Genomic DNA, 66,081 nt, shown 5'->3' with positions numbered 1-66,081 from the left:
GTTTATTGCTCTTTAAACACACACCAAAACATTTGCAATTCGGGGTGATCTTAGTAACACTTCATTTGGGCAACACGAAGGGATGCGGTGATCTCAATAACACCTTTAGTTGGGGTATACAAAGGGGCACTTCATATGTGTCTTTTTAGTATGTGCTGAATACCATAGGGGTTTTCATGTTGTCTAGCTAATGGAAGCACATTATTATTGAATTATAGCACGTCTTTGTGGATGAGATGTGATATTCCTCTAGTGAATGAAGTTATTGCATTTGATATTTCTCAATGTCAAGTACTATATGATACACATTTTTTATATAGCAACGTATAGAAGGTGGGTGCATCTAAAACAAGCCTTTGAGTTCTAAAACTTAGTATCGGCTCTTTGATTTACAAAGATCAAAATCCTCCATCTATGCAAGGTTGGGTAGCTCAAATTTATTAGGGATTGAAGTTAATGCTCTCCTCTCATATCTCTTGTATATTGTTCTTTTTTATACATAGAGCAAGTACATGTATGAATTCATGACTACCAAGTCGATAAACGCTCTAAGGTTTTGCCCAAGAGGGCACCACTTGAATCCAAAGAAAAAAGGATTTTATTAAACCATGATAAATATTTTATATCTTAATCATCATTAAATTCCATGGATTTGTTTCTTTGGGGTTAGAAGATATTGATGAAAAAGAGTGTAATTGTGGCAATGAATAATGTAGAGTTTGTATCCTCTCCCCCTTAGAGAAATTGAGATGTCCTCGTCTCAACAAGAATGGGGAACATTCCTCCTAAAGATTGAACTCCTCTACCCAAGAAGCATGTGGAGACGTTGCATTCTCTCCCTTTTAGAGAAATTGAAATATCCTTATCTTGAGGAATGTCCCTTTTAAGGAATGCAAAACTCTATCTAGGAAGCATCTTCTTTTGGATAGTCCTTCCATCGAACCAAATGTTCATGTAGTATCATATTCCTAAGAGACTTCTCTTTGGCATCTAAGACCCTATTATATTGTATCTCTAAGACACCTTGAGCAAGCCTTACATAGGATGGGCTGATCTACTAAAAAATTATTAGACATTTGGAATGCTCCTTAATAGAGCACCCAAGTCAAATGTGTTTCATGATGGCCTTGATGCTTGGCCATAATATACGAATTTTAGCTTGTAAGCCCAACGCATACTTATTATCTTCCTCCCTTCAATGAGCTTGACACACTTTCATGGTTGCCATTGCATACTTGACTTATATGGGGAAAGTGGGGAGCAACAAGATAGCTCCCTATTCTAAGGCAGCAACAACCCTACTTTATGATTGGGTTGGGAACAATCATGAGAACTTGATTGGATGGAGAGCTAGAACTCTTTTGTAACATTGCTAGTCCTTCTCTACCATAGTTTAACATGTCATTTTTGCTAAGTAAAGACTTTTAATGGTGCTCGAGCTTTGATACTTTTGATCGATACCAACTGATGCTCTTTTCCTAGCTTTGCTTAAATGATGCAGCTTCTACGGGATCGATTCAGAATTATGACTCTAAGAAGTGGGAGAATTAAGACCCCTTTACCCTAATGAACCGTATGTACAATGGGTGGTACCAATGCTGAGTTCCATGCTCATTATGGATGAATATGGAGTGACATTAAACTATATGCCCCTATGTGAATTGTGAAACTAGAGTTGTAGCTTCATCATCCCTGAAAGAGAGGTCCAAAGTGGCACTGACGATACCTTAAATAGTTAGATGGATGAGTTACAATGTGAATGCTATCATAGAGACATGATGTCCAAAGGAGTTCTCATTAAAGCTTATGATATCAACACAATGAGGGTGAACTTGTAGCAACAAATAGGTGAGTATTGAAGTATATTAGAAGCCTTGAACACGATGGAAAGCCACTACAATATAGTTCTTATTTTATAAGAGATGAGGTGTACCAAAGTCAATGGTTGAAAAGAGGTGTATGGATTTGTGAGAGTACATAATAGAAGTGGAAATAATAAACACAAGGCATGATAGTTATTACAATGGAAATTGAACAAAAAGAGGGCAATAAACCTCGATAGAACTCATGAATGCTAAATCGAATCCATGATGAAAGCAAAGAATGAGTGCAATACTACTAGAGTAAGTAGCACTTTGATAACCAACCATGGTGTTTCATCTCCCTCTCATTAAGGATGCTTAGTAGTGGACTGTTGATTATGCATGAGGAGTGGAGTGCAATATATATAGCCTATAGAGAAATTGAGACTCGAGAGGATTAGACTGCTAGTTGCATATGGGCCTAAATGGATTGCCCAGCTATTTACTAAAGTACCTAAGGAAATGCACATAAATACAATGCCTAATACCCATGACATGCATAGAACTAACACTCTCTCTTAGATCACGGGTAATTTGTAAAATGATCTATAACTCACAAAGTAACTACCTAAGAAGATACCCTAAGTGTCCACCACGTCCCATAATGGAATACCCTAACATCATAGTACATTCAACAATGACAATAGATAGAAACATGCATACTCAAGCCTCCATAAAGCCTCTAGCTTCTTGTATACTCTTGATGATACCTCCTCTTGCTATTGAGGTATTAGTTCCCTTTCTTCATCTTGGCACCCCTCTCTTGGGCCTCTCTTCAACCATAAACGTTGTCAAATAGTCACTTCTAACTCAAGAAGGCACTCACCCCTATAACCTAAGAGCAAATCATGTTGACTTTGGAGCATGTCCTCCTTGTTAGTAATAGAGGTGCCATTAGAGAGAGAATCACAAAAAGAAACATAGAGCAAATTCATGTTGACCTTAAAGCATGCCCTCTTTTTTTAGTAATAGGGGTGCCAATGTAGAGACAACCAAAGATAGAAAAATGGAATGTCAAGAGAGATACTTGGGGCAATCAAGTGGTCAACAACACTAAACAAAAGACTAATTTCAATATCTTAAGAAGTCACAATTTCATCACATAAAAATCTATAGTAGTACCATGGATATTTTCATCAACAATCAAGAGAGTTAAGCTTTAACCCTAAATTGATAATGGAAGCACAAAATGCAACAGCTAAATTGTTGTATGTGTAAAATACAGATGGAAAGTGTCTTGGGAGTAATAAATGTCATCAATGTGGCCAAAAAGGCAACATAGAACATCAAATATCAAACATCATGAAGGACAACCAAATGTCAATTGGAATAGTCAAGCATCAACATAAATTGGGAAAATGTCAACACGTATAATACAATGTCAGGGTTTGCAACAAAACTACAGGGTTTGGGCTCATTTAGGTGAGAAGACAAGTATACATATTATTCTCAATTCTAAAACATATCCTATAAGAGAATAGGCCATCAAATTGTACATGAGTCAATTGACTTAAGTTCATGAATTCCTCTCTCATATGCTCTTCAAAGCCTCCACATTTTAACTTGGTGAGGAAAGCATGCTTTCGTTCATGCCACGTGCCAAAAGTTCAAGTTCCATGTCACTTATAGCATTGAAATGCCACACTTTTGAAAGTAGTAAGGAATATTGCTAGCTAGTGCTTGGGGTCCTTGCATTGTTGGCCACACATGCTACCATAAACTTTGATACATGAAGATCAAGGTCTTTGTTATACTCTCCCTTGAAAATCAGCTATGGGACTATACTAGCAAGATGATCATCCACATTTCTAGGATGTATCTAGCTAGGTAGAGAGCCTTGGTTTTGTTGAGTCACTAGGACTTTTGTAAAGAGTGTCACAAGGACTTCAAAGGATTCTCATCCTACCAATTTGTTTTCAACTCTCTCACATCCCTCTTGAGAAAATTTCAATGCTTGTCTCTTTATTGACTCATTCATCAGAAAGTTGATACCACCTAGCTTGTCAATACACTCAACAAAAGCAGAAAAGGGGCTTTTTTCTTTCCTTAGTCTTTCTGGAAGCTTCTCCTGCTAACATTGCTTCAATTTTTCTTCTTTTCACTCTCTAAATTCAACTGTTGTACTACTATAGAGGGGGAGGAAATTGGTTTGAAAGTTTTCAAAACTCATCCACCTTAGGATAGCCATTATGTTATCATTGTAATAGCCATTGTGTTATCATTGTAATAGTACTAACTTCTAATAATTTCAATAGTATAGCTTGTGAAGAAAAGGTTATCTACTAACTTTTAATGGGTTGCTACTTTAATGAACAAGAGATTGTCACTACACTACACGATACTTGTTCCAAGTATCCTACTATTGAGCATCTACATGGAGATTCCAACTCTTTTCCTTTTTTTTTTGTGAACTTTTACTAACCACAATTCTTGAAGATTCTTCCCGATCTCTCACTTGACATTGTTTGGTAGATCTTCAATCAAGGTCGAATTCACCATTGCTAAACATTCTCCTTCCTTCAGATTCTTTAATTGCCTTCCAAACAATTTGCTAGAATGGTAAAAGCTTCTATAACTTCAATAGACAGTGAAAACTATATAGAGCATGCATCAAGATGGCATTTTGTTTTCTCCATTTAGGGATGAATCTTTGTAAAAGGTTGCTTCTTGGCTATGAATTGCCTCAATTCTTCCTTGGTTTTAGGATCTCTACTATTTTCCATTGCTTTCTTCCCTTTCCAATGGTGACATGTCCTTTTATTTTCAACCTAGTAGAGTGCTTGCTAGTGGTAGATTTCCCCAGTTGTGCATCAAAAACATGGACTCTCAAAAGAACACCAAGGAAATGGGGAAATAACTACAAGAACATGTATCTTGTATCATTAACAAACATATTCTTATTCTCTTTATTTCACCACACACAGAACACAGAAACAAGAAAAACAAATTCACGCAGTGTCATGAAACAATTCTTCCACTCTTGAGTCTTCAACAATGCATATTTAATTCTTCATTATCACTAACACGAAAGCAAAGGAATACTCCTAGAGTAGACTTGAATGAGGCTAGACAAAGTATTCAGGAAAAGACATGTTGAGATGCTCTTGTGGATTCTTTCATGTCTATGCTTATCTTGCCAAGTCTTAGAACACAAAAGCTATTGTGAAAGAAAAGAGAAAGAGAGATTATGCAAATCTAGGTGCATCAATGAGAGCAGTTAAGGGGAGTGGTAGATCTGACTCAAAATCACCTCCACCTCTTGTCAATCCTTCACCTAAGCATACTATGGAGGATGTTTCAAAAGAGAAAAGCAATAACATGCTAAACCAAAGGGAAAACAACTAGGCTATAAGCTGCAATCAAATATAGAGACTACCACTGACTTGAAAAATGTCTTGAAAGAATACATCTTGAATAATGAAGGGGAATTTACCCTGGAGATATTCTCAACATTACTAAGAGAAAGTTTCGTGAAGATCACTGGTATCATTTTAAGAGAAAATGATGGAAAGTTAGAGATTTAGCATGTGCTATGGTTCGAGGAGAAGAAGACTTGGATTATAGGGTATTCGAGCAATGCATGATGATGATGATGAAGGTGCTAAAATTGAATTTGCTAATGTTGAACATGTAATTGTTGATGGTAGAAAAGTAGTTGGTAAGGCTAAAAATGTAGTGGTTTGTAGCCATACACAAAAGGGAGTGCATCAGATACTTTAGAGTGATAAAGAGGCTAGATGGAATATACCTAGAAGTTATTATACACAAAATCATTGGGCTCGTGAAACCACTGAAAAATAGTGAAAGTTGGGGATTTTAAAACACCTTGCATTGGTCTTATTGATCATGGCTTTGAAATCAATGTTATAGTCAGGAGTTTGTATGAGAACGGCAAATGGATGGTGGATGTAGAGTATGGATGGATGATGTGATCTACTAATAATGATCCTCAAGATTTGTATGCAACTTGTCCTAATACTAAGGTGATGATTGGAGATGTCTGAGATGACCATCACTTCTTTTTGTAGAATTCTTCTTTTCTTATCCTATTATCCTTGGAAAACCTTATATCACAGTTGTATGCATGAAGACAAAGGTGTTAGATGATGGGTCAACATATACAAGGATTAGAAGTCGTGATGGCAAGAGGGCTATACACTTTCTTACTATTTGTGTGACCATCCAAGGAATCGTGATACATAGGGGATTATCCTTTGCCACAAATGTGAAAGAGTTCAAATATTCTTGTAAATCAAGTTTTCACCAAGTACCACTCTAGAGCAAGACCATGATGGTGCACAATGGAAAAATCTCTCACCTCATATAGTAGGTATATGAATCATAACTGCAAAATAGTATATAATTTCAAGACATAGAAAGACATGAAAGAACGTGGATTGTTGGAAGCTCAACAATGCACATCACGTATGATGGGCTATCTTATACTAATGCAATGAGTGAACTTTCAACAATGTTAAAATCTAAAAATAATATGATACGATTTGTTCTTTGGAGAACAAAGTTTGTGAAGTAGAAATATATAAACTCAAATGATAGAGCTAAAATAAAGATTGATGAGAAGTATAAGATTAGTTGCATTACCCTTGTCTTCCAATAGTGAGGAGTTGATTGAGTTTGCTTTTTGTCAACCAAACTTAAGGGATTTGAGCGGAATTGGATACTAGATTACTACAAAATCTCCCAAGGATCTAAAAATTAGACGTTATGCATTTTTTTTATTGCAAAGAAGCAATGTTTTATGGATACATTGTCTAGGCATAGAAGAGCTTTTGTATTTTATCCACATGAGATGGGCTTCCTGGATTCAATTATTGTTGCACCTATGGTCAATTTCACTATTCTGCATGTACCATGGAACTTGTGGCCAATTCTAGTGCCAAAGGCTCATCTAACTACGTTGATTGATTTATTGAATGAAAATATTAAGATGGGGATTTTGGAGCTTTCTTCAGCTCCATACTCTAACATATGATCTACAATACCCAAGAAAAATGGGACATTGAGATTCATTTAGGATATGTAGCCAATTAATAAAGTGACCATCAAGAATGTAAGAGCAAGTCCTATTGTGGATGAATTTGCATAGGCTTTTACTAGGAGAACTGCATAGTCTTTGGGTAACCTGTACTCTAGTTACAATTAGTTCTAGTTAGCAATCAAAAGCAGGGACCTTAGTAGCATGAACACACCATTGGGATTAATATGCATGTGCACTTTACCATAGGGGGCAACAAATTATGTTGCACACATTATGAATGCAATGAATAAGTATTGCAAGATTACATACCACATCTTACTATGCCTTTTCACTGACGTGCTAATAAAAGGGTGTACAAAGAATGATAAATATGAAGAATTGAACGAGCAAGTATGTAGGAGATTTGTTTTGTTGAACACATTGAAAAGATCTTAAGTAGGCTGGAAGAGGTAAATCTTACTCTTTTAGGGAAAAAGTCAATCTTTAGGGTGAATGAGATTTTGATTATGGGACACATATGGTCCACATGGCTGATTGCCATCTCCAATAAAAGTTGGTGCCATTGACATGATGGAAGATACTTGCTCTTCAGTTTCGAAGGTGAGATTTTTGGGAGCCTATGTGTTTTTACCTTATCTAGATACATTTTGCGCATATTGCAAATGCTCTTTATTACTTATTGAGAAAAGGGGAGTGGGATAGAATGCACACAAAGGCTATGAGGAAGTTAAAAATATTGTTCAAGGCTACACCTACTTGAAAAAAGTTGATTATGTGAATAAAAGACCCATTATCATCACTATTGATACTAGCCCTATTGGGATTGATTGGGATATTAGGCAAGATGACAATGAGCTAAACATGTATGCAATTAGGTTTTGGGACAAAAATGTTGAATGAGAGGCAAAGAAGGTATCCATAGATTATTGGAGCACCAATGATTGTGGAAATAGACTTTTTGCCTCTTCTCAAGATAGTGACGAGCTGCACTACTCTTGACATTGGTATTTTATGGTGGATTGCCTACATAAAATCTATGAATCCTAAATTCTAACAGATAGTAACAAAGGAGAGCCCAATGGCTTATATGTTGTCTAGAGTACGGTATGAAGATGAAGAGGATATGATAGCTAATGATGAAGAGGTTGAAATTCCAAGAGCTGCACTTGATCATGAATGTTTTGTCTCTTCTGTAGAAACTTTTTCAGAGGAATTGTATGATGGTTAATGATTGCAAATTGGGTAGTATTTGTACCCTGACAAGAAGACATGGATGGTCTGATGATGAGTCCAAGAGGATCTGAAGAAAGGCATATGGCTATTTTCTAAAGAACAACTTTCTTTAGAAATACCCAAGGCATAAAAGAGGAACTCCTTTGTGAGCAGTGTGTGACAAGGCTACTCAGCTTATGTGTGAATTTTATGAGAGTCTATTGGCTAGTTTTGGGCTACATTCAAAAAGATTAAAAAGAGATACTAATGGAAAGCCATGTATAGGGATGTCTTACAATTTGTTGAAACTTGCAATACATATCATATGTATTCTTCTGTGAGACACCGTGATGGTTTTCATCATACTTACCCTCTTTCTATGCATTTCAAATGGGTTGTGGATTTTGTGACTATGCCTATGGGATTATGGAAAATCAAATATATTCTGCTTACATAGGAGAATCCTACAAATCAATTTGAAGGCCAAGCTTCAATGATAAAAACTACTAATGACATATGCAGTTTTTTTAATGGTCATTCATGAAAGTGATTTTCTTTGATTGAAAAACCACTTGGCATCATGGGCACAATATAGGTGGTGAATAAAGCCCAACCCTAGTGTGTGATACCCCTCAGAGAAGCAAAAGTTTGAGCATTGGGTTCTAAGAAGGTTATACATCAACTCATTGCCTTACTAACACCCTAGGATAAGATATGTGGTCCCTTACGGTAGACCAAATTGAAGGACTACAAGACTAGATCCTAGATATCACTAAATTGTTTTGAGAATTACGGGATTAATGTTTTTAATGTTAATGAAAGTTATTTACTAGTGGAAGAATGTTTGTGCGCTGATTGATTGTTGTGTCATTCTTAAAGCAAGTGTAATGATAAATGTTTAGACAAGGATCGCAAGAGTAGGAGGAAAGCAAGAGGATGGAGGTCCCTTACAACCCCATGCTATGGACCAATGGACACAATTAGTTGGGCAAATTTCTACAATAATCTTAAAATTAGAGAAGCCGAGCAAACATAGGCCACTTACATAAACTAATATAACATGAGCTAATACTTTGATGGGAACAATGTGGTGAAGTACTAGTCTTTAAGGCCATGTAAGTTTTAAAAAGTGTCACTCTACGATCTAAGTATAATGTTAGCTATTAATTATAACCACATTTTTCATGTTCAATAAAGCCCTCCTTTCTGAGAAGAGGGACTAGAGGATGTTACTCATGGAACCAAGAGATTTGATTGAATACTCAAGGGCACCGAAGGCACTAAAAGTTAGAAAAAAAATGGTAAATATGTCACATTAAGTACAAAGCTTTTCTATACCTGAAGGAGATAAATTTAGAGACACTTTGTAACCTTTTTGCTCAAAGTAGATGAATGTTTACCAAATTGGTTGAGAGTCAAATGTTACATTTAGCTACATGCAACATTGTCTTTTCATCCATTTGCTAATCTTTTTATTACTCCAACCCTAAAAATTCAGCCCAATTTTAAGTATTATTTTCTCTAATTATCGCCCAATATTCTTATAGATTATTCACTTTGCACTTAACATATTAATAGTTCTTCAACAAATAAGAAGCCTTCCACTTCTCTCCATATTCTGTACTTTTGATGCATCACTTTGTCTCCAAACTATTTAGCACAATAGCACAAGCACTTTTGCAATTAAAGATGGGTGGAAGCATATCCAATTTTGTAACTTGAATCAAAATAGTGTAATGTTTGCTCCACTAGTTGATGAATCTTTAGTAGGAGGTTGCTTTGGCAATGGAATCTTGCGATTCTCTCTTCATTCTTAAGAAATGAATCTCTTCCATGCAAATCTTCTTCTATCCACAAAGTATTATCTTCAAATTTAATTGTTTCAATCCATAGCTATGCACCAACACATGGTGCACTCCACAAAATACCATGAAAAAGGAAAACTATTGTAAGAAACTCTCTCTTATATCACCAACAAGAACCATATTCATCTTTATACAAGAAGAAAACCAAGGAAAATGTAGAGCAACATCATTGTGTAGCAATACAACACTTCCATAGGAGTCTCCTATGGATTTAATGAAATATTCTCATCAACATATTGATCACTAAAATTTATATGGAATGAATGATCACAAAAGGAGCTCTCAAAATATGTGAATAAAATGGTAATCTCTCTCACACCAAATTCATTTTATCTTCATTGGTATGCTAGAATGCATCCACCATTGGTTATGGAGCCACTTCAAACAACCGTCCCTTTGATGAAAAAGCACTAGCACCTTCACAACACCTCTTCACATCTCTAGAGTGGATAGAATCACTTTAGTCTCTATTTGAGACCTAAGCATCTTTCACTTTAGGTCAGCAAGCTAGAAAGAATCCCAAATCCACCCTTTTCAAAGTTACAAGGGAGTGTCAACTATACATCTTTTATCAAATAGTAAACATCACTCATACTAAAGTTCTACAAATGGTTGTATAAGCTTGCAAACAACAAAATAAAACAAAGCTACATTTGAGGTTACAAACCACATTTGTCTATAAAACATATATTTCACATAACAAGAAAGGCTAAAAAACATTTAAGTAATCCATATACATCCACAATAAATCCCTAAAGGAGCTAGTATTCCATTTACAATAGCTAAGAGTACCAAGCATCTCAAACTTCATTGAAGCACATAAAATGAACTAGCAAAGGGAACAAACCTCCAAATTAGAAAGATAAACATAATACAGTAATCTAGACTCCAATAACTATATATGATGTGTCAATGTTTAGCTAAAGACTCGTGGAAAACCACACTATAGGGCTCACATGACACTATTTCAAGACAAAAAGAGCAAAACTCTGCTAATGCTCAACATGAGCTTCCTACTTGTGGATAGTTTATTTGGCTCAATTGAAACAATTATGTATGTAAACAATCTAGATGACCATGACTATACTTCAATCTTTCAAAATTTCATACTTTTTTAAGTTCAAGATTTCATGATCCTTTAGGTTTATCTAACGTGTATATGAATGCATCTCTTATGCACATAGAAATTACTTCACGTCATGCTATACATGTCTACCCTTATTTCCTTTTTGTTTCTGACTCGTGTTCTTTTTATGTCACAAACATCAATTTTGAAAGGCTTTACAAGTCAAACAAATTTATGAACATTATTGAAGTTATATGTGTGCTCAATTCTCCCTATGAATGCTGTCCCAAAGATCTATACTTTGCAAGTGTATGTCTATATTCCATATATAGTACACATGTTCCATCTATGTGAACACATGTACATACATGGCATGTGCAACTTTCTAGTTTTTGTACAACTCATTTTTTTGTCAAAAGGAAAGCCATTAGGATTTACAATGTACATTACTTTTTATATATAGGACTATTGGTCAACCAAAATGTGTGGCAAGTTTTCTTTGTTTGTGAAAATTGGGATATATGTTGTGTTTGACCAATACCTTTTAGGGGACTCTACTCTTTATTTTACCAAATCCATGTAATCATTTATGCAAACATAAAACTAAGCATAAGCATGTCATCCAGTTTTGTTCAGGACATGTGCATGATGCGAGAGAGAGAGAGAGAGAGAGAGAGTTGCATTAATGCCTTTATAAGGCATATACTACAAAGAGACGTATCAAGATTTCAATTACTCACTCCAAGTTACCATTGGCACAAAAAGAAACATGGTATTGAGACAAAAAACCACCAATGAAAGCCATAAAAGTTGCTAAATATGTCATGACCCTAAAGCAACTCAATGCAGAGAGAGAGAGAGAGAGAGACAGAGAGAGAGAGAGAGAGAGTGTGTGTGTGTGTGTGTGTGTGTGCATGCGCGCGCGCTTGTGCGTGTGCATGAGGGAGGGAGGGTATGTGTATGCGTGTGCGCATGTGAAGCCACCAAGTCTGAGTACATCCTATCAACATAAGTGTCTCAAGAACTAAGGAATTTACACCTATGGAGTGAATTAAGCACAGTTCAAGAGCTATAGCAAGACATTCATTGGTCAAATGGTCATTTCTCCTTTATGTAGAGAGAGAGGGAGAGAACTTAATAGCAATAGAAAAGGCATATACTTCAGATTTTTTTGGCCCAAGGGGTCACATGTAACCTTTAGAAGTAAATAATCCAACAATGAAAATGTGCAATCAAGAATGTAGATGCTAGATGGAGAGGCCATGTTCAACACAAGTAGACCTATTAACATAGCAATCGAGCACCACACCAAAGCCTACCAGTTCGAACACGACCTTACAAGTTCATAAGCACTTCCCAATACTCAAAACCAGTCTGCACCATAACCCTTCAGAAACATACCAGGTCATAGGTGATGCAATGTTACCATGCCTCAAAATGCTCAAAAGATCATCCAACCACCAAGATCATGTTAAAAGCACCACGTAGACATTTGATACCCAGTTAGAATAACACAATGCAAAAGGAAAAGAACAAGATCAATAAGAATGCACACAATTTCTCGACATAAAAGCACAAGATAATGCAATAATCTACATGAAGAGATACAAAAGCCATCACCAAGTTGAAGGGGAGCAACAATGGTCACCTCCCCTCTGCACTAAGGACAAACACTCTTCCTTCCAAGGTATGCATGTGGAGCCTAGGAAAAAGAAAAAAATAAGAGCATATTGGCATCTTCTAAGACACCTCACACGTGCATAGGGCAGAATGAACATAAATCAATCTTTAATCTTACAATCCACTTCAAGGTGCCATTGGCACAAAAGGAAACCAACTGCCAAAGCAACAAGAAAATAAATAGGCCTAAGGCATGTACATGGGTGCCTTAACACAAATGAAAACTGATCGCTAAAGCTAGAAGAGTTCCAATATAGTCAATGACCCAGATATGGATAGAATTCAAGCAAGCATTCACGGCAAGGACCAAAAGTGGACAAATTACTACGAACACACGAGGCGCAAAAATAACCTCTAACAAGAGCTATATTCCACACCATGGGTAGGTTGCCAAGTATGGCCGACTCAGTCGACCATTCACACTGAGCTACATGCAGCCTACTCATGAGTCTAGGGGGTATGTACACTTTTGCTTAGCCTGCTCGTGAGTGGTATTTCTCCCCGCTTGCGCTTACCTTGTATTTCGCTATTGTTGCTGATGGTGAGGTAGCTCTTTGTTTCTTTCGATTATTGCAAAGTCAGTTGAGTTGTTAGTTCTGTCGTGTGCTTGTCATGGTTGGCAGTCCCCAGGAAAACACCTAAGCGGAGTGATAAAAGTGAGTCGCTGAGAGATGCTCTTGGAGGGGCTAGGGTTGCTATGGGAGCTGGGATGTGTGAGGACACATTCCTAGCCCATCTGACAGCAGCTAAGGAAATGGCATGTTCTGTACTTCACAATTCAGATGCAAAAAGCATTGACTGCCATTTCCTCAAACTGCAATCCTCTCGGCTACTGTACACATACACCTACATTGTCTCTGTAGCAGATACAGCAAGGAGGCTGCTCCAATTCAAGTGTACTGTTAATAGTAAATACCTTCCATGCACAAAAAGAGCTGTAGTCACAGTGAGCTACTGAACTGTCTCATAAGACCAGGGTTCTTATTTGCATCTGCATGTTCAGCAAAACTTGAAAGTTCTAAAAGCTTGAGCACTTCTCGTGAGAGAAAGTGATTTTTTGCGATCCAGTATGCATGCAGGGGTCAATGCAACCTGAGCATCACAATCTGGAAAGTAGGCAGAACTTCTGAATTGTAACAAATATTTAGACTCATCGGAGAAAAAGTGATATTTTACAAAGACATTACAATCATGTGCATTCCTATCCTACAAGTTAGAAGGCTTGCATCAGCAAATATTAGCAGCCTGGCATCTGACACTGGCAGAAAGGACTTTTCACACTCGCTCGAATGACAACGCAAGCCCGGCAGCATAGTTTAGAACCTCACTTCCCTGTAATTTACCAGGAGTACTGACAAGATTGTCATGAAGTTGTGACATGTCTTGAGTTGAATAAGTTGGTAGTTGTACAAGCCCATTGGCCATCTTCTCTTCTACTTCCCTCATGCTTGGAACACCCACAGATGACAGGTCTACAAGATGCTCAAACTTCAGACAGTCTTGATCATAATCAGCTGTGACACCTGCCACAGGGACTACTTGTGATGGATCAGCATCCGGCATGCCTGACTCCCTGCCATGCAAAATTGCTACCACAATTGCGAATGCTTGCAAGGGAGATAAGGGTGCTCGAAAATCCAAAGCTATCAAGCCATTCTCTTGAGGTGCAAGGCTGAGATACGAGTCTTCCTGCTCCGAGTCCTGTTGTCAACCACGTAAAACATCAGTTTAAATCTGTCAGGTAGATACAACAGCTGTATTTGAGAAAAGGAAAGCCTTAAAATACAGACCTGCTTGTATAGCATCAAAGGTTTGCCCTGCCCTAGAGTTTCTCTCAGGTGGACAGCTTCCGAATTTCTGTCTGGGGACAATTGTCTTTGATTGCTCAGGACCATCAATCCACATCCAAGATCCCAACCTTTACAGTCACACTTTCCACCATCTTTCCATCTTTTTATGAGAGGGGAAGGGCCATTTGAATCCGTAAACGGCTTGCCATGATTCCCAGAAGGCAGAATGACATTGATATTAGCCTGGCGAAGTTGTTTCTGATTAGTTTGAGATCTGTGGGTGTAACAGCAAGGTTTTTGCATATTACCATTTTTAAACTCTTGTATGACATCAGCTTGAGAGCTAGGCACTTCTGTCAAGTAGCACTTGTCTTTTTGAGACTCTAAATCTGCAGAAGGAAACTTTAAAATAAGATGTCTTCTTGCTTCCTAGGAAAGCAGAACATTAATCAATATCTAAAAATTTATGAACAGCAGGAACCTGGCTAAACGTACAACAACAATGGACATGGGTGTTGGCAATAGTACCAGAGGGCACAAGCTTATCCTGAACTTCGAATGGAACACTGATAACCATTGCCGCTAGCTCCGAATGGCACTGATTCTGAGCCTCCATAAGTTGACCTGACACATCCTTCGCTGTCACAGCAGTCGATTCCGAGGTACAGAATTGCTCAACTTTCGTCCTGCTCTTACTTAATTGGATGCCGGTTATACCGGAATGCAAACTCCACTTTCGAGATTTAGGTCTGCTCTTTTGAACAGTTACATCTGGTGCAGCTAGACTGCTTGGTATTAAACTTTGTGACACATACCATGCAGAGATTGTCCCAGGAGATGATACACTTGAACACCCATCAGATGATGATGTAACAGATTGAGGAGTTGAGCTTGAAGTGCTGCTGAGAGGATAACTGGATCTGCTATAGGCTTGGAGACCCAATTCGGAAGAGGAGCAAGCTTGGGAAGGAGACTCTGCACAGGCGGTTGATGCTAGTTCTGGAGCTCTTGCACTAAAAAGTACAAACTCAGATTCTACAGACCAATTCTTTTCACCATCAACCTCTGTCTCAGAGCACAATATGCTGGAAACTTTCATCTTTCCAACAAGATTTGAAGCTAGTTTCTCCTTTTTCTTCCAGTATTTCCACCCAGATCTACCCTTCCTTTTCCCTTCTCCTCTCAAAGAATAAAAGGAATATCTCCATGAGGCCTGCTCCTTGCCCAAAACCATATCTTCCATCCAGATCTTAGCTGTTAGTACGTCATCATACTCATCAAGTAGGAAAGTGTATTTTGGAAGGCCATCTTTTAAAGTGCAATGCAAAAGGCCATGAGCAGGACCATCTAGGGCAGGTTCAGAAATGGATACACGTTTTGGCTCCAGCTTCAGAGGTGCAGATGCCCTTTTGGAGGCGGAAAAGCTATTAGGAGAAGAAGAATGCAAGGGTGGAACAGACAACACAGAATCGATGTCATTTTCCTTCCATAATTCACACTGACTCTTGCAGTGTGAAAGAGCATTTTGTGTACACTCCACGTGCGAAGCCAAAATGGGAGAGGCTTTGCCGTAAGCCATTGATCTTGTGCCTTTTTTGGGGCTGACTGTTTCTACTAAATCTGTCATTGACATGGAAGAACATCTTGGAGAGTCTGTTCCTACGAACGCAGCCAAGGTTGCCAGAGTTGGTTTGCTGGACTCAGCATGTGCACCCTTCCAACTGTTTCTAAACCTCATGGTTTTTTTGTCATATGGTGCTTCATCTTCCAAATAAGTAAGAGCCGGCACAGTGGAACATTCTCCAGGATAACCTATACTATTAGCCACTCTGCTTCTAAAAGAACAATGTGCCTGATACCCATCTGTACCAGCTGAGAAGTTCCGTTTCTCAATGTCCTCAGACCAAAGCCAATCTAAATAACCTGATGATAAGCTCAACACATCCCTTGAAATGTCTTCTTGGCTCCTTCCTGATGTTGTGCCCTCTGAAACCCTAATGAGATCTTTGCCTGACACACAGCTTTCTGTCTGATCATGATATGGAGAGATTTCATCAGCTCTAGCTGTGCAAGACTCTGGATTTTCAAATGAACTACTTTCAGAAACCGATTGTTGATCCCAGAACTGCACCCTCTTCCTCGGAGAGCTGTTTATCTGGCTTTTCCTGTTTAAAGCAGAAGTACTTATCGTTGAGCTCCAGTTACCAGATCGTTCTCTTGAGCTCATATATGGTGCTGTGATTGCTGAATATGTGTGATCATGGCTTCTCCCTGTCTTCCTTGGAGATTTATGCTTTTCCAACATTTTAAACAAGCCACCTGCATTGAAACTTGGGTGTAAGTAAACACATATCATATAAACCAGTCAATAAAATAGAATCATACACTCCCTAGCATTGCATACAATGAGCATACACAACCTACATTTACACTACAATACTTAATTAGAACAAGGACAGTTTCAGCAGAACCTACTTCAAATGCAAATCATATAAATGTTAGAATTTACCAACTCTATGGGCAGTGCATAAAGTTTTAGTTATTTAGTTTGTAGTGTGCACTGTGAACGCAACTAGAGTAATAAGTTGCATCACTGCATTTAGAATTAGTTGACTACAGTTCAGTTAGGGGTTAGGTCTACCTTAGACCTAAGTTGTACTTTCATTCTATCACTTTTCAGTTTAGTAAGTACACTCCAGTTTCAGCATGCGCGCACAGTCTACTGTTCACTCTCTCATTTCTCTCTCCTTCATAGCTAACTGCATTTCTCACATTTGGTATCAAAGCAACTTGTACGCACAGATTCCGAACAGCCAGAGTCAGTCAGTGCTGCTCCGCCAAGGTCCTGCTACCACCAGCCCAAGGTTGCACTCTGTCCGGATCCATATAGTACAAACTGTTCAATCCAGTTGGACGTGTGCGATCCGTCCAGTTCTCGTCTGTTTTTTCTTTTTGGGAGTTTGTGCTTTCAAAAACCAATTTTTGGCTTTACCCTTGTCTTCTTTATCCTCACTGACCTCTACCTGCACCTCATTTACCACCTCTTCTTCTACCTCTCTTATAAGCTCCTCTACTCTCTCGGATCTCCATCCACACCTATCCATCCTCTTCTTCTTGTTGTGTCTCATCCCCTATGTGTAGCTATCTTTCTATTTCCTCTCCCTTTACCTTCTCTTCTCTCCCTTCCCCTACCTTCGCATTACACACCTCTCACCTTGAGTCTTAGCCTTCAATTTCTTTTTGTATCTACTAGTTTTTGTGCTTGCCACTTGGCACTTGTCACTTGCCATACCATGATCCATGAATCATGATCCATCATTCAAGCTAGCTTCTTTTTTTGATCCATTGTACATGTTTTCAATCTTATAAATGAAATTGGATCTTGGAGATTACTTGTGACTAAAGTCTTGAATTTACACTTTGTCTCAACCTCTCATCATGTTCATGTTCATGTTCACGTTCATGTTCATGTTCATGTTCATGTTCACGTTCATGTTCATGTTCATGACTCATTATTGAAAACTAAAGCAAAGACATTTGTGGTTTGTAAACTGTATTAGTATTGGATGGATAGTGCCTTGTGACACTCTTACTCATAGATAGCCACTCATGCTAAAACAAGTAATATTTACTAGCCTAACCTATAAATTTCTACATATTTTATAGTGATTGTACAAAACAACGGATCTTATTCGACATTTTTTGTGTATGTTCAATACCGTACCAAGTCCACGAATTGGATGAATCGGACAAATCGTACTTGACTACCTTGCACCAGCAAGCTCGTCAACCTGAGGGAAAACTTCAACTGTTGGTCTGTGTTCATCTGCCACCTAACGAATCTACAACCAATACGGTCAATGCCATTAGTGCCTTCTGTCAACTCCAGCATTGCGCTCCCCCCAACCTATTTGCGCCACCCAAACCAATGCAGCCTGCACCTCCATTCTATGCAAGTAACGTATGTCCCTACTTGTGCCACCACAGCATGTTTGGGTACTAAATTTGTGCATTTATTTGTACTAATAGCAAATCAAGGAACGAGAGATCGCGGCAACATTTTGGAAGCCCTCACTTAGGAGACCCCTTGGGGCTTAATAATCTCAATAATGTAGCAACTCCCACATAGCCTCCACTTTAGGCAATTCTTCCACTTAACTAGATACTCACTAGTTTAGTCCAATGGACAAAAACAAGTTTGAGTACAAGTGAAATATAACAAGTAGTGTCCTCAAGTCGCAAGACTTTGTTAATCAACGCTATCAGTTTACCTTCCCTCCACCATCGTTTCAAATGACTCATGTGGAACATTGGGTAAACTCGAATGTATGGAGATAAATCTCACTCATAAGACACACTACTTACCTTTTTGGCAGTTTGAAAAGAATCACAATACCTCAAAGATTAATTACAATACCTCAAAGATAACTTACAACACTCACCAATAGTTATTGAATCAAAGTCCCTAAAGGTTAACCCACATGGCCTCCTAGACCTCTAGAGTATGGTTTTAATTCACATTAAACATAGCATGATCCTAAGCTATTGCAATGCTTTCCCTTGCAATTGTCGATATCTTTTTGATATCTTTTTTGAAAGTCAACTACATTGGGTAAACTCGAATGTATGGAGATAAATCTCACTCATAAGACACACTACTTACCTTTTTGGCAGTTTGAAAAGAATCACAATACCTCAAAGATAAATTACAATACCTCAAAGATAACTTACAACACTCACCAATAGTTATTGAATCAAAGTCCCTAAAGGTTAACCCACATGGCCTCCTAGACCTCTAGAGTATGGTTTTAATTCACATTAAACATAGCATGATCCTAAGCTATTGCAATGCTTTCCCTTGCAATTGTCGATATCTTTTTGATATCTTTTTTGAAAGTCAACTACAAATTGTATTTTCACATCCTTACGTTCCGCGACAATCGATGGTTTCACCTCCTAATTCTACATCAATGTAAACAAGCTATAGCCAATGGCCTAATGCTTAGCAGTACTATGAGCAAACTAAGATAATGCTCCCAATTAAGATGTCTATGAGGGCTATATACACACAACATATCCTCCATGGTCTAATTTGTCCTTTGTGTCTATCTATTGGTTTTTGAATATTTTGATAATGACATGAACAATCAAGTCTCCACCTTTTGAAGGATTGTGTCAAAAATGGCCAATGAACTTAGGATCACAGTCACTCACTATTTCCTCGAGCAAACCATAAAGTTAATGCAAGTGCTCGACCAAGAAATTGTTAGCTTGTCAATTTTAGTGTTGTTGGTCTATCATCTCTCGATTGTGAGCTCCTATTGAAGTCTAACAAAAACATGGAAGCTCTAGCATTTTAGCATGCATTTCTTCTATTTGAGGCCTTGTTACTATGTCTGTCAATCGGTTTGCACCTCCTTTCAGTCACAAACTATCCAACATGCCATGACATTATTTATGGCATTTTTCTATACAATCATACTGCATTTATTGCAGTCCTATGGCCTATTTTGGCTGGTCAGCCATATTTATGACCCTATTTTCAAGCCTGCCACATTTACGGATTTCAATTATTTATAATTGGTCCCCCCACACTTTGGCCATCATCTTTTGCAAGCTTCTCCTCTAACTCCCAGCATACTCCTCTATCTCCAATCCTATTGCAATTGTCGTTATTTCAAGCTTGATCTAGTGCCCTCACTTATGTCTCGAACTATGTGCAAGGATTGATCAATCTTGTATATATTCAGCATTTATTTCAATTAATGCAGATTTCTTTCTTCCTTCATCTCCCCGCTATCTTCTTCTATGTTCCTGCTGCTTCCATTGCGCACTCACATGGTATCGTCACCTAACGAGAGATCACAGAGACGATTTTCATTGCAGAGATCACCCTTGACTGCCAAGCAATCCCCCTCCAAATCTGCATTTGCTGCAAACGCAGCCTTCTTGGGCCAAGACGGCCACATCCGATTGCTAACAACACCCTCTCCTGCCCAACGACAACTCTCCTAACCAGGCTGTCACATTTGGCTGCCCAAACGCAAATTTCTCTACTTCCTGATGCCTATTTTTACTTGGCGACAATCCTTGATTGTAGACAACAACACTTGGGTGCAAGCATCAGCTTTTCTTGTGCATGGGGCACATTCAAGTCTTGAGAATGGCTGACTTCCTCCTGTTTCAGTGCTAAAGACTATCAAAACACAGCTTTTCTAAGTGATTGCAAGTTTCAAAGATGTCTCAACACCAATTTTTTGGCTTTACTAACTCAAAGGATGAGGTCTCTCATCATTTCTCTAAGTGTGAGCTAGAATATCATGTGTCAAAGTCTCCTATGCAAACTCCTTGTTTGGGGCACCCCTCTCCTCCTCCCTCACTTCATGTTTCCCATAAGGCATTGTCTACCAGCCTGAAGATGCCTTACATGGCACCCATTGTACACAAGCATGTACTTCCTTCATTGCCCAAAGAAGACAAGTTGGATGGTTCCAACTATTCTCTATGGTCCTATAAGGTGATTTACATTCTCGACACCTTTGAACTTTGAAAGTTTACTTCTCTCCCTGTTCTCCTGCCTATGGAAGACCTCACACATGGGTCATCGATGGATCGTGTAGCTCTTTGGGATCGGCTCAACTCTTGAGCCTAATCCTTTCTCTTTACGAGTTTACAAGATTCTGTCTTGGTTTAGGTTTGCGGATTGAAGATTGCGATGGAGGTGTGGAAGAAGCTTGCATCTCTTTACCATTAGAAGACATTTGCTCACAAGATCTCCTTGGAGAATAAGCTTCAGATGCTTGATATCGATGACTCTCCTATGAAAGTGTTAGTCATCACTTGGACAAGCAAGCCCCACGTGGCAGGCAGTCGGTCAAGTGCCACGTGGCAATAGTCGGACTGCAGCAGTCAGCTGCATTAATTGCAGCCAACCTGTATTTTTTTGGTATTATTTTCAGACTATTTATAGGCTTTGTCTCCAACAATCTTGGTCAATGGTGTCTCACAGATTCCAAGCTGTAGATAGTGGAGACTGCCCTTGGGGCTAACAAAGACCGAGATCTTTGAGGTGGAGACATACGCAGATATTCTCTCTACACCCGTATATAATTCTGCATCCTTATACATCATTCTTCACTACAAATTTTCTGTGTTTCACTCTCTTTCTCTCTATTCACTCTAACAAAAAGATCACATCAACAAACTCAAGGATATGTGGAACGAGCTTGTGTCCCTCGGGAGGTTATCTTTGGAGGATATGACCATGATTCTATTGACTGGGCTACCATCTCATAAGTACGATGTCTTCAATAACAACCCTTCGACTTGGAGGACTCGAGAGACGATTCTTTGGGAAGAGCTTTCACCGCTTGTCTTGGAGCATGATAAGAGTCTCAAAAGAGATGGGAACTAGTAGATCGGACTCCATGAAGGCTTTTACTACATGTTTTGGGGGCAAGAAGAAGAAGAGAAAGCTGCAAGCTACGAAACAGGAGGACCACAAGAATGATTCCAAGGATGAGAAGAAGAAACCCAAGTGCCCACACTGTAGGCAAGGGCACTCATCCTAAGGAGTACTTGCAAAAGTACCCCCATTTGAAGCCTAAGGAGCGGTCCAAGGATTCAAAGGCTACATACGATAGCACTAAGTCTATCTTCGTACACTTATCTAAGGTGGAGGATATAGCTCTTACTTCTTCTTCTTCTTCTTAGGAGAAGCCTTGACTCATGGATAGTGAGGCCTCTTCCCACATGACTTACCGCCAAGATTGGCTTCAAGACATGTGATCTAGAGGGCAATCTGTCACCATTGGTAACAACTCTTTAGTCCCCTCACATTGACCAAGATTGGCTTCAAGACATGTGATCTAGAAGGCAATCTGTCACCATTGGTGACAACTCTTTAGTCCCCGTTTGGAGCACCCCTCTCCTCCTCCCTTGCTTCATGTTTCCCATGATGCATTGTCTATCGGCCTAAAGATGCCTTACATGGCACCCATTGCACAGGAGCCCTCTATATACCCATGTCAGCCCTCTATGGCAAAGATGACTTGGGTTCTAAGTTGTGTAAGATTGTTTGTTTACAATCTTACACAACTCAGTACCCAAGTCATCTTTGCCTAGGATGCAATTGAAATTAAATACACATCTTCAAGAGCTACTCTTTGAACGAGTACACAAAAGGATGGACTCTATACACTCAATCCTTGTTGTGCGGTCTTCACACTAGCTTGGACTGCTTTGGCACACTCATTATGTGTAGTTGAATCTTGATGCTATTCGGCAAGCTTGGACTGCTTTGGCACACTCATTATGTGCATTTGAATCTTGACGCTATTCGGCAAGCTTCGTGTAGGAAGATGGTTGAGGAACTTGCAGATTTCCCTCTTGTTTACATACTATGCCCTATTTTCTTAAGGGGCAAGCAGCATAGGCAACTGGTCCACACCAACCTTTATGGACCTATGGGTACAACCTGCCTTGGAAAGGCCAAGTACCTTATGCTAATTGTTGACGCCTTTAGTCGCTATGCGTGGCCCTATTTCTTGCAGTGAAGGCGCAAGGCATACTCCCATTTCATCAAGTGAAAGGTATTTGCAAAGATACAAGCCTCCTTCAAAGTTTGCAGTATTTGAGCTGATCACAGCTGTGAGTTTTGTTCTAACCTATTTTCTCAGTTTTGCAAGGATCAAGGTATTTAGGTGAAATATTTCCATCTGAAAATGGTGTGGTGGAGCATGCCAATTGGACCATGGTTGAAATGGCCCGATCGACATTGGAGCATAGGGGTCTTCCCCGTTCCTTATGGGGTGAGACCGTGGCTACTCCAATCCATATCCACAATAGATCACCTAGTTCAGCATTGCAAGATATAACTCCCTACCAAGCTTTCTTTGGGAAGAAGCCTTCTGTTTCCCATTTTTCATATCTTTGAATACGATGCATATGTCCATGAGGATAAGAAAAGACGAAGCAAACTCCATTCCAAGCCGAAGAAGCTTATCTTCGTTGGTTACAATACAACCACAAAGAGCTATCAACTCTATGACCCAATGACTAGAAAAATCAAGGTGAGCACAAATGTGATCTTTGATGGGGTTGCAACCTTTGAGGATCCAATCAATGGTTCTTCTATTACAGGTGGTACTTCATCCTCAACTGACCACCCCCCCCCCCAAATTAACCCCTCTCCTACCTTCCAAGTTACCCCTTGGCACCCCTTCTTCACTTGTGACTCCTCCATCTCCTTTCCCTATAACCTCCCCTCTTCTCCCCTTCCACACTTGACGGCTCCTTCATCTACTGCTTCGTCATTGAGTTTATTCCTTCCCCGTCTCCTCAAGTTTTCTCTAAGGGAGTTGAGCCGTCAAAGGGAAAGTTCTCTTCATCGGATGAGAAGGATCCACCTTTCTTAGTGAGGGGGAATCTCTTTCACAAACATGCGCTTTACATGTACCAAAGGCTTCTCAATCTCCTTCACATCAAGATGAATCTATCACCATTCCTCAATGGTATCAACGGCTCATACAAGATTCAAGGATTACTCAATTCCCTGAGACACCTCTTGGCCCATGCCGGTCAACTAAGTTATTGGCCTAGCAAGCTAGTTCACTTTGTGTGAACTATGTCCTTATGTCTCAGATTCTTCAAAACCATGAGCCTACTACAGTTGATGAGTCTCTTGCATAGGATGTTTGGCACAATGCTATGCAAGCTGAGCTTGATTTCTGAACCAAACTTGGAAGTTGATTTCTCATCCAAAGAGGTGAAAGGTGGTGTGAAGTGGGTCTTCAAGACCAATTGTCTTGCACATGGAACCTTGGACAAGTTTAAAGGCATAGCTTGTTACCAAGGGATTTTCTCAACGGGTAGGTTTGGATTGTTTTAAGACTCACACCGACAACTCAGATGTTGACTATTCGAGCTATCTTGGCTTTGACCGCCCGTCACCATTGGCCCATTTATCAGATGGACATGAAGTCAACCTTTCTAAATGGCATCTTGGAGGACAAGATTTATATCTCACAACCTTCAAGTTTTCTTGAGCAAGGAAAGGAGGACTATATTTAGCAGTTGCAAAAGGCCTTCTACGGCTTAAAGCAAGCTTCTTCCTGGATAGTGGCTTCCATCCATAGAATCATGACCCCAACCTTTATTACAAGGTTTCGAAAGATGCACGCATCTTGGTCACCTTGTATGTTGATAACCTCATTATCATAGAGCGCGACACACATGAGTTGATCATACTCAGTAGATTTTGGGACAGGAGTTCAACATGACAAATCTTAGATCCTCCACTTCTTTCTTGGATTGGAGATCTATCATATGGCACAAAGCATTTTTATTTCCAAGCACAAGTACATCTTCCAGCTTCTTTCAAAGTTTGGTATGGCCAAGTGTCGACCTATTTGTTGCCCAATGGACCCAAAGTCTAAGCTTTTAGCAACAAGAGATCCCATTAGTGATGCCACCCCCTATAGCTGCCTTGTTGGCTCTTTGATTTGGTTGATTCACACTCTGCCGAACATCTCTTTTGTGGTGGCTATGTTACCTTTTGCGTTATCTATAAGAAACTCAATTGTATGAGATCATGTATGGAGAGAGGGGCACTCTTTCAAGATGCAGTGGTTGTGATTAGACAAGTGATGTGGAGACTCGCAACGGTCCACTACTGGTTATGCATTTTCCCTTGAATCAGGAGCTATCTCTTGGAGCCAAAAAGTAGTCTATTGTGGCCCTTTTATCTATAAAGGTTGAGTATCATGCCCTTTGCTCTACCTCTATAGAGGCAATTTCGCTCCATCACCTATTGTGGAGATTGGCTTTCCACAAACAATATACGAAGCTATGCGTGGACAACCAAAGTGCCCTTGCTCTAGCAAAGAACCCCATGTTTCATGCTCACACTAAGCACATTGAGGCTCAATACCACTATGTTCGAGAGCCGATCGTGGATTCCAAGTTAGTGATCGCCTATTGTCCTACTTAGGACAATGCAATGACCAGACATCTCTTTTGTGGTGGCTTTGTTGCCTTTTGTGGTATCTACAAGGGACTCAATCGTATGAGATCATGTATGGAGAGGGGGGCACTCTTTCAAGATGGAGTAGCTCTAATTGTACAAGTGATGTGGACTCGCAACGGTCCACTACTGGTTATGCCTTCTCCTTGGATTAAGAGCCATCTATTGGAGCAATAAAAAGCAATCTACTGTGGCCCTTTTATCTATAAAAGACTGAGTACCATACCCTTTGTTCTACCTCAATAGAGGCCGTTTGGCTCCATCACTTATTGGCAGAGATTGGATTTCCATAGACAAGATCTATGAAGCTACACATGGACAACCAAAGTGCCCTTGCTCTAGCAAAGAACCCCATGTTTCATGCTCACACTAAGTAGGTTGAGGCTCAATACCACTGTTCGAGAGCAGATCATGGATTTCGAGTTAGTGGTAGCCTATTGTCCTATTGAGAACAATGCAATGGATCTCTTCACAAAGCCTTTGCCCAAAGCTTCAATGCTTCATCACATGAGATTGTTGGGCCTCAACCACTCCCAAGACCTATGAGGGAATGTTAGCCTATCTCTTTTAGTGTTGTCAGTTTGTCATCTCCCTATTGTGAGCTCTCTATCAAAGTCTGACAAAGACATGGGAGCTTTGGCATTTTAGCATGCATTTTTTGTTTTAGGCCATGTTTCTATGTCTATCAATTGGTTTGCACCTCTTGTCGGTCACAGACTATTCGACATGCCATGACATTATATATGGCATTTTTCTATTTAATTTAAATTATACTAATTGCAATCATGTGTCTATTTTGGCTAGTCGGCCATATTTATGGCCCTATTTTCAAATCAACAAAATTTAGGGGATTTCACCTATTTATAGCTAGTCCCCCACACTTTGGCCATCATCTTTTGCAAGCTACTCCTTCAACTCTAAGCATACTCCTCCACCTCCAATGTTGCTACCGTCATCATTTCTACCCAATTTTAGTGCCCTCATTCACACCTCGAGCTATGTGCATAGACTGATCAATCTTTTGTATTCAATATTTATTTTAGTCAATGCAAATTTCTTTCTTCCTTCATCTTCCTTCTGTCTTCCTGTTTGTATTCAGCAATAATTTCAATTAATACAATTTTCTTTATTCCTTCATCTTCCTTTTGTCTTTTTCTCTCAGTATTCATGTTCCTTCTTTCATTGCACACTCTCACAAAAACTAGCCAATTCATGGCTTTTAAAGGGCATTTTTGTCAAAATGAATTGAATATTTTTTGTTAATCAATCAAATTTTAATCAAGACCTAGACTGCATCATGACCTTAATTCATAGGGTAGCCCAACTACAAAGTCCATAGAAATGCTACTTCGCTCCTTATGGCTTTTAAAAGTCATCTTTGTCAAAATGAATTGAACAATTTTTGTAATCAATCAAATTTCAATCAAGACCTAGACTGCATCATGACCTTAATTCATATAAGATAGACCTACTACAAAGTCCATAGAAATGCTACTTCACTCCTCTTCCCAAACTTGTAAAGGATGTAACATTTCCACTTGTTCGTGTCATTTAAGCTTTATTAATGTGACATTCCAAGCACCCATGCACGTAATACTCAACCAAAGTGTTCATATGCAACCAATAAAAATATCGAGCAACCAAGGTCAAGTTCAATGTGGTGTCTTGCACTGGGCACATCATAACACATATAAATTATATTGGCGGATATCCTTATCATCAAGTACACACACTTTACCGCGTTTATATAATTATCCATTACAAATGAAATACTTTTCCTAAGTCATTCTTCCATTAGTCAACTTTTGGGCATCCTAACCACCAATTGTGACAAAAAAGAAAGTGATATCACTTTCTTTCGTGATATGTTTTGTAACATAATCGTCATTGAGACGATATCCCAATCTACCAAGGCTCTCATTCCCTCCATTACTTGGACTATCAATGCTACCAATAGCCATTCACATATCCAAAGATGTAACAAGTAGGTTAAACATTTGCAAGTCAATCATCCTCCAACTTTGCCACCTATATAGGGTGCTTCCATCTACCCTCTAGCTACTCAACATTGCCATCATCACCGTCATCCTCTCAACACCTACATCTTTTCTCATCCTACCCTTGGTCTACCAACATAGCTCCACACATAAAAAACACAAAAAAAAACATTGCTACACACATGCAAGGGTTGATAGTGACCACCCTTACTTCAATTTCAAATCAAAGTGTTCCTTCATTCCTTTGTGGTTTTCTCTCTCTTTCTCTTCACTTTGTGCTCATCCACCTCATAAAGAGATACAAAGATAGATTCTCTCATTATGACTAGTATAGTTGTGAACTTCTTCGCTCCTTTTTCACGAGGCCAAAGATGTGCGTTGAAAATGAAATACATATACCAAACACGAGACAGTCACATATGACAATGAGTCACTGGCTATGTGGACACTAGCACTTACTCCCTCTCTAGACAAGGTATGCACTAGATCTACAAGTGATGAATGACGAAGTGTGGAGGAGCCTAAATAAATAGGCAAAAAATAATACAAATGATGCATCTAGTTGGCCAATGTTTAATCTCAGTCACCAACAATAAATGCCAAAATAATCAGTTAAGTGACCACTAAAAAATGCTTTAAATATTTACTAATGCCTAGCATATCCTACTCACACATGAGCTAGCAAGACTACTAACATCCTCTCTCAAATCATGGATGATCTCATGTAATACAATGATACAATGATAACAAGTCATCATAATCCATACAACAAAGACCACCAAAATAGAAACATAGATACCCAATCAATGGGTGATCAAGCCACCACCAAGGTGCCTCAGAGAAAATCGAAGCGCCGATGTTAAGCCTACCAAAACCTAAAAATAGAGAAAAATCATAGCATCTCATTGTCTCTGTCATCAATTTCTCATAGTAGCATGCATGATCATCTTATCAAAAATGCCTCTAAGCATAAATGAACATGGATTCCTCATCTTTGGCCAAGATCGTCAAAGTGTCTCCTCATGTGAGCTTGAACTCAAGAACCAGAAAGTCAATTCCAACTCCAAGATTTCATAACCTACCACACTTTGATCAATGCATCAAGAAAGTCCTTCGAAACTTGTGCACATGTATACATGTATAGATGAGGCCGAATCCTCTCACTCTCTCTTTGATACTAGAGGGTCGTAAGAGATAACCACATCACCTACACTAGAGCCAAGCCCGCTCTCTATCAAGAAATAGCCCATCATGAACCTAAAAGTCAATCCCAACTCTAGGATTTCAAAACTTACCAAACTTCGTTCGATGCGCCAAGGAAGTCCTTCTCTAGAACTTGTATATATGTATACCTATATAGATGAGGCTCACCTACCTTGCCTCACCACTCTCACTCTCTAACACTAAAGATTTGTGAGAAATGACCACATCACCTATACTAGAAAGTAAAAGGAGGGGCTACCAAACCCTTCCCTTAATCTGAAGTAGATAATCCTTTCCATACCTTGGACTTGACCTTAGCCAAAGGATCCGAATCACAATCGAAGAAAGATGACTCAATGGAGGACTCAATGGAGATAACCACATCACCTACACTAGAGTCAAGCCCGTTCTCTATCAAGAAATAGCCCATCATGAACCTAAAAGTCAATCCCAACTCTAGGATTTCAAAACTTACCAAACTTCGTTCGATGCGCATGTATACCTATATAGATGAGGCTCACCTACCTTGCCTCACCACTCTCACTCTCTAACACTAAAGGGTTGTGAGAAATGACCACATCACCTATATTAGAAAGTAAAAGGAGGGGCTACCAAACCCTTCCCTTAATCTGAAGTAGATAATCCTTTCCATACCTTGGACTTGACCTTAGCCAAAGGATCCGAATCACAATCGAAGAAAGATGACTCAATGGAGGGTTCGTATCCTGCTATTACTTATTCTCCTTCTTTCTCGAAGCCTCTAACTATTTGCAATCCAAATGTCTCTTCTTACCATAGTGATAACACTAGGCCTTCGACTTCATCTTTCTGTCACCCCTCTTTGGAGTTGCAAATGCCTCATTCGAACAACCATATAGGAATGAAAGTCACCCTTGTAACCGTAAAGATGCCTCATACTCAAGCAACATTCAGGATATATATATATATATATATATATATATATATATATATCTATATATATATATATACATACATATATATATATATATATATATATATATACATATATATGTATATACATATATATGTATATACATATATATGTATATACATATATATGTATGTATATACATATATACATATGTATGTATATACATATATACATATGTATGTATATACATATATACATATATACATACATATATGTATGTATATATACATATATACATACATATATGTATATATATACATATATACATATGTATGTATATACATATATACATATGTATGTATATACATATATACATATATACATGTATATATATGTATACATATATACATACATATATGTATGTATATATACATATATACATACATATATGTATATATATATATGTATATATGTATATATGTATATATACATACATATGTATGTATGTATATACATATACATATATGTATGTATACATATATATATATGTATGTATGTATATACATACATATGTATGTATGTATATACATACATATGTATGTATACATACATATGTATGTATATATATATACATACATATGTATATATATATATACATATGTATATACATACACATACATACATACATACATACATACATACATACATACATACATATATATATATATATATATATATATATATATATATATATATATATACATATACATATACATATATATATAGCTCACTAATGTCAATGGCGTCTAGATAGGCCAACATTGGCTACTCCATCAAACTCAAAAGGAAGCTTGTAGAGCATAGTCTCCATAAGATTAGCCTCTAGAAGAGCAAACTACATATATCAAAGCTAATTCTGTACCTATGTAACACAAAACAAGAATAACTAAATAGTGTCCTCCAACTCTAACTTCATTTGTTGGAGCCCATATCATTAAAGAGATCTTGCAAAGAAGTGACCACAAGAACTTTATAGATACAGCAGAGAAAATTAAAATATGCAAGGGTATCATCATTCTTTCATGTGAGCACAGCTTCTTTATAGTTGTCCTCATCAAAATCAACTCGAAGAGAAGTGGGACACTCAAAGATACTCAAAAGTGCTAGAAACAACATACGATAACCGCTTCTACACAAACCATGCTTTCATAACAACACTCCATGTTAGGTAATAAAGGCCATGAAGTCTGGCATCAATAGAACAACAAAGAAAAGCCATCTGGAGAGCATAGAAAGAGAAAAGAAAGAAAAAGAAGAGGAGAGAGAAAGTACAGCCAAAGAACAACACAGACTGCACTAACAGGAATTCACAAACAATGGAAGACAAGTTGATCACAAAATAACCACTGCAAAGGGACAAAATCTGGCCAAACATAGCCAAAGGGTGAAAAATACAACCAATAGAATCAAAAAATATAATCACCCAACCTGTAGGAGTAAATATGTAGACAAATTAGGGATAAAATGCAATAGTACCACAATAAAATAATGCAGAATTTGAAAATGCATACTACTGGAGTCAAAACGCAAGCAGTTACAAGCAATTAATGCAGTGAATGCAAACTACAAAGGCTAGAAAAAGGAAAATTTGCATAAGACAGTTGTCACTAGGCTGGAAGTCATAGCATGCAAGGGATATCAATGATCAGCAGTAGAAGACCTATAATCAGCAAAAAACAACAAGAGCATAGATCCTGAAATCAAATACCACATCAAAAGTGTATGTAGCAATGAAAACATGAAAGAATCCTAAAATAGACTATTGAACACAAGACAAAAGAGAAAACACAAGAACACAACAAAAGAAGATAGCTCAAAGATATGCTCAAGAAATGGAATCCATATGCCAAACATGAGACAGCCACATACAACCGTGAGTCACTAGCAATGTGGACACTAGCACCAGCTCCCTCTCTCCACAGGGCATGCAATGGATCTGCAAGTGATGAATGACAAAGTGTGCAACAGCCTAGATAAATAGGCAAAAAGGAATGCAAATGATGCATCAAGTTGGCCAGCATTTAATGTTGGTCAGCCAGCAATAAATGCCAAAACAATCACTAAAGTAACCATGAAAAAATGCCTAAAATGTCCAATAATGCCTGCACATTCCAAACTCACACATGAGCATACTAGACTGCTAACACGTATCAGTGAGGTTGCCTGATTGCTACGGAGAGGAGAATGTAGATGATCACGAGGAGATGAAGGCGAGGAAGAAGGCAGCAATGAGCATAATGATATAGCAACACAAAGGCAGTTGCAGCCTACATAGTCAGAAGGAGGAGATCTGGCAAACCTGCTGCCCAACTAGACCAGCCTGCCATCACATGTGCTGAATCTGGCCAATCTGCTGACAATCTAGGTGGCCTGCACACACGTATGCCTGCTGTCTGGAAAATGCACCCAAAATGCTAGATTGCAAGAAATAATAGCACACAAGAAATGCATGATGATGACAGAATGTTAGAGCTCCCATGTCTCCGTTAGACTCTCACGAAGCTCACAAGCAGGAGATGACAGCAGAAATCCAATGAAGGCTAACATCAGCTTTCCTCCCTCCAGATCCAGTCAGCTTTGTGCATGTGCCAGCCAGGCACCCACTCCCAATTCTCAGCAAATTTGAGATACCTACCACAAGGGCAGCAGGCCTCAGTACTGGAAACTGTGAGCTATAGATGAATAACAAGTTTAATTACCTTCACTCAACGCAGGAACGGCGCATAAAGTCTACATGTTAAGTTCATCAAAGAGCATTATTCTATCTTAAACCACTGAAGCAGCAACTTAAGGAAAAAATCAAGCAAGATGCAAAAGTTTTTTACCTGTTTCACCCTTGCAGCCAAACACAAACCAGTACTCATTACAGCTAGTCAACAGAGCAAATGATTCCCTTGAGCTCTGCAGTCTGCACCATTTAGCAAAATTCAACATAGCCTGTCAATAACCAATATCGAATCATAGAGTTTTTAAAAAGCCAAAAAAGAAAAAAGCAAAATACAAGGAGAAACAAAAGGTTATGTGCTTTCAATCATGATACTCATATGCCATGATCAAGCTCCAGCACCGGCTAAAAACAGCACATCAGAACATTAAGAAGACAGACTCAGTTCTTGCTCATAAAACATTCTGTCAACAACAAAAAACAGGAGACTATACTGGCATGTCACCCACCAGTACAGTCCAGTGACTTGAACAAGGAGGTAAATATTAGGAGAGTTTACTGTGTATCATCATCAAAGTCTGCTGGCTCCAAAAAGTAAAAGCTATTGGCATCATACAAGGAAATCTCATCATTGGTGGTCCTTTTATACTTCTCAGAACCATATCAAGGAGCAGCCTGCAATTAACCAATATCGAGAAAGCATCCCCAACCTCCAGACATACTTTTGTATCTTACTCTGCTAAACAACAATGAAGTATATTGTTGGCTCTAACAACTTGTACTGAGAATTCTACTTCCATATCAGAGCAAATGCTAGTGCTTTTCTTGAACAGAACTGTGTATGCAAACCATGAGCACAATGCTAAAAACATATGTAAAGGTTGCCGACTTATCCAGCATAAAGTCCTGTATGGGAATCATCTCCCTACCTTCACAATAAACTCTAAAACAAGGCATGTGAACCCATACTGCCTCAGCCACCATTCCCCCTGATACAGACTGTTGTAAGATTTTATGGCATTTGCTACCTATTTTACACAACCATGATGAAAAGCAGAGAGAGCTAGTTTGACCATCGCAAAAAGGGAAAATGAGAGAAGGACCAATGCCATCAATTTTCTAGGAAAATGAGAGAAGGATCAATGCCACAAAGATAACCATCAATTTTCCAGGAATGACTGTGCTAGCTCAGTTTGCTTATTTAACTTCTGAACACTTGTGTTCAACATCAGTTGTGTTCTTGGCTATCCACTTCTGCTGGTTACACTCTAATTCCAATAGCTTAAATATCTAACATCAATGAAATAACCAATGCAAGCATCTTCCTGGATTTTGGCTACACACTTGAACTGGAATTTTTTATTTTGAAGAGCTAAATCTGAGATGTGGTTACCATGCTGATCTTTTTCACAGACTAACATTTGCTTCAAAACATGAACACAAACCAGTGTTGCCTGCTGTATCTCTTGCACCAAGTATCTAAAAGAAACACATCATAGGGGAAATCTTAGATATTTTTCAAATGCATGTCTTTAATGAACATCTTTGCTGAAGTGTCCTATATTCAATCAACCATGATGAAAAGCAAATAGCTCATATACCATGCCAAGGAGCGAATGTGGCAAATGAAAATAATCACAACTTGTTTAATTTTTCATTCTGGAAATGTCATCTTAATCAAAAGAAAAAGAACGAGTATATGAATAATCGTAAAGCGTCCAAGTCACAAGTCAGTCGATACCTTTCAAAAGGTTTACTTGATGATTCGTGGAATCATAATGCGCATTCTTAATTCTATGCAATTACTAGGATAAGCCTTTATGGCTGATTTCATTGTACCCAAATCCTATAACAAAGGCCACCAAAGATCTAAACACCTCTAGAGCATTTTAGACTTCAGGCATTTTGGTTGGCAACAACTTGTTTAGTTTCTCATTCTAGAACCGTCTTCATCTTAATCAAAAGAAAAAGAACGAGTATATGAATAATCGTAAAGCGTCCAAGTCACAAGTCAGTCGATACCTTTCAAAAGGTTCACTTGATGATTCGTGGAATCATAATGCGCATCCTTAATTCTATGCAATTACAAGGATAAGCCTTCATGGCTGGATTTCATTGTACCCAAATCCTATAACAAAGGCCACCAAAGATCTAAACGCCTCTAAAGCATTTTAGACTTCAGGCACTTTGGTTGGCAATTTTTGGGCCCTACTGAAGTCCATGTCATTTTGCCTATTTTAAAGGCACCCACTCCGACGTTCTAGCCTTTTAAGTCTTAGCACCACATGATGGGCCAGTTCCTTCTATGTAGTAACCCTTCCATCTCGTGCTCCATGCTCAAGGGTTATCACATGCATCTCCGGTTCCATCGATAAGGTCTTGTTTCTTATTCATTGCCTTCAAGCTCCTTGTTTGGAGATCTCTTCCCAGTTCTTTTACCGGCGGTTTGATATGGTGTTCGATCATCATGGGTTCGACTGGCAAAGATTTACAATGTATCGTCGTGGAAATTGAAAGAGCTGCATTTCGTGTTGGGGATGGTCGTAAGGCGAGACAGCAGCCAATCCACAGTTGAGCTTCTACGTGTCACAGCATCCTGAACCTCCAACATATCTTGGAGCACTTGGCAGGACGGCGGACATACATTACTGCTCTGATTACATGTGGACAGGCTCGGATTCTTATTCATCGCCTAGATTCCCCTAGTTTGGAGATCTCTTCCCAATGCTACCGTAGGTAATTTGATATGGTGTTAAATCATCAGGGGTTCTACTACCGAAGGTGTGCAATGTCTCATTGTGGGAAGTGTAAGAGTTGCATTTTCATGTTGGGGATGGCCATAAGGGAGGACAGCAGCCAGTCCACATTTGAGCTTCCTACATGGCAAAGCATCCTAAACCTCCAACGTATCTTGGAGCACTTGAGAGGACAGCAGACATGCATTACTGCCCTGACTACATGTGGACAGGCTAGGTAGGATACACGGAAACGGTTTGCAATTTTTGACTTTGAGAGCCACCGTCCTAACCAATTTACAGGCTGCGCAATACCCCCCCGATCTGCATTTTTGCTTGAAAAGACCCTCACGATGCTTGGCATACTCAATCGAGGCTTCATCGGACTCCAAAGCTTGAATCATAGGAGGCCCTAACATTTTCCTTGACTTTCCAAGAAACACTATAGCAAATATGTTGAATGCATAGATGATAAAATCTATGATCGAATGAATAGATGGTAGCTCGTAGATCTTCATAACGGAACAAAAACCAAGAAGTTCTTTTTCCAATCTCACCAGGACCCACATACTTTTAGACCCAAATATTGTGAAGTATGACTGGCCCAAACAAGGTTTTCCCCAAAATGCACATGCTTTAAGACCCAAATATTGTGAAGTATGATTGCTCCATAGCACACGTGTATGGTTTGCAAAGCACTAACCATACGAATATTATTCCACTTGTGCCTATAGGTGGTTGGACAATCAAGCCTCAAGGGGCCAACCCTGCCAATTGCATCTTGGGCCAGGGTTTCTTTGAAATGAGCCATGTCAAGTTTATCACTGTTCGCTTGGGCTTCAAGATGTTGTGAATACATCTTGTACACATACACATCAACTTTAGTGGAAACGATGCCCACACCAATCCATCCAGCTCTCTCTCTCTTCTACTTGATCCACATAGTACGTGTTTGGCATCAATGCACTCGTACTCACATATCCAAAGTTCACATAGTCACCCTTGCACGTTATGATAGTATTTCTTAGTGACTTAATGTGCAAAGAGCAATCCACCCTAAGAGGAAATGGAAGGCTAGCACGAGGAGAAAAAGTGATAGAGGAGCAATAGAATGATTTTGTGTTCCACAATCCACTTCTTTTGGGACCTTCCTCGCTTTAGCATATCGCCATGATTTTGTTAGCAATCTAGTCAACTTACGAGTGAGTCTTGGCATATGCCTTAGTGGGACAAGCATTACTAATTAGTACAAGCATTGTTTATTTGTCATTATGATGATGATTCAAGCATATATTGCTGACCAACCTAATCACTTTATTGACATATTTCTTACCTATTTACTTGGCTCCCTCCTCCACAATCTAATAATTCATCACTTGCAAAGTTTAGTGTCAACCTTGTTGGAGAGATGTGTCTTATGTCTGGCAATTTATTTCAATATTCTTTTGTGCTTCCATTGATGGATCCACTTCTAATAGATTCCAATTTATTGATGTTTTCCAAATAAATAAGCAACAATAAGGGACCTTAGAGGAGAATTTCTTGAAAAGGATTTTTAACTAGTTGATAGATACCTATTGTACATGCACTTGAGCACCAAGATTATAATGAATGCATTCGTGTACATGATAGCTTTAGTGCACATTGCCTACACCTTTCCCAACTCTCCTTTACTTGATCCACATAGCAAGTGTTGGCACCATACCCACACATATGCTTATTCTCCACACATGACTAAGGTTTCCTACCAATCCCAATAGAAGTTCCACTTAATAACTCTTGCAAAGGGCAATATAGTCGCACTTTGCAAGAGGAGAGAGAAGGATGGCAAAAGGAGAGAGAGTGGTAAACGAACACAAGCATAATAGTCTACATTGCACTTCTACACAAGCTACAACCATGCTCTAATCTATCTTGTAGTTCTACACAACCCATATTGCACTTTGCAAGAGAGAAGGATGGCAACAGGAGAGAGCATGGTAGAGCACAAGCATAATAGTCTACATCCATGCTCTAGTCTACATTGCGCTCCTCCACAACCATCCTCTGTTGTTCAAATTCCTAGTCATGTTGGCAGAGCATTCAAATTCTTGGTCATGTTGGAAGCTATTGGAACAAAATGAATCATCTTGACCTTTGATGCATCATGTAGATTCTAGGTCCTTGGCAACCACAATGCACAATTCAATCATTTTGAGCCTCAACCACAAGTGTCAATGCCCATACAAGTGCTCAAGTTAGACCTTTCTAGTGTTGGAAGATTTTATTCGAAGCCAATGAGCTCAAACACATGAAATGAGCCACATAGCCAAATCCTTTAAAGCCAATGTTGGTAGATTTTATTCGAAGCCAATGAGCTCAAACACATGGAAGGAGCCAAATAGCCAAATCCTCAAAGGCCTCTACCTTCCTCGTCTACAAGAATAATTTTGACACGTAGCCCCAAGAGTACATTGAGCCTATATTAACTCCATATACCTATGGCTCTTCACCCTCCACTTCTGAAAGGTCACTACATTGAAGAGAGGAAAGAGGGGTATCTTCATCAATTACAAGACTTCTCTACAAGCATTGTTGTTGGATATGCTTGAAGCAATTTCATGGAGTCATATAAGGTAGAGCCATAGACTACTGCACAAGTAGATATCTAACTATAAAGATGGAGTCCCTTGACCCTAGCAAATGGTGCATAAAATCTCAAAGGGTCTGTTAGCAACTCTACACCAAGTCAATAGGGCACATAGATAGCTATTCCTTGAAAAGTCCCGTAGTCAATGTAAAACTAGTCCTCCAAAACAACAATTCAAGTAATATCATAGAACGATCATGACTTGTCATGTAAGGCAAAGTCTCACACTACTACGTACATAGCCTACCAAATGTCTAACTATGAAGATGGAGATATCTTGAATTTGATCAATTAGTAACGTGAGTGACTATGGTGTTATTGACCACTCAATACTTTGGCAATTTATGAGCCATCCATGGATTCAATACGACATTACTAATAACTAGTAAATTGCACCATACTCATACCAATTGCATAAGCTTATCTATTACATTGTATAAGGCAAGAGTTTTGATCATTTTTGCCATTAAGAAACTTGAGATACATGTTGGTATCGTTAATAGCAATAAACGAGACCATAAATGAAGCAAAAAGCAAGCTAACATTGCTCCAAATAAACATGAGGATGTGTAAAGAGGTTGCATTTACACTCAAGGGAGTGACTCAAAAATATGGAAGTCTAAAACCTGGATTCAACAAAAGAGTCCTTTAAAATCCCTCTTCTAGACCTTCTCTTATGTACGAAAGGGTACCATTTAGTAGGTATATTCACAAGTTAAACACAAAAATGGTGTGTTATGTTCATGATAAATTTACAAATAAGAGACTTTTAAATTAGGCTTTGAATGCACGTGGTAGTAAAGAATTATAGATAATTAAGCCCCCCAACATTTACATAAGTAAATTTATTAGGTAAACCCAAGGATGTCTCAAAGAGCCAATACATATTCTAGGTGCCAAAGCAATAAGCTACTAACCTTGGCAAGGCTCCTTATCTCAAATTGTTCTCACAAGATCCTCCATGCCCCGTGGAACAAGAATAGTGACTAAGTGGGTCACATTGATCAAGCAAAAGCCTAACAATCTTTTTCCTCCCAATTCTCCACTACGGATCAACCAACTCATCATTGGGTGGATCAAGAATGCGCAACAGACATCCACTCTAAAACTAGGAAGATCCTAGATCATCAGCCTACACAATATTAACATGCAAAAGGGAAGCTCAAAAAAGGTCTCTCTCACAAAGGAAAAACACGTATATCCGACGATACTCTACATCCTCATAACAAATTCCCCAACTTACAAGCCTTGTACTAGTGTGTCATCGGTGACTCTTTGTGAGAACACAAGTTTCAACGATCCAACCTCTGACGATAACTTACATCCTGATACCGAATTCCCCCAACTTACAAGCCTTGTACTTGTGTGTCAATGGTGTAACGATGTCACGCATGCAAGTTCGGACCGGTGAGGCACAAGCCAATCTCAGAACAGATAGGTTGCCTGCACGCTGTTGCTTCCACTGAACTTCCTAATGCGGTTTGCTCCCTGATCTTGCAACTCTAATAATGAGCATTTTACAGAATGGCACGTCCGTAGTCATGAGAGATTTGAATCTCTTCCCGTTGACAAACGTCTTCTAGAGCCATAAAAGCAGCATTGGAAACCTCTTGCGTCTGGCACCATACTGCAGAACCGCTATTTTGTGTAATCGTGTACTTGTAATAAGCAACTTCCAGCCTTCAAACGCGGTGAAGTAGAACCTGCTGCAACTCGATGAAAGTGACGACGCAGTATCCGACAACATCTGATAAGTTTATGAAGTTACAAAACCTCCCAACCAAGAGATACTACCCGAAAATGTTTCCAATGACGAAGCTCGGAAAAGCTTCAGAAATAGAGCGGCTTGGACTGACATAAATCGAGAAGTATGCCGAAGGCTGATGTGGCCTTGTTTATCTCCACGACGATAAATCGAGCTACCATTTTGGAATGACAAGCGTTTCTTCAAGAACCGCCATAAAGCAGGTGCGGATTGTTAAAGTCCGTGATAATATATATCGAGCTTCCAATGGGACGACGAGTTCCTTTTCAAGAACCGCCATAAAGCAGACAAGGAAACTGCTTTTTCTTTTAACTACATGATGATAAATCGAGATTTCAATATGAAATGACAAGTTTCTCTTCAAATAGCGCCATTAAGCAGACAAGAAAAATGCGGAAAGGAGGGATAGGGAAGTGAAGCTCAAGTACCTGTCATGTGCGAGGGTTGGCTGCTGAAGGGTCCAAGAGGCTGCTCGAGGCTTCAAGAGTCTGTCTTCCTACTCGAAAGCTCCGCGAATGTGAGAGAGAGAAAGAGAGAGAGAGGGAAATAGGCGCCAAAGACCAAAATCTTATGTGATGAGAGCCTATAGCTAGTCCTGGTAGGTGCCACACTGCCACCGAGAGAAAGAGAGAGAGAGAGAGAGGCGAGCCGCGAGTGTGTTGTGCGTGTTACCACCCGCGCTGACACTCTGTTGTCCCCAAACGTATACTGAGCCTGTTGGCATTAAGAACGCGAGATAATGCCATTTAAGGCTAAGCTGCAAAAAGGGTCTCCCCCGATACACGACACGGTCTTCCTTCTTCCATCCAATTTATGTGCCTTTATCAATCAAACATTTATTCTCATTATTATTATTATTTATATCTATTTATACTGCTTTATATTATAATTGGGACTAATATCTTAGGTAACGTGCCTAATCACCACAAAACTCCTAGACCTGCCTTTTATCACCAAAGTTTTTTTTTTTGGGGAGAAAACATTAAGTTGGATTAAGATAAGAGGGTAATATACAAGGAGAGGTTTCAGCCAATGTTGGCTGAAGAGTAGAGCCGCTTTGATTTGAGCATAGAGGTGACACTGAGTGTGACTAAGTTTAAGAGTCTGAGGAAGTGAGGTAGCTTATCCTCATCAAAATATAATTTACGAGGGGAGGGTTTGTGGTCTATGGATGACATATAAGGTGGACTGAGTGACACTGGGACACAAGCAGGTGGCAGGGAGGCAAAAGAGGGAGCATGACTGTCGTGGGCTGATGCACACTACGTTCCCGTGGCCATAGATGGACAGGCCTCCATGATGGCTTCCTTCAAGGAAAGGAGTACCTTAGCAGCTTCCCTTTCTTTAGCAAGCATTGTGATTTTCCTATTCTTCTTCCCCATTGGAGTGTTGTCTCTCTATAGCATCTTCTTTGCAGATGGTCATCTTCATGTCAGACACCTACCACAAAACAAGGGAGATAAAAGTAAATTTAGGTTTAGTACACTTTCTTTTAAAAACAAAGCCCTTCCTGGAGGTCCATGTGGCCCATAAATATGCTCCTCTTATCACCGTCCAAATAACTAGGGGGAGGCACTCTTATCACCGTCCAAATATGCTCCTCTTTCCACGAGAGAGAGGAAGGGTGAAGGGGAAAGAGGATTCTGTGTAGTTCTTGTAGGCACTCTTGGTTAGCTAAACAGGAGATAAATAGGTGGGGAATGGACTCTAACCGGTGACCACACCTAGGGCATAGTCCATTCCCTTGCCAATAAGGGTTGCCTTCTCATTAGTCCACACAGCATGATGAAGGATAGTCCATAACAAAATTGATTGCTTAGCGAGGAGGGAGACCACCCATGCTTGTTCAAACCGATAGTACCATTGAACTTCTGACCACTGCATGTTCCACCATTTATTGAGCTTACCCACTAGTCTTGTGTCCTTCCGGTGACCACACTTGGGGAATAGTCCATTCCCCTTGCCAATAAGGGATGGCTTCTCATTAGTCCACACAGCATGAGGAAGGATAGTCCATAACAAAATTGATTGCTTAGGGGGGAGGGAGACCGCCCATGCTTGTTCAAACCGGTAGTACCATTGAACTTCTGACCACTGCATGTTCCACCGTTTATTGAGCTTACCCACTAGTCTTGTGTCCATCCATTGAAGGGGCGGGAGGGGGAGGAGTTGAGATCTTCCTTTCCAGCAGATGTCCTCTACTTTAACCTGCAGTTCTAAGCATCCAACAAGAATTAGAAGCATCTCATACATTAATTATATCCTTGATTGTATCAAGGTCTTGATTATTGAGTCTGAACTCTATTTTGAGAACTGTTGGTGTTTTCCAAGTCTTATGTGTGATATCCCACAAGTTCTTCCACATGTGGATGCCTTTCTTTTGGAGTTTACCTATTGTTTTGGCTACATCTTCCTTGATTGGGGGTACAGTAAGGCTGAACCAAACTGAGTCATTCGGTGCCCATGCTTAAATTTTTTGTCTTTTAATTTCAATTGGGTACTCTATCTTATATTGTAGCCAAGCCTCCCACATGTTCCTAAGAAGTTCCGAAGGTTTTTTGATATAGAAACATGCTTGACTGAAGAAGATGTTGATGACCAGTAAATTTTGGAAGGTAGTCCCCTCATAGACTACTACTTTTTGGAAATTATGATTCAAGAGTATGGCCCAGTCGTCCTTCGGTAGAAGCTAGCTTCTAATGATCCATTTTGCAGCAAGTTTAGATGCCAGGAGTTTTAAATCTGGGAGCCCATGCCACCCCTTTTTTTTCCCAGTGTGCAAGTATTCCAAGCTACTTTAGATATTTTATATCCATGAAAGTTCCCCCCCCCCCCCAAAACAAAAAGGTCCTACACAAGGCATCTAACTTTTTAAGGTGTGTATTACTAGGTTTCCAGCAAGGAAGAAAGTAGATATAGGCTAAGTATACAAAGTGATGTAGGACAAGCTTCCTCGCGGCCATCCTATTTTGGAAGCCCTTCCAACGGTCTAACTTAACACTTAGCTTGTCCATTACCCACTACCATCTTTGTTTTAATGTGACACCAAATCCCATCGGAATACCTATAAGCCTGAAATTTTTCCCTTATAGGATGACTTGGCAACCTTCATCCAACAGCCATTGGGGCGGGGGGTCTAGCATGGACCAAATGCCTATCTTAGTGTGATTTATTTTAGATCCTGAAGCCAAACAGAATTTGTGGAGGCACATCCAGAAGATTTTAAGTGAGAGATCATCATTCCTAATGGTGGCATTTGTGTGATCTGCAAACAGGTTAAGTAGCATCTGTCTAACTAAGTTTGGAAGTTGGATACCCTGGATATTGCCCTGGATGAGTTGGTCTTCTAATAGCCATCCTAATGCATCCATAGCTATGGCGAACAGTAGAGATGCCAGGGGACATCCCTGTTGGATCAAATCTTCTTAGGATGTAAGGTTTGGTAAGCTCTCCATTTATGGATATTCTAGCTGTAGTGTTGCCGAACAGCACACTAACATCTTTGATGAATCTATGCCCGAGACCCATATCGTGGAGGGACTGTACGATGAAGTCCCACTCTATCCTATCATATGCTTTGTCAAAATCGATCTTAAGGAAGAGAATGTCTTGATTGGTTCTCTAGGCATGCTCCAGCCCCTCCCACAGTCCTATAATTACGTCTAATATGTACCTACCTTTGATGAAGCCTTTTTGTTCACGTCTGATCCATTTATCTAGATGGGCATTTAGCCTTCTAGCAAGAGTTTTGGCAAAAAAATTATAGGCTGTTGACAAACACGTGATTGGTCTCCAAATAGCTAGGTCCTCCTTGGAGTCCTTCTTATGAATCAACCTGGCTACCCCTTCATTGATGCACAAAGGAAGAGTCCCTTTAGTTATAGCCTCCTTCCAAACCCTAGTAAGAGGGGAGAGGAGGAATCACTCGAATTCTTGAAAGAATTCTTTGGGGAGGCCATCAAGGCTTGGAGATTTTTCTTTTGAGAGAGAGTCTATGGTTTTGCTTAATTCTATTTCCTTATCTTTGAGAAGTAATCGAAGACAATCTCAAGGTTTTCCTCTTGTGAGACAACTTGAGATCTGTCGTTTTTTATGAGTGGGACTTTGTCCCTGTCCTTCTTAAGCTTGAGTAACTTAAATTGTTCTTTTGTGGGACGATCTGTTTTTCCCACCCTCCATTCACGAAAGTACACCTGAAGGGATTTGACTTCAGTTAGTTCTTCATGACAAAGCCAACTTTTAGTTTCCAATAGTTTATCTTGCACTTTGATCTGTCTCTCTTCCACTGCTTTTCCAGCAAGATAACCTCTTGGTAGATCAGGTTTCTTTTGTCCCTTCATTGTTAAGTAACTTGAAGTTTGGCCTCTCTCATGAATCTTTGGGTGTCCTTTATTGCTGATTGCCAGGCCTTAACTGTGGTAAGTGGGAGTGTGAAGTTCCACCTCCATATGTCCTCTAAGGGTTTTTGGACGAAGTTCAACTAGAACAGGGACTGATCTACGTGAAACCACCCTGCTCTAACAATGTGACCAACTGTGGACAGGGTAAGTTGGACTGGTTTATGGTCGAAGAGGGTAATGTTGTGCCATGTCTTGGTCTTGGCATCAACAAAGGTGGAGAGCAATCCTAATTTGACATAGAATCTATCAAGTCTGGCTTTCCTTAGGAGGCTTTCCTTAGGAGGCTCCCACATTGATTATTTGACCATGTGAAGTTAGCCTTTGGGTTAGGCTCAATTAGGCTCTGGAACCCTTTGAGACTAAGCCAACAGTCTCTTTCCTTACCTGAGATCATGTTTCCCTTAGCTTCAAATCGATCGTCTAATTTTTCTACAAAATTGAAATCCCCTGAAGGATTATCAAGCAGTCTAGAAATTTAATCGAGTCCCATATTCTAGGTTTATCTTTATTCATTCCCCAAGCATATATCGAGATTACTGCAAACTCCTCACAATCCTTGATCCTAACACCGACCCAACAGCTGCCTAGATCCATGAGAACTTCTTTTATGTAAGGTTGCAGTTTGGAGTAAACACCGATTATAGCTCCTCCTGCCCCCCCTGTGAATGGTTGAGTACCATGTATATTCTTTAATAATGGAGTGGAGGTTGTTCTCCAAATGCTTACCAATTGTTTTGACTTCTTGGAGGCAAATGATGTCAAGGTTAATGGCATTCTGAAATAGCCAATTGTGAATTACTAAAGCTATGGACTTTTCTGAGAGTCCTTTACAATTATACAAGACAATCTTTAAGTTATTCATTTTTTACCTAATTTATTTGGTTTCTTACCTTGGTCTTTCCTCGGCGTGTTCATAGGGCTACCGACCCGATAGCTACCTTAAAATGCCGCCGTTTGCTGCTATTGTTGTTCGTCTCCATCGGAGTGGGGCCAATCTGCCCATTATATTCTTCTTTGTGATCTTCTATCCTTAATTTATTAGGGGGTTTGAGCTCATGATGGCCCTCATTATGGTTGGAGGAGGGGAGACTCTCTTCCTCTTCCTCTTCTAGGTCCTCCCCTTCCTGCATGGTCGCACCTTGTGGAGGGGGCTTAATTACCGAGTCCTTTTCTGAACGATCGACAGAGCTGGCCGTTTCGTTGAAAAACTGACAACCATCAATAAAATCCCCGTTACCTGATTCATCTGAATCTGACATAAGTGGGTGTGCTTTGCCTTTAATCATGAACTGTGTTTCAGAGTCCTCCAAACTCATAAGCAATGGAGAGTATCTATTACTAGAGGCTAAAATGGAGGCATGTTTGCCCTTACCCTTTGGTTTGGAGCATTTTGATTTCTTGTTCTAAACTAATTGGAAGTTATCGATTTTTTCCTTATTACCATCAGCTTCCGGTACTTCTTGAGCCCCTGATTTCGAGTTACTACCATCATCTTCTTTAGCCCATTCGGGGAAATCCTTGATGAAATGACCTTGTTTGTGACATTTGAAATAAGAATTGGGGAGGTTCTTGTTAACAATTTCTTGCTTAGAATGTCCCCTCTGTCATTCTTGATTAGGACGAAGTTGCGCAATTTTTTACTCAGGTCTACCTCGGTTAGCACTTGGGGGTGCCATCTCAGGTTTATGTCTGAGTAAGGGTGTTGCCCTAGGATTTTGCCTATGGTGGCAGCTATGGAGTGAAGGAAGGGGTAATAATGGTCAGGGAGGTTGGAGAACTCGACCCATATAGGTATTTTGCTCAGCTTGGGACCGAGAGGGTCAAAGGATTCATCCCACCTAAAAACGGTTAATGTGGAGCTTTTGAGCATCCATTGTCCAAAGGACATGACCTAGATGGCCATTTGGTGGGATTCGAAAAGGAATAGGATGTAGTTGTTGGGAAGATACCTAGCATACAGTACCCTGATATCGAGGGGCTGGCAATGATCTCTCATCCAAGCTCTAAGGACTTCTATTGGCGAATGTGGCCTGTGACAATGACCATACAATGCTCTAGCTTGATACTCTTTTATCCAATGAAAGACGCCCTCGTTTGGGATCTATACCGAGAATGTACCTTCTTGGTCTGTTTCTTTGTTGGAATCGATTGGGGGTCGAGGGGGGGGGGGTGGCATTTGGCGTAGGGGCAGAAGGTCCGGATCTTCCTGAAGTTTGCATGCCAGAACTTCCCATAGTGCCTTTCCTGAGCACTTCTTGCTAGTACTTGGCAAGGCCTTTAAGGACTTCTTGCTTAAGTGGGGACGGTTGGGCCACAGGCGCGGGAGTGAAGCTTTTCCCTTTCTCGGCATGCTGGGACAATTGATGCTACAACAGAGAGGGGTGGGGTCTCTGATTGTATGTGCTACTATATACCTCTGCCATGGTTCCTCTAGATCTAGGATCCTTGATAGGGAATCTTCCTTGGTGATTAGTAGATAGGGAGTGAGACGCCATTGTCCTATCCATTATGGATGAAGAGGACGCAAACGTGCCAAAATAAGTGGGGTGGGGGACGGAGCTACTTTAGGACCCGCGAGGGGGGGGGGGTGTTAGCTCCATGATGGAGAGGAGATATCTTGACATGGTCTGTCATAGCCCTCGTTTGAGGGGGATTAGGGGTTAGCCCTTGCGAGATGGAGGCGGGATGACTAGACTATTGGCATGAGCACCTATTGTGGCATGTTGGCTATCCTTGGGGACCAAGGCCTTATCCGTTGAGAATGTGGTGGAGGAGAGTCTTGAAGCCTCCACGTGTGTATCCATAAGTGGTAATGTTACCATTGGTGCCAAAACTGCCCCAAAGGGTTGGTTTGGCGCCAAGTAATCTTCTTTTTGCGGGTGGCGCTCCACCTCACTCCCACACACCCTTCTTTGCACAAGAGAAGAGAGTCGCACACCAAGTTTTTTTTTTTCCAATCACATGCTACAATGGCCCATCATCAATTCACCAAAGACAAATTAAATCGTGTATTGCATGGAAAGGACATTCATGGTCATTACGACCAAGTGTGGTATTGATTGAAAGATTCTCAATCTCTATTGTGCCATCCTGGTCTTGCCTGCATTTTGTTCTTGCTACTCCTGTGACAGATTGATCCTACCTATGATCGTGCATGCTCGTGCTGCTCTTGCCTACAACAAACAAACTAGTAAATGTCCATCTCTCTCTCTCTCTCTCTCTCTCTCTCTCTCTCTCTCTCTCTCTCTCTCTCTCTCTCTCTCTCTCTCTCTCTCTCTCTCTCTCTCTCTCTCTCTCTCTCTCTCTCTCTCGCGTGTGTCATCAGTTAGCCTGGGGGGAGGGGCTTGCGTGTCATCCATTGTCGTCGTATTGGGAGTCGAAGGTCTACCACAGAGGTTTAGAGCAGAAGAGGAGTGAGAGATTCAAAGGGGAGAGAGGAAAAAGATTGGGGTTTGATGGATTCTCGGGTTATGGAGAGAGTAGATGTTACCGTGTTCCCGTAGCACAGAGGAGTGGAAAATGGAAAAAATGGAAAAAGCAAAAAAGGCGCAGGATAAAAGCAGAAAAAGGCGCCTTGACCGGGAGCCAGTCCTAAAAATTCAAATGTTCGAGCACGACCCTCAAGAAGCTTCAGTGTCGGCCCGAGGCAACAAAAGAATTAAAATGCGGAAGCACCCCCAAATCTTTGTAAAAGAGTGCCAGGCTCGCTCCTGTGCAAAGTGTACGCATTAGTTGGGAATATGATAAATTAGAATGGTGGGAAATGGGAAAAAGGGCCCAGCCATGTAAGAGAGGGAAAAGGGAATGACCGCCCAAAAAAGATTTAGGGCTTTGTATATAAAGTTGAAAAGTGAATGAGAAGCTCATTCTTTGGTGTGTGGCAAAAAGAGTCTTCTTCTTCCTCTCTTCTTCTCTCCTTCTTGCTTGTGTGTGCTCTTGAGAGAGGCAGTGTGAGAGTGTGAGGGAGTGAGTGTGTGTGAGAGTGAGGGATCAAGAGGGTAAAGCTCTTCACCATCTCCTCTTCTCTTCTTCTCTTCTCTTCTCTTCTCTTCCCTTGCGCACGCGGCTATGGAGGATGGAGCTTGGAGATGGGGGAGGCTTGAGGATGCTTGAGCTAGCATCAAGAATCGTGGAGCTACTGGAGTGCAAGAGAGAGGAGGGTACTCGATTAAGCATCAAGGTAAGTTCACTACACTCGTAGGATCTGAGGCGCGTCGGCTAGGTGAGAGATAGCCATTAGAGCTCGCTTGGAATGCTTGAAACAATAAGCGGTCCGTGGGTCTTGGCGGTTGAGCGAAAGCTCCCACATTCTGGTTCCGTTGCTGGGACCATGGATTCAAGCTTGAGCACTTGCGCGCCTCATATCAAGCATCGAAGTAGGGTACTCATCCTCGAAACGGAGCTTGAGATAGGTAGGAAGTTGGGTGTTTTTAATCTTCAAAACAAGGAAGTATTTTGGGATATTTTGGTTGTTGATGATTGGAAAGCATGGAGGATCTATTTCAGTTTTTTGCCTTCGATCTTCGTTGCATTTAGCGTAGGTTAGAGTTAGGAAATCAAACCGGAAAAGGGTAGGGTTTACTGTTTCAAAACAGGGCAAAACAGGAAAAAATCGTGCAAAATGCGCAAAATGCTCTTTAATGAGGCCTAAGATCGACAAAAGAGCGATCGGGGGCGTCAACGCCGCATTTGGGAAGGCATATAAGAGCCAGGAGGCCAACAGAGAGCTCATTTGTGCCATTTCAGTGAGAGAGAGAGAGAGAGAGAGAGAGAGAGAGAGAGAGAGAGAGAGAGAGCTAGAGAGCCCCAGCCCGTGTGATTCGATCGCATCACCGACGCACTTACCAACCCGTTCAGGTATACAAATCTCTCCCTCTCCTTCCCTAGATAGAATCTGGAAGTGCATGACCATGGCGCCGGTCTACATTGGGTGAAACGATTGAATTCGCATTCGCGCGGGTTACGTGCGCCGCGTTTGGCCCGTCCGAGTGGCATCTCCTAGGCTGAGTCCCAAAATCGGCCCTCGGCCCTCGTCACTCGGCCCACTTGGCCAAATCCTAGTCGGCCCTCGGCCCCCGTCCGAGGCAACTGTCTGAGTTAACCCACTCGGGCGTCCGAGTCAAAGCTCTTTGCCACGTGGCACATCCGGCCCTTGGCCCATCCGAGCGACCCGTTTGAGTCTCGAATTCGGCACTTGGCCACACCCGGGATTCGGCCCTCGGCCAAGCGCCGTTCGGCCCGGCCGAATTACCCTGTCCGAACCTGCCTCGGCCCGTCCGAGTCAAATCCGAAAATTCGGCCCTTGACCCCGTGCCTCGGCCCATCCAAGTGATCGCAACTCGGACCCTGCAATTCAGACCAGTTGGTCCGAGTACAACTTTTTGTCAAATCTGTCAGAAATTTGACCCGACTCGACAAATACACATTAGCGCAACTTGTCGAAACCTTCGGGCATTCAGAACTTGATTCTGGCACACGTGATAAGAGAAATTGTAGTACACAGCCGCTTAGCGGCTAGCAGGAGACAGTTGAGGGACCCAAGGACTTGGACGCGAGCCGCTAAACCGTAAAACTTGATCGACCGGAAGCGAACAAGGCAACATACAAGGAAACCATAAACCTTGACTAAACGGCCGGAAAATGGACCTACAAGCCTATCAGGCCCGAAACGAGCGAGAGTGAGTAAGATGCCGAGGAATTGCTTGCGGCACTCACATTGAATTTCTGCACTTGAAGTACACTTAAGAAAGCTGAAAGCCTGATTGGGCACAAGTACACGAGAAACAACACACTCACTGAGTGACCATAAATTGAGGTTTGTATTCAATAATCAAAGGAACTCGCTCAGATAAATCACTTAAGGAACCCACTAGTAGGAGACGACCCCAAGACTTAGACAAGTGCCTATGTGCCCTACTAGTAGGACCTGGAGAAGACACGAAGACACGGGAAGCAACAAGATAAAGGATTGGATGCTGCCAGAGCTGCTTGGATTTATTGACAACCTCATGGAGCTGGAAGCAAAAACAATGTCGGGATCAAGAGGCGAATGAGGAAAGGACCAATTGCACTTAGGAGAATTTCCAACCTCAATCCAGGAAAAAACGGGTCCACAACTATGATCTACTCACTAGGACCGTGATCCAGGGCAGACCTGTAGAGGAAGTGGTAGCAAACCTGGAGGAAGAGAGAACATCAATCAAGAGAGTGCTAGAAGGCATAATTGCCTACAACCATGAGCAAAGGGCTAGAAGGCTACAGCAAGACGTAGATATATACGAGGCTAGACGAGTGCTAGACCTATCTGGAGCGGCCAAATTTGGACCGAATGTAGAGAGGGAACGGACAGCAGAGGCTGACATGACATTGAGCGAACTGGTAGCAAAGCGACTCTTGGACAACATGTCTGTTGAATAGAGAGCTACTGCCCTAGCCACCGTGCTACTATTGGGATTGGGAGTCACGCAAGGGGCTAAAGGGCAAGCTAGAATCCCGTCGTAGCAAAACAACTAGCTAGATACGAACCTGGCAGTGACCTGTACAGCTTCATGGAGCAGTTCGAGCAAGCATGTGAGGCAAACGGTCTTACTGACCTTGCACAGCGAGCTCAAGCTTTCGGCCTGTGCTTAGGCGATAAGGGGAGGACCTGGTATTCTAGTCTAGATGATGCAGAACGTACGAACTTTGTTCGCTTTAAGGGCCTCTTCATCAAGAGGTTTTCAGAGGCAGGGTATTCGGATAACCTCATCGTTAGGTTGATGAATATCGATCAAAGGGAGAAGGAGGACGTTAGGGATTACGTCACTAAGATGTGTAGCCTCTACAAAAGGATCCCTGCCAATGAGCGACCTACCGAGAGGGTAGTGTCTACAGTGTTCATGAACGGGATTCGGAGTGAGGAGCTCTACAAGGCTTTGGCCAGTAACTCCACCTTGCAACGAGATGTGCTAGCTGGAGTTTTCGAAGAGGCAATACGCGTAGACGATCAACTTAGGGAACGCAGGATGAGGACTACCAACCGAGAAAGTGCGAGCCAGAGGGACCCTGAGAGATCAACTACTTCGGGGGAAAAAGCAACTGCTAGTGCACAGGATAAGGGAAAGAGAGTAGACTACGACCAGGGGATGGCAGAAATGAGAATGGAGATTGCACGGTTGCAAGAGCTGGTAAGGAAGCCTGTGAGATCACATGTACAATGTATGTACTACGGCGGCAATCACCTCCCAATTGAGTGCCAAGATCCTAGATCTCGGCCATGCTCAAATTGCGGTAGATTCGGGCATGATGCAGTGCATTGTAGAATGCCGAGGAGATTCCCATACGCCCAGCAGTACAATCCTTCATACTTAGGTAATAGGCCACCTAATTTCTTTGGGAGGAGAGCCTAGTTAGCTCTTCCAGCACCGACTGACTCAAGACCTGCCGTGCCTAGGCTGGAGATGAACCCAACTGGTATACCCAGACCACCAGGGCCTTTTGTAACCCACCTATCTAGCGATGATCCTGTTCACTTTGTGGAGGAGCCTAATGAGGAAGAAACATATGTCAACCCGTACATATCCTATGACGAGGAGGGCAACCTAGTCCTGATGGACTATTGGCCAGTGCTGGTGATGGCTTTAGGAAGAGGAAAAGGCAGAGGCTTTGGAGGGCCAAGCCAAGATCCAGTCACATGCTGGATTTGCAGCCACCCAGGCCACATTTCATCACGCTGCCCAGAACAAGAGCAAGGTAATAGGGACAAAGCGGATCTCCGATGCACAGAGTGTGGAATCACACATCTGTTTCCTGACTGTCCTAGGCGGAAGCCATCAACCAGCTCTGCCAACATGCCATCGGTGCCTTTGGGACTCTTTGGAGTGGAAATCTTTGGTAGTGAGGATATGCCCATCCCACTACATGCTATGATGCGAGCTCAAACAAAACAGGCAGGCATCTCCTTGCCAGGGCCAAGTAACCTTGACGCAACCTCAATAGGAAAGAAAAGTTGGAGGAGATGGAAAAAGAGAACCGATGCAAAGATAACTCTTAAAATTGAGGAAGCGACTACGTTAGTAACGGGAAAGAAGGTCACAGACACAGAGGCGGAGACCTCAGCTCCTAAGACAGCCGAGCTAGGGAGTACCAAGGTAGGGGAATATCCCCACCCCAAACGGCAAGTCGAGGCTATAGCTAATGTCAAGGAGTGGGTCAAGGACGCCCAAAAGCACCTCAGGGATGCTGAACCCATATTAGAATATCCCATTGACGATTTCTCCAGCGTGAGCACACCAGTCTCACCTTCAAAACCACAAGTTGCGAGTATACCTGCACCACTGGGGGCAACTCAGCAGCAAGGCCAAGGGGAAACTTGCCAGGGCAGACAGAACGCATGGCCTAGAAATGCTAGCCTCAAGGGAAGACAAGAGCCCAGTAGCCTCCTCACAACCTTGTTGTCTACTCCAATAACTCTAAGCTTGGAAGATTTGCTTAGGCAAAATCATTCCTTGTGGCAGGAGTTAAAAGACTCAATGGAGGGACACACAAGACTTGGGGGTGCTGATCCACAAGGTCATGATGCAGTTACACAGATCCCAAGTCTAACTCTACACTCAAATCCTAAGTCTTTGCACATCAATGCTTTTTGGGAAGGCACTGAAATGCATGCAGTTTTACCCGTCCTAGCCTTAGGAGATATGACGCGAAAAGGAATCGTAGACACAGGCACAGGTGTTAGTGTACTAAGCCATGCAGTCTTAGAGGCATGGGGAAACCCTCCTGTGGAGACTGCCAGGTTTAATGTCACCTTAGCAAATGGGATGAAGGTAAGACCATTCAGGGTCTTAAAGAATTGACCAGTAAAGATTGCCGGTGTGCAGTTTTTCGTAAACTTCATTGTCATGAAGGGAGTGGATTACGACATACTATTAGGCCGACCTTGGATGAGGAATGCGCGTGTCATTGAGGACTGGGGCGATGGTTTGATTTTCCTAGGGAATAGAACTAGTGCAGTGAGGGTAGAGATGGACACTTAGAAGATGACCCCTGTTGACCTGGATGCCATCTCAGCTATGCTGAAAGGCGATACCCAAACGACCAAACCCTATGGATCACTCACTAAATATATTCCTTGCCCTGAGGATGAGAGGGATTGGATGCACGTTTTGGCAACCATTGACCTGCCATTCTCGGATGAGGAAGAATTATATCAGCAGGCTGCTAAAGCCGCAACCATGCTAATTAAGGAGCCACTTGTGCCACTCTACATGATGGCAGGAAGCTCACTCAACTCAGGCAAACCAGCCTCATTCCATATCCCCAGCAATAAACTAGAGCTTCAAGAAATCGTAGAGTATCTAACCAATAAACTGAAAGGCAACTTGGCTACTAAACTAAAACCTCTACGGGATCTATTAGCTAAGCCAGAATGGAAATGGACCAAGGTCCACGACCTGAATTTGTTATATAACTGGGCTTTAGTTACTAATGACACGGAGACTGGAGAGGAAAGCTTAGGTGATGATGAGCAGTCAGAAGGACATGACTCTGATGATGAGGAGTATGAGGACTGTCGCTCTATGGGAGAGGAGAGTGAAGAAGAGATAGATACAATAGAGTACGACACGGAAGGAAAAGTGATAGAATAAATCAGGGCAGACTCGAGGCCTAGGAGAGGAAGGACCAGTCAGAACAAAAAAGGAGTCATGCGAATGGAGTGTGATAGATCCTGGCTAGAAAGCATAGGAGCCGTGGATTACGAGCAAGCCGGAGTGGCACGACCATGGGTAATCCTAGTGCTCAAGACGGATGCACCTACTGAACTACGACCCCCTGGGGAAACACCTTCCTCAAGTGAGGGGTGTGAGTTTAACTCAGAGTCGGAAGTCAGCACTGAGAGTGATCCCGAGATACCACAACCTTCTAAGGTCAAACGCACCAAGGGAGACTTGCCAGTCCACCTAAGGTGTAGGAGACTAAAGGAAAGCAGAAAGGCAAAAGAAACCGTAGGATCTACCCAAACGGTTTACAAAATTTAAAAAGGGTGACAGAGTGGTGATTCTGCTAGGTGCGAAAAGACAAGGCCAAACTAGTGAACTGATCGAGGGACCTGCCAAAGTCAAGGAAGTTAACTTGGCTGGGGAAGGTGAAAAGCCAAGACCTGTGTTCATTGTAGATGACTTGACGGAGGATGAGGAGACCAAACTTGTTGCACTCTTGCAAGAGTACATTGACGTATTTGTCTGGACATTGGATGAACTTAAGGGAGTCGACCTTAGGTTTGTGACTCATAATATCCCAATGGTCCATGATGCAGTACCAATGAAACAATGACCTTACCCCATGAATCTCAAACACGCCCATGCAGTAAAAGAGGAGATTGATAAACTCATGAGGGCAGGATTCATATATGAGATCAAGCACACGGACTGGGTATCACCTATCGTGATTGTCATGAAGAAAAACGGAAAAATCCGAGTGTGCATGAACTACAAGAAAGTGAATGCTGCTACAAAGAGGGATAACTATCCTTTACCTTACACCGAGCACATGCTTGAGAGGGTAGCAGGTAAAGAAGCCTACAGCTTTCTGGATGGTTTCTCGGGCTATAATCAAGTGCAAGTGCACCCCGATGACAAGCACAAGACTGCCTTTGCCATGGAATGGGGTGTATTCGCCTACATTGTCATGCCCTTTGGGCTGATGAATGCACTTGCGACTTTTCAACACCTAATGTGCACTATCTTTAAGGACATGCTTAGGCGCGAACTGGAAGTGTTCATAGACGACTTGTGCTTACACTCTAGTTGGGCCGACCACCTAGAGAAATTGAGAGTTGTCTTTGAAAGGTGTAGGTTGTACCACCTCTCGTTGAACCCCTTAAAGTGCCAGTTCTGGGTGAAACACGGATGCATTTTAGGGCACGTAGTGTCAAGGAACGGCATTGCCACTGACTTTTCTAAAGTCAGAGTCATTGTTGACTTACCGTCACCCGATAACTACAAGGGAGTTCAATGCTTCTTAGGACACACTGGATATTATCGATGCTTTGTACTAAATTACTCACTAATTGCTAGACCATTGTACAAGCTGTTGATAGTGTTTGAGTGGACTGAGGAATGCCAGTGCGCATATGAGGAGTTGAAAAAGGCTCTTACTACTGCACCAATCTTACGAGCCCTAGACTGGAACATAACGTTTCATGTACATATAGACGCCTCTAAGTTCGCTATTGGAGCCATGCTATGCCAGCCTGGTGAACATAACTTAGATTACCCGGTCAGTTTTGCCAGTAGGCAGCTCACAGAGACTGAGACGAACTATTCCATGACAGAAAGGGAGGGGTTGGCCATGGTATTTGCGGTAAAGAAATTTAGGCATTACCTGTTGGCCACTCCCTTTGTCTTCTTTGTTGACCATCAAGCCTTACTGTATCTTGTGAACAAGCCTTGCGCTATGGACGCATAGCTAGATGGTTACTCTTTCTACTGGAGTTTGACTTCTCTGTGGTTGTACGCAAAGGAAAGTAGCATTACATGGCTGACCACATGTCCCGCATACCCACAGGAGAAGCCGCTGGACAAGGCATACCTGACAATTTACTGGATGCTCATCTCTTTAACCTGTCTAGCGAGAGAGAATTGTTCAAAGCTGATCTGATGCCATATTGGGCCGATGACATAGTGCAAGTACTAGAGAGCAGACTACCTGAGCGACCCATTGAGAAGGCCAGGCTGAGAAGACTTATCCTAAAATTCAGCCATACCAATTGATAGCCGGCCAACTCTACAGGCTGGGACGAGACGGTTTATTGCGCAGATGCGTATGTGAGCACGAGATGCACGATGCATTGAAAGAAGCACATGGCGGAATCGCTGGAGGACACTTTAGCGGGGACACAACAGCCCGAAAGGTGCTGCAATCCCAACTATGGTGGCCCACCCTTTTCCGCGATGCAGCTAAATTCGTAAAGCACTACGATGAGTGCCAAAGGACCAAAGTGCCTGTGTGGAAAGACAAGATGGAGTTTACCCCTGTCATAGCCCGGCAACCCTTTGAAAAATGGGGCATCGATTTTATTGGACCTATCAGTCATGCGGCACAATATTCCCAAGCTCGCTACATCATAGTGGCAACCGATTATCTAACAAAGTGGGCAAAGGCACGAGCCATGAGGAAGAATGATGCTAGGACCACTGCAAAGTTCTTGTGGGAGCAAGTCATTTCACGGTTTGGCTATCCAATCGAACTTGTAAGTGACCAAGGCGCGCACTTCATTAATGAGGTGATTTTCCACTTGCTCTCTACCTTCCTAATAATTCATCGGAAGTCCTCTCCCTATTACCCTTAGGCTAATGGCCAAGCCGAATCCACGAATAAAATCTTAGTCAACGTGCTTACAAAGGTAGTGTCTACTTCAAGAAGTGACTGGGACAACAAGCTAATGGCGGCCTTGTGGGCCTATCGCACGGCTTATAAAACGGCTGTAGGACAGACGCCTTTTAGGCTAACGTACGAAACTGAAGCCATTTTACCCTTAGAATTCTTCATCCCTAGCTTAAGGATAGCAGTCCAGGAGCGTTGGGAGGGAAGAGAGGCTTGGACCAATCGCTTAGTAGAGCTAGAGCGCCTAACGGAGACCCGACTCCTCAACACTCACTCTCTGATTTGTGAGAAGGCTCGAGGAAAGATGTGGTTTAACAAGCATGTCAAACAATGAGACTTTGAACAAGGGGACCTTGTTTTGCTATACTCTGTAAAAGGACATAAACAGAAGATGAAGTTTCGGGGGCTAGGGCCTTTTAGAGTACGGATGATTGGTAGAATAGGGAATGTTGAGTTAGAGACACTTGAAGGCGAAGGAATAGGCTTTTTTAATGGCAACCGCATAAAGAAGTACTATCCTCCTTCCCATCCATTACATGAGCCACCCATGCTAGAACCCCCAATAAACATCTGCAATGCTACTATAACCGACCTTACAGATCAGGACGAAGAAGCAGTGGCACCGGCGTATCTACGAATCACAGTCACAACAGGAGTGACATATTCTTTCGATGCCTTGATTGATGAAGGTGCCGACTACAACATCTTGACGCATGACCATTGGACACGCATTGATCAACCGAAACTACAGCTCACTAATGCCAAACTCACCCCGTTTGGGGGTACTGCTTATTCACTCCTAGGGAAGTGCAAGATAGTTGTTTCTATCGAGTCTGAAAGTTTACCATCTTTCTTCCATGTGTAGCCCGACACTAAAAGAGCCGGTAATGTGTCACTATTGGGTTGTACTTTCAAGAAGCAAACGAACTGTAATGTGGATTACAACCTAAACTGCATTCATCTTGCTATAGGCAATGTGCGTATAGTGACGACTTTCAGCAAGGGCTGTCCTGATTCCTCCAACATTACGAAGCCACCGATAGAAACCCCTACGACCACGCTTCAGCCCGAGTCTAAACAGATGAAAACTAAGGCCTCATGCCAGGCTCTCGACCTAAGGCCCAAACCCACCAAGAGTGCTCACAAGGACAAGGAGTGCAAGCTTATATGGGTGCCAAAATGGCAAAGACCACATCCGGGTAGACCACCTAAATGTGATTCTAAATGCCAAAATAATCAGTCACCACGGCGCTATCGACGTAGACCCACAACCACGCCGCGATGGATCCCCAAAGATCTCTTGCAAGCACAAGGATACTATGCGGGCAACCCCTGGATTTGGGTGCCTAAAAATGGCAAGTTAAAAAGCTCATCTACAAGCAATCTCACCCCAGTGAGGGAGGCTTGCACGCGTGGTGCCTAGGGCATAGTCAGCAAACCATTGCCCGCTGTGGCTAGTAAGCCCCAGCTCATCTATCGACCAAAGCAAACACCACAAGCCTTAGACTTACCTAATCCAGAGAACTTAAAAACCCCCATGACTGCTCACTCAGAACCCAGCACAACTCCCATGCCCCCAGAACTTCCTACAACACCTCAAAGTGCTTCGAAGTGCAAAGCCCAACCTGTGACACCAATGATGGAGTCACCACTATCCAGTCCATTTGCACCATCCCCACCAGCAGGTCTTAAACCTTCCTATGCTGTACGATCTTTTCTCTCCTTGGCTAAAGACCTCGTCGTGACTTCTGGGGATGACTTAGTAACCTGCATCAAGATGTTGGACAAAACTTTCACTACATTCGCTAGAAGTTATGAGAGGCTAGACCTAGGTCTTCTTGACAAAACACTTGCTTCGGATGTTCGTGCATTACCATGCACTTGGGAAGAATATGAACTTATGACCACTAAATTCCCCAAACTTGCTGCCGAACTGATAGCAAACGACGAAATCTCAAAGGAGCAAGCTGCCCTGAGAAGACTAATCACTTCATATCGTAAGCCTTCTCGTTCTATTCCTGAACACGAGTTGCAAGAGTTCACGCAGATGGCAAGCTCGCCTTCCACGTTCTTGTAGTAGTGGTTTGCTCTGAGAATCCAATGGGAGAAAAAAGGTTGCCGGATAATGACCAATGCTGAGCAATGTAGGGCAGTTAAAACCATCAAATATGACCCTACTTATGTGGCACCTATCTCGTTTAGGGTTTTGGCCATCACCCACAACCAGCATTTAGACGACCATGTGCTCGCTCACCCCTACATTGACCAATTCCTCACGGAAGAGGAATTACATGTTGCCAACCGCCTTAATACTGGAGATCTCTTTCACGATGTCTTGACCTACATCTCACAAGTCTCCATCTAACCGTCTGCTCTTGATTGTCATGCTCAACTGGGATACAATCCAAAATTCTACACGTGGCTTCTTCACACGTAACTCTTACCCTAACAGGCCCAAAGCCCCTCACCTTTTAACCCCCAATCCTAGGAAGGATTCTTTTCTAAGCCGGAAGGGGAGGGGTATGTGGGTATGTGGTGAAGGTGAAAGGAATCAGATAGGAAATGAATAAAAAGGGGGTACAGTAAAGTAAAGGTAGTGAAAATCATAAGCATATAGTATGAAAAAATGGCTTCCTAAGAAATTCATTCAAGAGTTTTTATTCTCACGTAAATAGCAAAGTGATATGTGGAAAATGCTAACGAAAGTTATGAATTATGGCAGGAGCAGAAAATGTTGCAGCAAGACCGCGCCCATCGACTCCCATTCACAAACAAGGAAAGGGAGCAGTATCGCATCCATCTAGAGAACCGCGCCTTCGGCGAGCTCAAGTTCCGAACCATCCACAACATCGAAGTCGTGGTGGCCAAGGAGGAAGCAGCCAAGAGGGTAGTGGAACAATGCAACCTTACAAAGTATATTGAAAAATTCTCGCAGGAGTCGGATCACCTAAAATGCGTAGAACTCCTCAGAACATACAATTCGGACCAAGAAGGTGGCATTGTAACAGTGGGCCAAGGAGAGGGTGCAAAGCAGGTGCAAGTCCGGTTGGATCCAGCCTTGGTGGAGAAGGCTTTGGGATTGGTACTAATGACAGAAAGGAGACAAAAAAGGAATGTTTATGCCTTGCTGAAAATGAAGAAGGAAGAGGTGCTCACGAATGACGGCATAAGCATCCAGGACATCCCTGACACAGAAGCCAGGTTGCAGGCCGAGTTGGTGCACGTGCTCTTCTCCAGCCAGGGTTACAATTCCTTAATGCATCGAATTAGCGTGCTAGTGCTGGAGAATGTAGCAGCCCACACCCTAGAAGAAGTAGATTGGAATGGGTACGTGTGAAAAACGATTGATCAAGTGGCCAAAGCGCTAGCCCTAGGAAGTGCACCAACAGGAGGAGAATCTCAGGCTTCTAAAGTTACGGAAAGGAAGAAAGCCTCCTCCAAGGCCTCCTTCATCGGGTACGGAGGAGTCCTGACTGCACCCATCCAGGAGACAGTAAAGGAAGCACAGGAGGCGGAGGAGGGAGAAGGAGAAACGCCGGAGAGGTTGCCTCCTCGCCAGGACAAAGACAGGTCCACCGACAGAATGGAAATAGAAGAAGAAGGGGAGGGACAGACTAGCAAAAAGACAATCAGGACAACGAAGAAGAAGGCGACACAGAGGAAGAAGAAGAATGACGAAGGCATGAAGAAGGAAAGGGAAGACTTGAAAAAGGGCAAAGAAGGAATCCCTGAAAGAAGCAAAGGAGAGAGAGAGAGAACAAAGAGATAGGAGGAGGAGAGGGAAAAAGAGGAGTTACGGAAAGCAAAGGAGGCGTCAAAACAAGAAGCAGAAGAGGAGAAAAGGAGGGAAAAAGAACAAAAAGGGAAAAAGAAGGAAGAGCAGAAAAAAAAGGGGGGAGAAAAGGAAGAGAAAAGCACATGAGGAAGAGGAGGAGCTACGAAGAAAGGAGGAAGAGGACCTGGCGGAGGCCACCCGCCGGTCCATTGAACAACAGTGCCGAGTAGATGAACTAAGGAACCTGAGCCCGCACAGAGAAGAGGAGCCAGGGTCTAGCACACAGGTGCCAAAGTTTGTGCCACCTCCAGTCCCTGAAGGCAAGGGCAAGGCCCCACTCCATCCGATCCCTACCCTCCTAGTGCGTTCCGCGGAACTCACCACCATCACCCCCAGCATCTCGACTAGTGTAGATGTGTCAAACTTCATGGCGTGGCTGCAGTATTTCATCAACAAGGAGATGGGCCAGGGGCAGAGCATGGAGACTACGGCCACAAGACAAAAGAGGCTAGCCACGGATGCGGAGTCCAGGCAAGAGCCCAAAAAGCAAAAAGTCAAAGCCTCAACCTCGCCCATTTACACAACGATGACGCCATTGGCTAATTATGACGAATATGTTGCCGAGCTGCTCTCCCAATTGGAGAAAGCGAAGGAGGAACGCAAGATAGCCGTGGCTGAGTTGGCAGCAACCGAGAAGGAGTCAGTGGCCGCCTTCCAGCTGGATAAGACAAGAATGATAGCCTTGCAGCAGCGGGAGATTGCAGATTTGAGACAAGAACTGAAGGCTAGGGATGAGAGGGAGGAACACTGGAGGCAACTGCTCGAAAATGAGACTCAAGAGTTAGTAAACATGCAAAGAGAGCACAAGCTCCTAATAGTGCAGTACCAGGAGCTTGCTACACAATCTGCTCAGATTGATGCACTTGTGGCAGAGCTGAATGCCAGGGACAAAAAAAGAAAACGAGGCATGGAGGAGCAGCAGGAGGAACTCAAGCGCCTGACAGATCAGCTGACCTTTGAAAGAGGAGAACAAGAGAGGCTAGTCAGGGAACTAGAGGATTATGAGCAGAAACTCATGATGCTAACCTTAAGACAGGGAGAGGGCTTGGAAGTAATGAACAAAAGGGCAGAGGAGTGGGCTGCGCACAACGAAAAGAGGGTGAAGACACTGGCGCGGTGCCTTGCTCTGACAGAAAAGGAGAAAATCATAGCGGAGAGCAAGGCGGAGGCAGCCCAAGTGACCTTTAGCACTCAATAGAAGGCCTTCCTCGACACCATCCTAGACATCACGCACGCAACGCAAGGAGAACCATTGGAGGCAATGCAAAGAAAGCTCGGCATGGCAAGGAAAGCCCTACACGCTGGACTGCAGATGCCACCATTACCTGCGGAGGTTAGGCTGAGTTTGGATGAACAGCGAAAGTACCTAATGCTAGCCGGCCTAACCTCCCAGGAGATAGACGCCCTCGGATTCGAGGAAGAAGCAGCACACACAGAACGACAGGGGGAAGAAGCAGAGCTGGAAATCGATGTGAATCGATTCAGGGAAGACGTAGTCCCACAACCCCCCTCGCCGTAGGCCCAAGAGCTGCCACAAGGGGACCTAGCTTGCAGAAAGAATAGCAATCTCTAAAGAAAGACGCAAAAAGCTGGTGGAGGAGGCCAGACAAAAACTAAGAGCCAATCCAGTCGTGCTACTGTCCGCACCTCTCCCTCCATGCCCAGATGATCTTTCCGCAGGATTCCACGCAGAACTGGTGGTGTGGGAGGTACAGGAACTAGGAAAGGATCCATTCCCCTTCAGTTTCCTCCTACCCAACAGTCTGTGGAGGGTCCTGCCGCTCAAAGTGATGGATGAGGTAATCACGGTCGGTGGCCGGTTGGGGAAAAAATGGCTGAAGAGCGGGAAAAGACCCCAACCTCTTGGGGCACAGAAGCAGCCGACTACTGGCAAGATAAGGTTTTTGAAATCCCCCACACTGTACAAAACTACAAGAGCCAACCCCTGTGGAGAAGGCGAGTATGCGACATAAGCATGCTCGCTTGGATGGCGTTTTGTAATACCCTGCCATTCGAGCAGAACGACCCTACCTACATGGCGTACCCTCGAAGGGTAGGGGTAGATTTTGATGCCACCCTCCACGGGCGGTATGACTTTCCCATTATTTATAACTCCACTATAGTATCCTTTGAGCACGCCCTTCTTTTTACCCCACAGAACGCCTAGACGAGTCTATGATGCGCTTCCTTGCGGACTTCTCCTCATGTCCTGACCCCGCTTTTATAACCACTTGTAATTATCTTAGGTTACTTAGGCTACTTCTTAAGCAGGACCCGACTCCACAAGAGTGCGGCCTGCCTCCCCTATTCTTTGACCCTAACGCTATAGATAACTGCGCCATGGCTCGTCTCATGATCAGGGCTAGTCTCCTTCCCTCTTTTTGCCTAGCCCTCCTAGAAGACATGAACGACAGCCAATTCACTAGATGCAACCACCCCTTCCTCTCCACCACCTCCCTTCATGTACACATGAATCTGAAAGATTACATGCAAAGTCGCCAATTTTTGAGCAAGTCTATCCGACCCCCTTCTCCTCCTCATTCTGATCAAGACAATTAGGCCTATGTATCATTACCAAAAAAAAAAAAAAAGCACCACAGTCACTGCACCTAGGGTTCTCCCTAGCCCCCTCCCCCACTTCACGCTTAGGGCACATCAAGGGCATGACTTTTAGACCTGTCACCCTAAGACTCGCACCGCACCTCCAACAAAGCACAAACTGGGTCCTCAAGTGTGGGACGTTACCAAGGGCTTACCCAAGGTTAGACCCATCTCCCAGTTCCCTGCCACGAGCACTACACACTACACGGCGAGCAGACACACCCCTTAGGGAATGCACAACTTTTCTTGCAGGTTATGTTCGACTCTCAAGAAATGGCTACCCGCAGAAGAAGATCACCCACGGCATCCTTTAATGACGCAAACTTCTTTTCATGCGCCGGCATCCAGCCATCTGCCTCTGCTGATGGCCACCATGATCGAACCAAGTCAAGGAAGAACTGCCATTGGCATAGATCTTGGAACCTCATCATCCAAAGATCCATGCCCAACACCTCAAGATCCACGGATCGCTTATTGATTCCACAAGCCTGAAGACCTTCAACTCAAAACTAAAGACTTTCAACTCAAAGACAAGGAACTTCAATCAAAGCCACGGGTTTTCAAGACAAACAGCGTTCGGGGGGTTTATCCAGAATAAATCCCTCCAATACCATCCTCCTAAGGGATTGCTTATTGCTTCAAGCGTTTTCTAATACTCCAAAGACGACCGGCTACATAAGGGGTGCCACAACAGTGTGAAAGATGCCGAGTATCTTCATGGAGCCTAAAGCACGCCGGAATCTTTCCTGGTCATCGTCCCCACCCTCCATCACCTATCATTCCCCCAACCACCCACCTACCTGTTCCGCCTAGCAGCCGACCTAACTAGCCACTACGTCCTACCGCAGTGCCATGGGACTGGCACTTGGCTAGAAGGGGGGTAATGTTACCGTGTTCCCGCAGCACAGAGGAGAGAAAAATGGAAATAGCAAAAAAGGCGAAGGATAAAAGCAGAAAAAGGCGCCTTGACTAGGAGCCAGTCCCTGAAAAATTCAAATATTCGGGCACGACCCTCAGGAAGCTTTGGTGTCGGTCTGAGGCAACAAAAGAATTAAAATGCGGAAGCGCCCCCGAATCTTTGTAAAAGAGTGCCAGGCTCACTCCTGTGCAAAGTGTACGCATTAGTTGGGAATATGATAAATTAGAATGGTGGGAAATGGGAAAAAGGGGCCTAGTAAGAGAGGGAAAAGGGGATGACCGCCCAAAAAGGATTTAGGGATTTGTATATAAAGTTGAAAAGTGAATGAGAAGCTCATTCTTTGGTGTGTGGCAAAAAGAGACTTCTTCTTCCTCTCTTCTTCTCTCCTTCTTACTTGTGTGTGCTCTTGAGAGAGGCAGTGTGAGAGTGTGAGGGAGTGAGTGTGTGTGAGAGTGAGGGATCAAGAGGGTGAAGCTCTTCACCATCTCCTCTTCTCTTCTTCTTTTCTCTTCTCTTCTCTTCCCTTGCACGCACATCTATGGAGGATAGAGCTTGGAGATGGGGGAGGCTTGAGGATGCTTGAGCTAGCATCAAGAATCATGGAGCTACCGGAGTGCAAGAGAGAGGAGGGTACTCGATCGAGCATTAAGGTAAGCTCACTACACTCGTAGGATCTAAGGCGCATCGGCTAGGTGAGAGATAGCCATTAGAGCTCGCTTGGAATGCTTGAAACAATAAGCGGTCCGTGGGTCTTGGCGGTTGAGCGAAACCTCCCACAGTAGATGAGATAGAGAGTAACCAATATCTTACATAGCCGTGTCATACAAGTTTACCATAATAAACTTGGATCCTATTACATCAATAACCATGAGGTTTATGCGTAGAACTATATCAGATTTTGTTCCATTTCCTACAACAAATTCAAGCTCTAATTCCCTCCATTTCATAAAGATATATGTATTGAGACATCAACATACAAGGTATAGAGAGATAGAACTCATTACAATTGACATAGAGTCCAAAGGATGATAAAAATGCTTCAATAAAACCACAAATGTACTTCATCCCTGCATTAAAATAGTAATTTTCAGCCCTAAAACTTGACTCAAAAATGTATACAAACTCATGGGAAAATCTCTCATTACAATCTCAGCCAATGTGCTATTGTTTCGGGAGCATTGTCTACACAAGAAAGTGATTAGATTTTAAGAAACCCCTTCAAATGAATGAGTTTTCATGGCTGCCCTGTTTATGACAGTTTTTGGGAGAGCCTATTCAGCCCATACATTGGCAAAAATCACCTCTTGACTTGCCCCAAAGTCACTCAAGTACTTGGGCACAAGAAGGGCTTCAATGGTACACGAATATGGTAAGAGAATGGAAGAAGATGCTCATAAGAGCAGGCTGAAAATTAAAACCCTATTTTGCCCTGTCTGGGACAGCCACTTGTGGCTTGATTCATAGCCAATGCATGAAAAGAAAGAGCCCTCACTTGACAAGTGTTGAAGCATGATCATTGTCCAGCCTTTGCACTTGAGTTTCATGTTGATCTTCACCTTTGTGTGCTTGGAAATGCTTCAGCCATTGCAGCCACGAACAGGCCCTTCAAGTGTGCCAAAAATTGCGGGTTGAACTCTTCTTCTCCTTCCACACAAAAAGTGGACCATATAGGTCACTTACAAGTCACACAAGTCTCTTACAACCATTACTTCATGTCCCATACAAACCAAATGGACTTTGGGCACTCTTCTTGACTTCTAAGCAAATACACCTCATGAACCAATGTGACATAACCTGTAAACTGCACCACCTGTTGATCAAGTTGAAGGTCCTCATAGACTTTATTTTTGTCAATTTACATAATACAAACTGAAACTTGCATGCCAAGTTACAAAGGAACTTATGAGATTAAATGGCATCTAAGACAAATGTAGGGGAATAATGACTGAATTATGTATGAAAGTTTCTCATGTGAATCCTAATGAAGTTTATTTGCAAACATAAGGACTCCATGTTTTATGCCATGAACAGAAGATCCTTTGACATTCACCCCCTCCTAACCTGCACATCCTCCGGCATGTGCCACTTCATGAATTTGCAGGTTAAGGAGGCTCTTCTTCTAACATATCTTCATCTTCATCCTCTAAGTCTTCTTCTTCTTCCTTGTCTTCAAGTAGATGGCTCACATCCAAGTTATCAAGCTCATAAGTAGAAGACTCTCTTCGTTTGAAGAGCTTGATACGTTTGTCGGCTATTGGTATCTTGATCATGGTCCCATCCATTTCAGCCAAAGTGTAAGTAGCATTATCATATACTACCTTCACTACATATGGTCCAAACCATTGCTTGGCTAGCTTCCTATGAGCACTATACTGATTGTCTAGGCTGCTGTCATAGACAAGTACCTAGTCATTCTCTTGAATAGCTCTTGGATGGAATCGATAACACTTGTCAAACCTCTTCTTATTCTTCAACCTCGCTGCCTTCGGCCTTTCAATGGCTGTCTTGACATCCTCTGGC

The 66,081-nt window shown here is 42.0% G+C and overlaps 1 protein-coding gene across 3 annotated transcripts; it reads right to left on the bottom strand.

Annotated features, from left to right (window-relative positions):
• Window positions 1-13,808: 13,808 nt before the first annotated feature.
• On the bottom strand, window positions 13,809-40,202 carry LOC148012187 (uncharacterized). Of its 3 annotated transcripts, none has more exons than XM_087669270.1 (5): window positions 39,872-40,202; window positions 32,475-32,586; window positions 15,003-16,793; window positions 14,475-14,863; window positions 13,809-14,385 (listed from the first exon to the last, which is right to left on the bottom strand). In XM_087669270.1, exons 2-5 carry the CDS (start codon window positions 32,581-32,583, stop codon window positions 13,960-13,962), a joined length of 2,715 nt encoding a protein of 904 aa, XP_087525396.1. In that variant the 5' UTR covers window positions 32,584-32,586; window positions 39,872-40,202; the 3' UTR covers window positions 13,809-13,959. The 3 variants fall into 3 exon arrangements, with proteins under 3 accessions (XP_087525396.1, XP_087525398.1, XP_087525399.1); XM_087669272.1 differs by having other exon boundaries at window positions 32,475-32,557; XM_087669273.1 differs by lacking the exon at window positions 39,872-40,202 and adding an exon at window positions 39,473-39,707 and having other exon boundaries at window positions 32,475-32,557.
• Between the last annotated feature and the right edge of the window lie 25,879 nt (window positions 40,203-66,081).

Source organism: Lygodium microphyllum, chromosome 27, assembly GCF_053477565.2.
Source record: "Lygodium microphyllum isolate KBCC chromosome 27, Lygodium_microphyllum_v1.1.10, whole genome shotgun sequence".
NCBI lineage: Eukaryota > Viridiplantae > Streptophyta > Polypodiopsida > Schizaeales > Lygodiaceae > Lygodium > Lygodium microphyllum.
Note: the sequence above shows the minus strand (reverse complement) of the source record. Positions and strands in the feature narration are given on the sequence as shown.

What these genes read in the sequence shown, in the direction of transcription:
- LOC148012187 (XM_087669270.1), bottom strand. Translation starts at nt 32,583, where the DNA reads ATGTTGAATTTTGCTAAATGGTGCAGACTGCAGAGCTCAAGGGAATCA. An exon ending in GGATAAGCTTGTGCCCTCTG is followed by an intron (nt 14,864 to 15,002) that starts GTACTATTGCCA and finishes TTCCTTCTGCAG; the next exon opens with ATTTAGAGTCTCAAAAAGAC. An exon ending in CTTTGATGCTATACAAGCAG is followed by an intron (nt 14,386 to 14,474) that starts GTCTGTATTTTA and finishes GGTTGACAACAG; the next exon opens with GACTCGGAGCAGGAAGACTC.